Source organism: Hordeum vulgare, chromosome 2H, assembly GCF_904849725.1.
Source record: "Hordeum vulgare subsp. vulgare chromosome 2H, MorexV3_pseudomolecules_assembly, whole genome shotgun sequence".
NCBI classification, from domain to species: domain Eukaryota; kingdom Viridiplantae; phylum Streptophyta; class Magnoliopsida; order Poales; family Poaceae; genus Hordeum; species Hordeum vulgare.
Window position 1 is genome coordinate 543,759,778 of NC_058519.1, and position 72,089 is coordinate 543,831,866.

Genomic DNA, 72,089 nt, shown 5'->3' on the forward strand with positions numbered 1-72,089 from the left:
GGCCCCCAGCCATTTGTTGGAATCTGGGCCCACCATTGCTTCTTCATAATTTGCAGGTTCATTGTTGTCTAACAACATGATTGACAAAATGGGATTACCGTACCACTCTGGAGCAGCACGTGGTCTCGTCGACCTGCGTGGTTCGATAGGAACTTGAACCGGAGTTTCATGATCATCATCATTAACTTCCTCCTCAACCGGCGTCGCAACGACAGGGGTTTCCCCTTGCCCTGCGCCACCATCCAGAGGGATGAGAGGTTCGACAACCTCATCAAGTTCTATCTTCCTCCTACTCAATTCTCTCGAGAGAAACTCCTTCTCGAGAAAAGCTTCGTTTTTAGCAACAAACACTTTGCCCTCGGATTTGAGATAGAAGGTGTACCCAACTGTCTCTTTTGGGTAACCTATGAAGATGCACTTTTCCGCTTTGGGTTCCAGCTTTTCAGGCTGATGCTTTTTGACATAAGCATCACATCCCCAAACTTTAAGAAACGACAACTTTGGCCTTTTGCCATACCACAGTTCGTATGGTGTCGTCTCAACATATTTTGATGGTGCCCTATTTAAACTGAATGCAGTTGTGTCTAATGCATAACCCCAAAACGATAACGGCAAATCGGTAAGAGACATCATAGATCGCACCATCTCTAATAAAGTACGATTACGACATTCGGACACACCATTACGCTGTGGTGTTCCAAGCGGTGTCAACTGTGAAACAATTCCACATTGTCTTAAGTGAGCACCAAACTCGAAACTCAGATATTCACCCCCACGATCAGACCGTAGGAACTTGATCTTCTTGTTATGATGATTTTCAACTTCACTCTGAAATTGCTTGAACTTTTCAAATGTTTCAGACTTGTGCTTCATTAAGTAGACATAACCATATCTACTTAAATCGTCAGTGAAGGTGAGAAAATAACGATATCCGCCGCGTGCCTCCACGCTCATCGGACCGCACACATCAGTATGTATGATTTCCAATAAGTCACTGGCACGCTCCATTATTCCGGAGAACGGAGTTTTAGTCATCTTGCCCATGAGGCATGGTTCGCACGTGTCAAGTGAATCAAAGTCAAGTGACTCCAAAAGTCCATCGGTATGGAGTTTCTTCATGCTTTTTACACCAATATGACCTAAGCGGCAGTGCCACAAAAACATGGCGCTATCATTGTTAACTCTAACTCTTTTGGTCTCAACGTTATGTATATGTGTATCACTATCAAGATTCAATATGAACAATCGTCTCACATTGGGTGCATGACCATAAAAGATGTTACTCATAGAAATAGAACAACCATTATTCTCTGACTTAAAAGAGTAACCGTCTCGCAATAAACAACATCCAGATATAATGTTCATGCTCAACGCAAGCACTAAATAACAATTATTCAAGTTCATAACTAATCCCGATGGTAACTGAAGTGAAACTGTGCCGACGACGATTGCATCAACCTTGGAACCATTTCCTACGCGCATCGTCACTTCATCTTTCGCCAGCCTTCGCCTATTCCGCGGTTCCTGTTTCGAGTTGCAAATATGAGCAACAGAACCGGTATCGAATACCCAGGCACTACTACGAGAGACGGTTAAGTACACATCAATAACATGTATATCTAATATACCTCATTTTTCTTTGGCCGCCTTCTTATCAGCCAGATACTTGGGGCAGTTGCGCTTCCAGTGACCCATACCCTTGCAATAGTAGCACTCTGTTTCAGGCTTAGGTCCAGATTTGGGTTACTTCGTCGGATTGGCAACAGGCTTGCTGCTCTTCTTTGAATTACCCTTCTTGCCTTTGCCGTTTCTCTTGAAACTAGTGGTCTTATTCACCATCAACACTGAATGCTCTTTACGGAGTTCAGACTCTGCGACTTTCAGCATCGCAAACAACTCGCCGGGTGACTTGTTCATCCCTTGCATGTTGTAGTTCAACACAAAGCCCTTATAGCTTGGCGGCAGTGATTGAAGAATTCTGTCAGTGATAGCCTCTTGCGGGAGTTCAATCCCCAGCTCAGCTAGACGGTTTGAGTACCCAGACATTTTAAGCACATGTTCACTGACAGACGAATTCTCCTCCATCTTGCAAGCATAGAATTTATTGGAGGTCTCATACCTCTCGATCCGGGCGTTCTTCTGAAAGATAAACTTCAACTCCTGGAACATCTCATATGCTCCATGACGCTCAAAGCGACGTTGAAGTCCCGGTTCTAAGCCATACAAGACTGCACATTGAACTACTGAGTAGTCCTCCTTACGTGTTAACCAAGCGTTCTTAGCATCCTGGTCAGTCATAGCGGGTGGTTCATCTCCTAGCGCAGCATTAAGGACATAATCCTTCTTCCCAGCTTGTAGGATCAACTTAAGATTACGAGCCCAGTCTACAAACTTGCTTCCATCATCTTTCAACTTAGCTTTCTCTAGGAACGTATTAAAATTCAGGGTGACTGTCGCATGAGCCATGATCTACAGCACACATATATTCAAAGTGGACTTAGACTATGTTCAAGATTATTAGAGTTTAACTTAATCAAATTACTTGGCAAACTCCCACTCAAAAAGTACATCTCTCTAGTCATTTGAGTGGTTCATGACCCACTTACACTAGCTCAAGTCTGATCATCACGTGAGTTGAGTATAGTTTCAGTGGTAAGCATCCCTATGCTAATCATATCAACTATATGATTCATGATCGACCTTTCGGTCTCATGTGTTCCATGGCCATGTCTGCACATGCTAGGCTCGTCAAGCTTAACCCGAGTATTCCGCGTGTGCAACTGTTTTGCACCCGTTGTATGTGAACGTTGAGTCTATCACACCCGATCATCACGTGGTGTCTCGAAACGACGAACTGTAGCAACGGTGCACAGTCGAGGAGAACACAATTTCGTCTTGAAATTTTAGTGAGAGATCACCTCACAATGCTACCATCGTTCTAAGCAAAATAAGGTGCATAAAAGGATTAACATCACATGCAATTCATAAGTGACATGATATGGCCATCATCACGTGCTCCTTGATCTCCATCACCAAAGCACCGGCACGATCTTCTTGTCACCGGCGCCACACCATGATTTCCATCAACGTGTCGCCATCGGTGTTGTCGTGCTACTCATGCTATTACTACTAAAGCTACATCCTAGCAAAATAGTAAACACATCTGCAAGCACAAACGTTAGTTTAAAGACAACCCTATGGCTCCTGCCGGTTGCCGTACCATCGACGTGCAAGTCGATATTTTCTATTACAACATGATCATCTCATCCATCCAATATATCACATCACATCATTGGCCATATCACATCACAAGCATACCCTGCAAAAACAAGTTAGACGTCCTCTAATTTTGTTGTTTCATGTTTTACATGGTGACCATGGGTATCTAGTAGGATCGCATCGTACTTACGCAAACACCACAACGGAGATATATGAATTTCTATTTAACCTTACACAAGGACCTCCTCGGTCAAATCCGATTCAACTAAAGTTGGAGAAACCGACACTTGCCTGTCATCTTTGAGCAAAGGGGGTTACTCGTAGCGATGAAACCAGTCTCTCGTAAGCGTACGAGTAATGTCGGTCCAAGCCGCTGCAATCCAACAATACTGCGGAATCAAGAAAAGACTAAGGAGGGCAGCAAAACGCACATCACCGCCCACAAAAACTTTTGTGTTCTACTCGAGAAGACATCTACGCATGAACCTAGCTCATGATGCCACTGATGGGGAACGTCGCATGGGAAACAAAAATTTTCCTCCGCGCACGAAGACCTATCATGGTGATGTTCATCTACGAGAGGGGATTTCCGATCTACGTACCCTTGTAGATCGCACAGCAGAAGCGTTAGTGAATGCGGTTGATGTAGTGGAACGTCCTCACGTCCCTCGATCCGACCCGCGAACCGTCCCGCGAACTGTCCCGCGATCCGTCCCACGATCTAGTGCCGAACGGACGGCACCTCCGCGTTCAGCACACGTACAGCTCGACGATGATCTCGGCCTTCTTGATCCAGCAAGAGAGACGGAGAGGTAGATGAGTTCTCCGGCAGCGTGACGGCGCTCCGGAGGTTGGTGGTGATCTGATCTCGGCAGGGCTCCGCCCGAGCTCCGCAGAAATGCGATCTAGAGGTAAAACCGTGGAGGTATGTGGTCGAGCTGCCTTTGAAAAGTTGTCTCAAATCAGCCCTAATTGCTCCATATATATAGGAGGAGGGAGGGGAGGCTTGCCTTGAGGGTCAAGGAGCCGCAAGGGCTGCGCACCAAGGGCAGGAGGAGTCCTCCTCCAATCCTAGTCCAACTAGGATTGGGAAGTGGAGTCCTTCTCTCCTTTCCCACCTCCTTCTTTTTTTTCTTTCTCTTTGATTTTCTATCCTTGGCGCATAGGGCCCTCTTGGGCTGTCCCACCAGCCCACCAAGGGCTCGTGCGCCACCCCCAAGGCCTATGGGCTTCCCCAGGGTGGGTTGCCCCCCCCCCCCCGGTGAACACCCGGAACCCATTCGTCATTCCCGGTACATTCCCGGTAACTCCGAAAACCTTCCGGTAGTCAAATGAGGTCATCCTATATATTAATCTTCATTTCCGGACCATTCGGAAACCCTCGTGACGTCCGTGATCTCATCCGGGACTCCGAACAACATTCGGTAACCAACCATATAACTCAAATACGCATAAAACAACGTCGAACCTTAAGTTTGCAGACCCTGAGGGTTCGTGAACTATGTAGACATGACCCGAGTGACTCCTCAGTCAATATCCAATAGCGGGACCTGGATGCCCATATTGGATCCCACATATTCTACGAAGATCTTATCGTTTGAACCTCAGTGCCAAGGATTCATATAATCCCGTATGTCATTCCCTTTGTCCTTCGGTATGTTACTTGCCCGACATTCGAACGTCAGTATCCGCATACCTATTTCAATCTCGTTTACCGGCAAGTCTCTTTATTCATTCCGTAATACAAGATCCCGCAACCTACACTAAGTCACATTGCTTGCAAGGCTTGTGTGTGATGTTGTATTACCGAGTGGGCCCCGAGATACCTCTCCGTCACACGGAGTGACAAATCCCAGTCTCGATCCATACTAACTCAACTAACACCTTCGAAGATACCTGTAGAGCATCTTTATAGTCACCCAGTTACGTTGCGACGTTTGATACACACAAAGCATTCCTCCGATGTCAGTGAGTTATATGATCTCATGGTCATAGGAATAAATACTTGACACGCAAAAAACAGTAGCAACAAAATGACACGATCAACATGCTACGTCTATTAGTTTGGGTCTAGTCCATCACGTGATTCTTCTAATGACGTGATCCAGTTATCAAGCAACAACACCTTGTATATAATCAGAAGACCCTGACTATCTTTGATCAACTGGCTAGCCAACTAGAGGCTTGCTAGGGACAGTGTTTTGTCTATGTATCCACACATGTATATAAGTCTTCATTCAATACAATTATAGCATGGATAATAAACGATTATCTTGATGCAGGAATTATGATAATAACTATATTTATTATTGCCTCTAGGGCATAATTCCAACATGCCATACTTTGTATCATTGTGATCACGAGGGTATGTTGTAGATGAAGGTCCGATATTTCGGGAATTCATAGGTGGGAATTCAAGTAGTTACTTATAGGACGATCTTCCAACAAATTTGTGTTGCTTCGATGTCAAGTGGTGATTTCCGATCTTTTCTAATAGGTGTTCTCATATTTTTATGAGAGTATTAATTCTTTTGCTCTATCAATTCCTTTCAACCTGAGTTATCGTATCAATTCCATTCAACCGGTGTGCTTCTCTTCAACTGAATTCATGCTTATCTAATTTTGCAAGATCATTCTCTCTTTTATGCCGGAGTTAATCTCATCTATCCTGAGTTGTCTTTGTTTTTCCCCACCCTCCCACCCCTTTTCTTCAGTGATTGGATTTTCATCCAAGAGTTTTCTTTTCATGGTGCTTCTGCTATCTGTTCTATTCTCTCTTACCCGGTGATTCATTGTGAAGATTCTCAGGAGCTTCATGTTCATCCTTATTCAGTCTTGTTATTTTTCCGGTGAATTTAATTCAGTTGTCCATGTTCATCATATCATTGTCGTCTTTGTAATTCTTTCCATGTTGGAAATTCTCATCAGCCTATCTTGTTGTCTTTTCTCTCTATCCTATCTGGAGTGTTGAAGATATCTCTGAGTTTCGAGTTTTCAATTCTTTTAATTATTTCGAGGTGCTAACTCATCTAGTTTCTTATACCGGTGCATTCTATCTTTCTTTCAATCTTTTCAAACGGTGGTTTCTTTGAGTGGGCCCATAACCCATAGGTTTTTTCCAGGATCTTATCTGGCTCTTGTAATCTTTTCCCGGAGATCATTAATTCTTTTCAGCTATGATGTAAGTATGAATTTCATCAGTCATATCCCTTCTTCAAGATCAATTTGAATTAATTCTCAGATTTCGCTCAACCTTTCATTCTTCATTATTCCAGAGTGTCTCAGTAATTCTTGGTGGTGTTCCCCTCATCATTTCATCCTTGTGGCATCATCTTGAATTTTCCCAATCGTGGGTAATCCCTTTCGTGCTATTCGGTGCATTTCTGAGTTGTTTTTATTCTCGATCCTCCGAAGACCATCATTTTAGAAGATTCTTCATTCTTAGCTTTCAGCTTTCATCCTCAATTCTTCTCCATTTTTGTCTCTTCGTTCGTCTCTCGATTATCCGGTGCCTTGTTCAAGTTTTCTCTGAGGTGGCTCATGAGCTCTTCATTCTCATGTTTCTCCATTAATTCGTGGTGTTCCCATTCAATTGTGAATTCTTACCGGTGTTTCTTGCAACATTTATTCTATTTTGTGCTTTATATATCTCTCTTTAATCTTTTCAAGAGGAATAAGTGCTATGCTATATCCGTTGATTGTCGTCAATTTTACTTGATGAAGGATTAGCTTACATAATTCTTATTCTTGTTTCATCAAATGATTTCAATTCTTCTTCCGGAGTGGCTCATGATATCAATTCCTTGTTCTCAAGTGTTCTTATCTTTTCTTTTCCGGAGTTCCAAGTTTTCTCAAGTATCTCTTTGTGAAGCTTCATCTAAATCCTTGCAAGGTCATAATCTTATTCTTTTTTACCTTCATATCTTTGAATCATTCATTTGTACACGGAGGTCCTTCTTGGTGGTTCGTCAAGATTTCATTCATTCTCAAGTGTTCTTCAAGATTCTTGTTGGAATACCTCAAGTATCCGTTCTCTTGCATTTATATGTGCAACTGTTCTTCCTTTATCCTTTGAGGTTGTATTATAGCATTCTTGTTAGTGTAGGAGCCACGAAGAGATTTCCTTTCAAGAATGAGATAATTAAATCCACCAATCCTTTGATCATGAGATTATTCTTAACTCATGGTTTCTAAGCTATCTTGGTTTAGACTTCACCTAAAACTTTTCCTATGGATTGTGCTATCGTGGTGCTTGTTATTAATCCCAGTTCTCAGTGGACCCTCTTGGTGTAAGAAGTTTTGATATCTTTGCTTTCATCTATCCTTGGTTTTGTAGTGGTTGGTTGTCACCTCATGGATGCTGAGATGATTTTATTAAGGCCACTACTATCTTGTTCTTTTCGTTGTTGGTTTTCCAACTACTATGTCAATTCTCTTTCTATAAGCTCTTCAATTCTATTGTCATGATAGTTGTCATTCTTTTCTTCATTCTCTTCTTCCGCTTGAGCTAGTTCCTATTCTATTGTTCCGGAGGCATTGTGTTGTTGCTCTTTTGGGTCTATTATGTTGTTCTATCAAGATCACGGTGTTCCCTTGCTCTGCTTAGTCGTTTGTGGTGCATATTGTGTAATTCTCTCTTCTTATCGAAGTTTTTGTCCCATTTTCCTACCGAAGTGCTGCCGAAATTTTCCGTGAATTCTTGCTTCTTCTCATATCATTCCTCATCGCTTTGCTACCTTCAAGGATCATTGGTTTCACTTCTTTGTCAAGAAGCGACTAAGTTTTTACCTCTTGTTCTTTCTCATCCTCTCCGCCTTTCATTCTTGGATCTCGGGGCGAGATCCTCTTGTAGTGTAGGAGAGTTGTGACAGCCCGGTGCCGACGCTCTAGAAGATTCCCCCCTTTATTTCTGTTTCGTTGTGTGTTTAGTTTTATTTGTTGCATCTTCATTTAGTTTGCATCCTCGCATCATGCATGGCATCTTGCATCGTCTGCCACGTGTGGTGTATTGAGTATTGTGCTTCGAGTGCTCACCGAGTCGTGCGATAGTAGCTCCCCCTCTCCCCTCTTATTTCGTTTTTGCGGTTTGCTAAAGTTTCCCGTTTTAAACCCCTATTTAAAAGGGTTCGTCTTCTTCTTTTCAATAAAAGTCCTTTTATTAAATGTGGGGTCAATCCCTTGGGTTTTCTTTATTTTCTCCTTTTGTTTTATTTTAAAACCGTCTCATTTTCTTTTCTTTTTTAAAGGGCTTTTATTTTATTCTTTAAATAAAAGAGGTTTTATTTTATTCTTCAACAGGGTTTTAATTCTTCAAAAGATTTTATTTTATTCGTTTGGAAAAAAATGCCCAAAACTATTTCTTATAGTTGGGTATGTTTAAAAGGAGTTAAAAGGTATTTTCTTTATTTTTATTTTTTGTTAAATCCTTTTCTTTGTGAGTTTCTGTTTTTAAAAAGAAAAAGAAAAAACCAAGTTTAAACAAAAGGAGGAGGAGCCAGCCCAGCCGGCCAAGGCCCAAGGCCCAGCTGGACTCCCCTTGCTAGCCCTAGCGAGAGGAGGCCTCCTCCGTGTTCCCCTTCTGCGCAGCCTCCTCCCGTGCACGCCCTTCTCCCTCCTCGATCCCATCAAGGCCCCGATCCCCAGCCCAGCCGTGGCCTCGCCTCCCTCTCCCCCCCCTCGTCGCAAGCCGTCGTCCAGCTCCCGCCGGTCGCCGCCTCCAGTTCCCGTCAAGCCGCCTCCCCTTGCTGTGGCCTCCCCTCTCTGGAGTCCTGCCCCGCCGCCGGCTTGCTCCCGCCCCTGCGCGCCGCCGGCGGCCTCTGCTGCTGCTGCTCATCGGTGCAGTTGCCCGCCTGCAGGCCTCCCGCGCACCCCGTGCTCGCGCCGCCCTTGGCCTCCCTCGTCCCGTGATCCGTTAGCCCCGCGCCGCCGCCATGGCCGTTCTCCCCTACCGAGCCGTGCTCACCTCCTGGTTCCCCTCGCCGTCGCTTGCCCGTAGTTGCTATCGCTGCGGCCTGCCCGCTGCCGCCGTTTCCCCCGCCTTTTGGTGCACTTGCTGCTGTTGCTCGCTGTTTGCCGCCGCTGCCTGCTGCCGCCTTTTGTTGTCACCGTTTTGCTGTTGGGCTTGACTGACAATAGCTGCTGCCGCTGATGTTGCTCTGCTGCTTGTGCCGCAGCTGTTGCGTGCTTGTTGTTGCCCGAGGCTGCCTGCCATATTGTTGCTGCTGATGCCTGCCCTTGTTGCTGTCGAGCAGAGCCCGCTAGATGTTGTTGCCGCATGCTCTTGCTAGCTTGCTTTGCTGCTTTGCTTTGATGCTTGCCTTGCTAGTAGTTGTTAGTTGCTTTTGCTATTAGATGCTAGGCTTGGTTGCAGTGCTGCTTGCCGTTGTTTGCCGGCGCGTTGCATAATTGATGTGTTGCCGCTTGCGTCAACGCGTGCGTCGTTCCCCTGCGCCGTGGAACCGACAAGATCACCGTGCACAACGACGACCCCGAGCATCTTCGGAAGAACGAGTTCGACTACCGTCGCCGAAGACCGTGAACCACGACGCCGAGTGAACGACTACCGTCGACGAGACTGTGTACGACTACTTCCACGACGACCGTTGGTCTCCTTCTCCGAACCGATCTGCTTTGAATCGCACGCTTCGAAGGTATACCGATGAGACGTGTCGTGTAACGAACGAATGTGATGTATGAGTTGTATCGTGTGTTGCACCGTATGTTGGCCGTTGCACGTTGTGTTCCTCTTTTGTTGTGCCCTGACACATGGGAACCCGGTAGCGGGATCACCCCATTCTTTATTTAGCGTTCCCGCGCACGCTCCCTATTCGTTGGCTCCGATATCTCGTCGAGTTATCGGGATAGGAATGTTGCCGTGGCATCGTTTCCGTTTTGCCGCCATGGTTCGTTTTCGCTCACCGTGGCAACACCCTATTTCTTCCCCTTCTTGCCCGTGTTGTAACTTGCACGCATGACGTATTCATGGCATAATTATCTTGTGTTGCATGTCTCTTGTAACGTAGCTCTGATATTTGTTTCGTGTGTTACCCGACTAGTATCACAAGTAGAATCATCGCTTCACCCCTTGCCATGTTAACTACAATTTAATATTGTCGTGTAAATAACCGGGAGTGAACTAAATAATTAATCGTGGAGTTCCATCGATATGTAACTCATTGCATATCGAGCTTCATTTAATGTGTAGCGTTTGCGTGAGGTGAATTGCCATGCCATCACTTGCATCATTGATCTGTTCATGCATCATAGTAGGTTATGCATCATGTTGTGCATCGTGTGGTGAATATCTATGTTGATGTTTGTTTCTGGTTTGCTCCGTCTCAATAGATTTCCGCAAGCGTGTCGGAATGTGAGGACCGTTCGACTATGTTGGTTCGCCGACTCCATCGAGTTGTTCTTCTTCCAAGCGGGATCTCAGGAAAGATGACCATTTCCCCCAGATACCATTACTATCATTGCCATGCTAGTTTTACCGCTTCTATCGTTTATGTCTCGTTGCCTACCACATGTTAATTATCAGCCTCTCAACAATGCCATGTTAACCATCAACCTGTTCGACCTTGCAAACCACTGTTTGGCTATGTTACAGCTTGCTTAACCCTGTGTAGCGTTGCTAGTTGCAGGTGCAGTTGCTTCCATGTGAAAACATGGGTTCCTTGTCATATCACCATTTTAATGCTATTTAATTTAATGGACCTATATACTTGGTAAAAGGTGGAAGGCTCGACCTTTCTAGCCTGGTGTTTTGTTCCACCTTTGCCCCCTTAGTTTCGGCTACCGGTGTTATGTTCCATAAACGAACGCTCCTAACATGATCGGGGTTGTTATGGGGACCCCCTTGATAATTCGTTTTAGATTAAAGATGGTCTGACATGGCCCAACTTTGGTACTACATTTGCCTAATAACTAATGAACTGCATAGGGAGTAATTAACCCGAGGATAATTTAATCAACCCCCGGGCCAGTGCTCCTCATGAGTGTTGGTCCCACCTGAGCGATGTCCGGCGCCCCTCTGGTCACCCGGAGGTTTAGCGATCCCTACGTATAGCTCATCCGTCGTGTCCTGAGAACGAGGTACACGACTCCTATCGGGATCGTCGACACGTCGGGCGGCCTTGCTGGATTAGTTTTACCTTTGACGAAATATCTTTTGCATCAGGATTCCGGCGATGCTTTGGGTAATCTCAGAGTTGACGTTTTCCACTAGGGAATCCGACGAGATCGCGAGCTTCGTGATTGAGGATTTCTATGCGGCTTGTGGTAATTTGTGATGAACTAGTTGGAGTACCCCTGCAGGGTTAAATCTTTTGGAAAAGCCGTTCCCGCGGTTATGTGGCAACGTGGAAACTTTGTTTAACACTGGTTCTAGATAACTTGAAGTTAACTTAATTAAAGTATGCCAACTTTGTGCGTAACTGTGACTGTCTCTTTCGTGAGTTCCTTCTCCGATCGAGGACACGGTGGGGTTATGTCTGACGTAGGTAGGTGTTCAGGATCATTCATTTGATCATCAGTAGTTCACGTCCGTTATGCGTAGATCTTCCCCCTCTTATTTCTTGTACTCGTAAGTTAGCCACCATATACATATGCTTAGTCGTTGCTGCAACCTCACCACTTATCCATGCCTCACCCATTAAGCTTTGCTAGTCTTGATACCTTTGGAAATGAGATTGTTGAGTCCCATATGGCTCACAGATTACTACAACACCAGTTGCAGGTACAGGTAAAGGTTACTTGACGCGAGCGCGTTGATTGTTCATTTGGAGTTGCTTCTTCTTCTTCTTCTTCATCGATCTGGGATGGGTTCCAGGCCGGCACCTTGGATAGCAAGGATGGACGTCGTTCTTCTTTTGTCGTTTGTTTTCGTCCGTAGTTAGACCCTGCTCTTACTCTTGATTAATATGTAATGTACTGCTGTGACTCTGATGTAGCTTGTGGTGAGTGTAAGCCAATTCTATATATATATCTCTTCTTTTCAGTACATGTACTTCTAACGATATCCATTCTTGCGACACGACAAGATGCGCTTCTATCCCTGACGAGGCCTTCATGCCAAATTGAGGATAGGGTCGCATCTTGGGCGTGACAGTTGTGTGGTTGTGTTTTTAGGGAACGAACCGTAGAACAAGCTGAGATCCTATTGAATAATATCTTGTGCAATGAGAATGCTTGGACTGTTCCCGAACCACCTTCAAAGCCAACTTCTAAGAAAAGAGGTATTCTATTCCTCAGTCCTGAAGATATGCAAGAAGCTAAGAAATCTATGAAAGAGAAAGGCATCAAATCTGAAGATGTCAAAAATCTACCACCTATCGAAGAGATCCATGGTCTTGATAAGCCAATACAGGTAATAGAAGTAAATTCTCTGCGTAGATTCGATGAGAGTGATATTTCTTTTGATAAACCTGCTAGCCTATGCGTGGATGAATTTGATAACTTTGTTGCCAAAGAACAAAGTTTCAATGATTATGTTAGCAGACATTTGGAACAGAATGCTCGTATGCTTAGTCATTTAAGTGCTTGTGTGGACGGAAATGTCAATGATCTTAAGCTCTTGAGTAAACATTCCTCTATGGTTAGTACTCAGGTAGAACAAGTATTTAAAGCTCAGAATGACTTACTCAATGAGTTGAATGACAATTCTGTCAGAGTCGTCATTAGACGCGGTAGAATGACCCAGGAACCTTTGTATCCTGAGGGTGATCATAAGAGAATTGAACAAGTTTCTCAAGGAGTTAGCACTGATGCACCTAGTCATCCTAGAAAGAAGAAAAAAGATGATAGGAACTTGCACGCTAGCAACCCTATTGTTGCTACACCTAAGAGTCCAAAAGATGCCTCTGTTTCTGATGCTGAAACACAATCTGGCGATGAACATGAGCCTAATGATAATATCGATAGTGATGTTCATGAAGATGCTCAACCTAGCAACGATAAGGATGTGGAGATTGAACTTGTTGACCTTGATAACCCACATCCTAAGAATAGGAGATACAATAATAATGACTTCATTGCTAGGAAGCATGGTAAAGAAAGGGAACCATGGGTTCAGAAACCTACGCCCTTTCCTCCCAAACCATCCAAGAAAAAGGATGATGAGGATTTTGAGCGATTTGTTGAAATGATTAGACCTGTCTTTCTGAAAATGTGTTTGACAGATATGCTCAAAATGTCTCCTTATGCTAAATACATGAAGGATATTGTGACTAATAAGAGTAGGATACCTGAGGTTGAGATTTCCACCATGCTCACTAATTATACCTTCAAGGGTGGAACTCCTAAGAAACTAGTTGATCCCGGAGTGCCAACTATACCTTGCTCCATTAAAGGCAACTACGTTAGAACTGCTTTATGCGAACTTGGAGCCGGTGTTAATGTTATGCCTCTCTCTCTTTATCGTAGACTTGAACTGGATAAGTTGACACCCACTGAAATCTCTCTGCAAATGGCCGACAAATCAACTGCTTTCTCTATCGGCATTTGCGAGGATGTGCCTGTTGTGGTTGCTACGTTACTATCTTAACGGACTTTGTTATCTTGGATATTCCCGAGGATGATGCCATGGCGGTCATCCTTGGAAGACCCTTTTTAAACACCGCAGGGGCTGTTATAGATTGCAACAAAGGCAATGTCCCTTTCCATGTCAATGATAATGAGCATACGGTGCACTTTCCGAAGAAACAATATCAAGTACATTGCATCAATGCTATCGAAAAAACTTCATCGATTCTTATTGGGAGCTTTGAATGCCCTATACCTCCTGACAAGTTGAAGTATGATTTGCTTGTTGGGGATATTCACATCCCCATTGAGGTAACCTAGTGACTATTCGGAAATTCTCCATTCTCTTTTGTGATACGAAAAAGTTTGTCAAGGGGACTTGATCAACCTCATTGACGGATTTCTTTCGATGACCGTGGGATGGATGAATCGAGGAGTCACCTTCGTTTGCTTAGAAGAAAAATGATAGATTTAGTTTCGTTTTTCCTGTATTCTGTTTTTGCGTCCCCTAGAAAAGTACCCCAAAAATAAAAGTTCTCCGAATGCCGTGAAAATCAAGTATGATTTTTTCTGGAATTTTTGAAAAATACTGAGACGGGGAGCTAGTCAGGGGGCTGCACCAGTGGGCCACAAGCCGTTGAGGCGCGGGCACCCCCTGGCCGCGCCTACCAGGCCTGTGGGGCCCACGTGCACCCCCTCCACTCATTCTAGCTCCCATCTGCTTCTCCTACCTCCAGAAAAAATCATTTCGCAGCTCAAACCCGTGTTCTTGCTCTTCTTGCTGCGATTTTTGATGTCCTTGTGCAAAGCACCATTCACCAAGCTGTTTTGGGGAAATTGCTCCTTGGTATGTGACTCATCCAATTAGTTTTTGCAACCATGTGAATGGCCTTCTGATGAATTCATGATTCAGGCAGGTTTCAAAGACGAGTTCGATACACTTGTTCACAATGTTGGACTTGAAGAATTCATCTCTGATAAATGTGAACAGTATGTTACTCTCTCTGCCTCTTTTGTTCGTAGATTCAAATTTTCAGCTGGCCGTGACACATCTGTACTGTTTGATCTCTATGACAAATCGTATACCATGGATTTCGAGGATTTCAATAGAATTTGCAAGATACCTATTTGGAGTAGTCTCAATGATCCTCCTAAATCTTCGGTTAGAGATTTTTTTCTCTAGTATAACTGTTGGAGAAACTAGAGATATTATGCAGGCTACCATGGGGAGGATTCGTTTTCCTGCCTTGCATTACTTTGCCCTCTTCATAGGTTGGTGCATTAACGGCAAGATTGAGCATTGTCACCTCTGCGCACCCGACGTTAGTATTCTTAAGAGCACAGTAAAGGGTGATAGAAGTTTCAACATGGGAGCTATAATAGCAAGGAGGTTGAATAATAATGCTAATGAAGGGGTTTTCTTTGGTGGGATCTATGCCACTCGCATAGCAAATTTTCCTGGAGTAAATATCCACGAAGGAGATCCCCTGCTCCATACAGCTTTCCTTGATCGCGCCGCTATGGCACGCTATCAGTTCCTTGAGAGGGATAATTAACCCCTCCTATACCGGTTAATATTTAACGGGCAGCATGTTTTCCATATTACCCTTCCTGCTCCTGCCTTCTTTGACTTTCAGGTAAAATGGGGATATTACATAACCAGAGGAGAGGCACATGAGTATGAGAGGGAGGCAAAGGTTGCTCGGCTCCGTGAGGCGGCTATTCAGGCAGTGGCTGCTGCGCTCCCGTACAACCCCCATTATGATTTCGGATATCACCCGGGCCAGCCATGGGAGTAGACCAACTTAGGCCAAAAGCCTAAGCTTGGGGGAGTACGTGTTTCTCACCGACTTTATATTCTTGCTCACACTTTCACTTTGTTAGTCGGTGTTCACACTTTGCCACTGTATCATCCATGCTAGTTTATTTTATTTTTCTTGTTTTCTTTTCGTGTGTCTCTCTAGTTTGAGAAAACCCAAAAATATTTTATTGTTCTTCTTTTTGCTTGTTGGAAGCTTTCCCGTGTAAAGGTAGAAGACCATGGTTACAATGTTTAGTGGCTCTCGCATGCATATCTGTTTATCTGTCAAAGAGCCATATTACTTTGTCTTCTCCTTTGTGTTTGCTTGCAGATTCCAGCTTAGTCCAATGCACGAGCACTCTTATTATTGTTCACATCATTCGGTCGTGCAAGTGAAAGGCAATAATGACGATATATGATGAAGTGACTCAGCCTGGAAAAGCTGGTATGAACTCGATCTATTTTGTTTTTGTAAATATGACTAGCTCACCGTTCCTAGTTCAGCTTTGTTGTGAGAGAGACATGTTTGCAATGACAACTTAGAGATCGTCGTTTCTGATGCCATGCTTAATTAGCTAGGAGCTTATAATGGTTTGTCTTGGATGTCGACATGAATTTTGAGATGACTATGATGCTGTATGATAGGATGGTATCCTCCTTTGAATGATTCAAGTGGCTTGACTTGGCACATGTTTACGCATGTAGTTGAAACAAAATCAACATAGCCTCTATGATATTCATGTTCATGGTGATTTATGTCCTACTCATGCTTGCACTCAATGTTGGTTAATCTCAATGCATTTTGATGACTGTTCTCGCTCTCTAGTTGGTCACTTCGAGTATTTTGCTAGCCTTCACTTGTACTAAGCGGGAATACTGCTTGTGCATCCACCTCCATGAACCCAAAGTTGTTCCATATGAGTCCACAATTACCTATATGCGGTATCTACCTGCCGTTCCAAGTAAATTTGCATGTGCCACTCTCTAAATCTTCAAGAAATAATCTGTTTTGCATGCCCGAACCGCTCATGTGGTCACAGGAGGCTATCAGTATATTCCATGCTAGGCGTGTTATCCTCGATATGTGTTTATTCACTATCATTCACGAGAAAGGGGCCGGTAATTGGAATGCCGAGTTCCCTGCTCAAATCGAAAGATAATTGGAAACAAAACTCCCCCTGGATTGATGTTGGTATGGACGGCACTCGAGTATTCGGCTAGTCGTGGAGTGTGATTGATCGGTGGTGGGGGAGTCAAAACTTTACGTTTCTGTTTGGGAACCGCCTATAGCAAGTGTAGCGTGGAAGATGGTGAAAACTCTTGGTCATTGCATTGACAATGAAAGCACGCCACCCAAAATTATTATCTCTGTTTTCAAAGCTTGAGCTCTGGCACCTCTACAAATCAATGCTTCCCTCTACGAAGGGCCTATCTATTTATGTTCCTGTTGAGTCATCCTCTTCTTATACAAGCACCAATTAGAGAGCACCTCTGTCATTTTTATGCTTTGCTTTTGACTGATGTTCAGTATGACTGTGACTGGATCTTCTTTGCCATGAATTACAATGTTTAGTCAGCCCTTGGTCTTTGAAGGTGCTCTGCATTTATGTTTTGCGGTCTCAGAAAGAGCTAGCGAGATACCATCTGTTCGTACTGCTTCATGATTGTTTGGATTGAAGTGTTGACGTTTGAAACTTATTATTATTGCTCGATAGTTGATTATGCCATTGATATGAGTTTACATGAGACCTAGATGTCATATGCTTATGTGGTTAGCTTGTGATCTTGCTGAAATTCTGGATATGAGTTAAACATAGTTGCAACAACAAGATCAAACAGAGTTCGTAAAAGTTTTTCTTTTGTCTCTTTTAGTTTGTCAACTGAATTGATTGAGGATAAGCAAGGTTTTAAGCTTGGGGGAGTTGATACGTCTCCGTCGTATCTACTTTTTCCAAACTCTTTTGCCCTTGTTTTGGACTCTAATTTGCATGATTTGAATGGAACTAACCCGGACTAACGTTGTTTTCAGCAGAATTGCCATGGTGTTGTTTTTGCATAGAAATAAAAGTTCTCGGAATGACGTGGAAATGTACGGGGATTTTTTGTGGAATATATAAAAAATACTGGCGCAAGAATCAACCAGAGGGGTGGAGCTGAGAGCCCACAAGCCCACCAGGCGCGGGCCCCCCTCGCCGCGCCTGTCAGGCTTGTGGGGCCCACGTTGCTCCACCGCCTCCAATCTCAGCTCTATTTAGTCCCTTTCGTCCAGAAAAAAATCAAGGAGAAGAGTTCATCGCGTTTTACGATACGAAGGCGCCGCCACCTCCTATTCTTCATCTGGAGGACATATGTGGAGTCCGTTCTGGGCTCCGGAGAGGGGAGATCGTCGCCATCATCATCATCAACCTTCCTTCATCGCCAATTCCATGATGCTCTTCACCGTTCGTGAGTAATCTCTTCGTAGACTTGCTGGACGGTGATGGGTTGGATGAGATCTATAATGTAATCGAGTTAGTTTTGACGAGGATTGATCCCTAGTATCAACTATGTTCTGAGATTGATGTTGCTACTACTTTGCCATGCTTAATGCTTGTCACTAGGGCCCAAGTGCCATGATTTCAGATCTGAACCTATTATGTTTCGCCAATATATGTGTGTTCTTGATCCTATCTTGCAAGTTGTAGTCACCTACTATGTGTTATGACCCGGCAACCCTGGAGTGACAATAGCCGGAACCACTCCCGGAGATGACCATAGTATGAGGAGTTCATGTATTCACTAAGTGTTAATGCGTTGGTCCTGTTCTTTATTAAAAGGAGAACCTTAATATCCCGTAGTTTCCATTAGGACCCCGCTGCCACGGGAGGGATGGACAATAGATGTGATGCAAGATCTTTTCCCTAAGCACGTATGACTATATACGGAATACATGCCTACATTACATTGACGAACTGGAGCTAGTTACTTATCTCTCCATGTTATAATTGTTGCATGATGAATAACATCCGGCATAATCATCCATCACCGATCCAATGCCTACGAGTTTTTCCTACTGGTCCTTGCTACGTTACTCTATCGCTACTGCTGTCACTGCTGCTACTATTACTCTGCTGCTACTACTGTCACTTTCCTGCTACTAGTTACTGTGCTACTGTTGCTACCACACTACCTTGCTACTGATACTTTTCTGCAGATACTAACTCTTTCAGGTGTAGTTGAATTGACAACTCAACTGCGAATACTGGAGAATATTCTTTGGCTTCCCCTAGTGTCGAATCAACAAATTTGGGTTGAATATTCTACCCTCGAAAACTATTGCGATCCCCTATACTTGTGGGTTATCAAGGCCTTTTTCTGGCGCCGTTGCCGGGCAGTGAAGCGCCTTTGGTAAGTGGATATTGGTAAGGAAACATTTATATAGTGTGCTGAAATTTATTGTCACTTGTCACTATGGAAACTAATCCTTTGAGGGGCTTGTTCGGGGTATCTTCACCTTGAACGGAAGCACAAAGAGTTGCTCCTCAACCTGCTGCACCTACTGGAAATATTTGCTATGAATTTCCTTCGGGTATGCTTGAGAAACTGCTGGCTAATCCTTTTACACAAGATGGAACATCACATCCAGACTTGCATCTAATCTATGTAGATGAAGTTTGTGGTTTATTTAAGCTTGCAGGTTTGCCCGAGGATGAGGTCAAGAAGAAGGTCTTTGCCTTATCTTTGAGGGATAAGGCGTTGACATGGTAAAGGCTATGTGATGACACTGGATCATGGAACTACAATCGGTTGAAATTGGAATTTCATCAAAAGTTTTATCCTATGCATCTAGTACATCGTGATCGGAATTATATTTATAATTTTTGGCCTCGTGATAGAGAAAGCATCGCTCAAGCTTGGGGGAGGCTTAAATAAATGTTATATTCATGCCCCAACCATGAGCTCTCGAGAGAAATCATCATTCAGAACTTCTATGCTCGGCTTTCTCATGATGATCGCACCATGCTTGACACTTATTGTACCGGTTCTTTTATGAAGAGAGATATTAACTTCAAATGGAATTTATTGGAGAGAATTAAATGCAACTCTAAAGATTGGGAGCTTGAAGAAGGTAAGGAGTCAGGTACGAATTTCAAGTTTGATTGCGTTAAATCCTTTGTTGAAACAAATACTTTTTGTGATTTTAGCGCGAAGTATGGACTTGACGCTCAGATAGTAGCTTCATTGTGTGAATCTTTTGCTGCTCATATTGATCTCCCCAAAGAGAAGTGGTTTAAATATCATCCTCCCTTAGAAGTCAATGTTGTTAAACCCAATCAAGTTGAAGAGAAAGTCGTTGCCTATAATGATCCTATTGTTCCCAGCGCTTACATTGAGAAACCACCTTTCCCTGTTACGATAAAGGATCATTCTAAAGCTTCAACTATGATATGTAGGGGCTACATTAGAACACCTACACCCGCTGAGCAAATTAGAGTTGAACCTAGCATTGCTATTATCAAAGATCTTCTGTCCGACAATGTTGAGCGCCATGATATTCAGTTGTGTGAAGATGCTGCTAGAATTGCTAAACCTCATGCTAGAGACAAACATAGGCCTGTCGTTGGCACGCCTGTTGTTTCTGGTAAGATAGGAGATTATTGTTATCATGGTTTATGTGACGTGGGTGCTAGTGTTAGTGCAATACCTCAATCCTTATATGATGAAATCAAAGACAAGATTGCACCTGTTGAAATAGAACCTATTGATATCACTATTCAGCTTGCCAATAGAGATACTATCTGCCCTGTGGGAATTGTTAGGGATGTTGAAGTCTTGTGTGGGAAAACGAAGTATCCTGCTGATTTCCTCGTTCTTGCTACCACACAAGATATGTTTTGTCCCATCATATTTGGTAGACCTTTTCTCAATACTGTCAATGCTCATATTGACTGCGAGAAGCAAACTGTCACTGTTGGCTTTGAAGGTGTGTCACACGAGTTCCATTTCTCCAAGTTTGGTAGACAACCTCATGAAAAGGAGTTGCCTAGTAAGGATGAAATTATTTCCCTAGCTTCTATAGTTGTGCCTCCTACTGATCCTTTAGAGCAATACTTCCTTGAGCATGAAAATGAAATGCATATGGATGAAAGGGATGAGATAGATAGAGTTGTCTTAGAACAATATCCTATCCCTAAGAATAATTTGCCTGTTGAACTGCTTGGGGATCCACCCCCACCAAAGGGTGATCCTGTGTTCGAGGTTAAACAGTTGCCAGATACTCTTAAGTATGCTTATCTTGATGAGAAAGAGATATATCATGTTATTATTAGTGCTAGCCTCTGAGAGCATGAAGAACAGAAGTTACTAAAAACTCTGAGGAAGCACCGTGCTGCTATTGGATATACTCTTGATGATTGTAAGGGCATTAGTCCCACTCTATGCCAGCACAAGATTAAAATTGATCCTGATTCCAAACCAGTTGTTGATCACCAACGGAGATTAAATCCTAAGATGAAAGAGGTAGTAAGAAAAGAAATACTAAAGCTCCTGGAAGCAGATATTATCTATCCTATTGCTCATAGTGATTGCGTGAGTCCGGTGCATTGCGTCCCTAAGAAGGGAGGTATTACCGTTGTCCCTAATGATAAGGATGAATTGATCCCAGAGAGGATTATTACTGGCTATAGGATGGTGATCGATTTTAGGAAATTGAATAAAGCCACTACGAAAGATCATTACCCTTTGCCTTTTATCGACAAAATGCTAGAAAGACTGTCTAAACACACACACTTCTGCTTTCTAGACGGTTATTCTGGTTTCTCCCAAATACCAGTTGCACAAGCTCATCAGGAGAAAACCACTTTCACCTGCCCTTTCGGTACCTTTGCTTATAGACTTATGCTTTTTGGCTTATGTAATGCACCTGCTACCTTTCAAAGATGTATGATGGCTATATTCTCTGGCTTTTGTGAAAAGATTGTTGAGGTTTTCATGGATGACTTCTCCGTTTACGGGTCTTCTTTTGATGATTGCCTCAGCAACCTTGATCGAGTCTTACAGAGATGTAAAGATACCAATCTTATCTAGAATTGGGAGAAGTGCCACTTTATGGTTAATGAAGGCATCGTCTTAGGACATAAAATTTCTGAAAGAGGTATTGAAGTCGATAAGGATAAGGTTGATGCGATCGCGAAAATGCCATACCCCACAGATATCAAAGGTATAAGAAGTTTCCTTGGTCATGCTGGTTTCTATAGAAGGTTCATTAAGGACTTTTCTAAGATTTCTAGGCCTCTTACCAATCTCTTGCAAAAGGATATTCCTTTTGTTTTTTACGCTGATTGTGAGGAAGCCTTCAAAATACTTAAAAGGGCTTTGATAACTGCACCTATTGTTCAACCACCTGATTGGAACTGACCTTTTGAAATCATGTGTGATGCCAGTGATTATGATGTTGGTGTTGTCCTAGGGCAAAGAGTTGACAAGAAGTTGAATGTTATTCACTACGCTAGTAAAACTCTAGACAGTGCCCAAAGAAACTACGCTACTACGGAAAAGGAATTTTTAGCAGTCGTGTTTGCATGTGAAAAGTTCAGATCTTACATAGTTGATTCCAAAATCACTATTCACACTGATCATGCTGCTATTAAGTACCTCATGGAGAAGAAAGACGCTAAACCTAGACATATCAGATGGGTTCTCTTGTTACAAGAATTTGATTTGCACGTTGTCAACAGGAAGGGTGCTGATAACCCTATAGCAGATAACTTGTTTAGGTTGGTGAATGTTCTTGATGACCCACAACCTATTGATGATAGCTTTCCTGATGAGAAATTGAATGTCATCAATACTTCACGTAGTGCACCGTGGTATGCTGATTATGCAAACTATATCGTTGCCAAATATATACCACCTAGTTTCACTTACCAGCAAAAGAAGAAATTCTTCTTTGACTTGAGACATTACTTTTGGGATGATCCTCACCTTTATAAGGAAGGAGTAGATGGTGTTATTAGATGTTGTGTACCTGAACATGAACAGGGATAGATCCTACAGAAGTGTCACTCCAAGGCCTACGGAGGACACCATGCGGGAGATAAAACTGCACACAAGGTATTGCAATCTGGTTTCTATTGGCCCACTCTCTTCAAGGATGCCCGTAAGTTTGTCTTGTCTTGTGACGAATGTCAAAGAATAGGTAATATCAGTAAACGTCAGGAAATGCCTCTGAATTATTCACTTGTCATTGAAGAATTTGATGTTTGGGGCTTTGATTATATGGGACCTTTTCCAAAATCCAACGGGTATACCCATATCCTAGTTTCTGTTGATTACGTCACTAAGTGGGTAGAAGCTATCCCCACTAGTAGTGTTGATCATAACACCTCTATCAGGATGCTTAAAGAAGTTATTTTCCCTAGATTTGGAGTCCCTAGATAGCTAATGACCGACGGTGGTTCACATTTCATTCCTGGTTCTTTCTGTAAAACGCTTGCTAAGTACGATGTCAACCGTAGAATTGTGTCTCCCTATCACCCTCAGTCCAGTGATCAAGTAGATCTAAGCAATAGAGATATTAAACTAATTCTGCAAAAGACTGTCAATAGGTCTAGAAAGAATTGGTCTAAGAAGCTCGATGCCTATAAGAATCCCATGGGCATGTCCCCGTACAAAATGGTGTACGGTAAAGAATGTCATTTACCTCTTGAGATAGAGCATAAAGCTCATTGGGCAATCAAAGAGCTCAACTTTGATTTCAAACTTGCAGGTGAGAAGAGGTTATTTGACATTAGCTCGCTTGATGAATGGAGAGCTCAGGCATATGAGAATGCCAAGTTGTTGAAAGAAAAGGTTAAGAGGTGGCACGATAAAAGGATACAAAAGTGTGAGTTCAATGTAGGTGATTATGTCTTGCCATATAATTCTCGTTTCAGATTTTTTGCCGGCAAGCTTCTCTCTAAATGGGAAGGTCCTTACATTGTTGAGGAAGTATATCGTTCCGGTGCTATCAAGATCAACAACACGGAAGGTAATTTTCCAAGAGTGGTAAATGGTTAGAGAATCAAGCATTATATCTAAGGTACTCCCATAAATGTTGAAAGCAATATTATCAATACCATAACTCCGGAAGAATACCTAAGGGATATTTATCAGCCTGTTTCAGACTCCGAAAACGAATAGGTATGTGATTCGGTATGAAAACAGACTCCAAAACTTTTCGAGTAGGAATTTTTCTCTGTTTATTTAGAAAAATAGAAAATTTTAAAGCGGTCCGGAAAGCGCACGAGGAGGCGACAAGCTTGCCAGGCGCGGGCCACCCCCTGGCCGCGCCTGGGGGGCTTGTGGCCACCTCGAGTGCCTCCTGGACTCCGTTTTCTTGCGGAGTACTCCTTCTGTTCTGGAAAAATCATTATATATTCTCCCGAAAGGTCTGACCCTCGTATCAAGCAAATTTCCTCTGTTTTCGTTTCGAGTCTCTTTCTGCTGTAGATCTAGACCGCTATGACGTCCCCAAAAGCTCCGACGGACAGGATCTTCGAGGAGGTCATCAATCCCTACCTCGCGGGAGTGCTGCAACACCCTCAATCTGTCGAGATGCGCGAGGGGATGTTGCACATCCGTGATATTGAGGGGCCCAAGAAGACCGGAAGCATGGAGGCGAGGCTCGAAGCAATGGAGCAACAGGTCTTCACGTGACAAGGGATGGTGGAGCGTGGACTCAACGCCAACCACATGATGATCACGGAGTTCACCAACAAGCACAAGATTGATGCCAATGACATTGGGAAGCACCTCTCCAGGCTCTATGACAGAATTGATCACCTCCAAGCCCAGATCTATGACCTGCAGAATCAAAACTATGAGTATGAGTATAGATTTAAATCAATACGGTTGGCTGCATATTTGAGGATTCTGGAGACTCGTTCATCTTTCCATGATGAAGCACCTATGCCTTGGAAGACGGAGGATCAAACCCATCTTGCAACAACTCCACCACCATCACCTCCCAAGGAAGATAACTAAGCATGGGTATGGGCAATCCCCTTGGCTTGTTCCAAGCTTGGGGGAGTTGCCCCGGTATCGTATCACCTTCACATCTTTTGCCTTTACCATTTCTTAGTTCGTTCCTTTTAGGTTTTATTATTCTCTAGTAGATTAAAGGTCTTAGTGTTTTAGGCTTGAGTTTTGCTTTGTGTCACCCCCGATGTATTCGAGCTCGTGAGCCATATAATAAAGAGTGTCTTAGTCAAGGGCTTTGCTTCATGCCATGATCAAAAGAATGAGAAAAGAACAAAAGCATGAAAGATCATGTAATGATCTTATGGGAAGTGATGGTTTCACATATAAAAAGAATGATTATTGAAACTCGTTGAGGGTAGACAAACGTAGACCTTGGTCATTGTTGCAATTAATAGGAAGTGATAAAGAAGGAGAGGTTCACATATAAATATATCATCTTTGACACCATCTATGATTGTGAACACTCATTAAACTATTACAAGCTTAGAAGTAGATGTTGGACAAGGAAGAAAACATAATGAATTGTATTTGCTTGGTTCTGAACAATGTTATATGATTAGAGATCCCTTAGCATGTGATGATTGCTTCCACCTCATATTAGCCAAACCTCCCGCACCAAGTAGAGATACTACTTGTGCATCCATAAACCTTCAACCTAGTTTTGCCATGAGAGTCCACCATACCTACCTATGGATTGAATAAGATCCCTCAAGTAAGTTGTCATCGGTGCAAGCAATAAAAATTGCTCCCTAAATATGTATGATCTATTAGTGAGTGGAAAATAAGCTTTGTATGAACCTGTGATGAGGAACACATAAAAGTGACAGACTGCATAATAAAGTTCTTTATCACAGGAGGCAATATAAAGTGATGTTCCTCCACACTAAGAGGACACACATCCAAACCTCAAAAGCGCATGACAACCTCTGCTTCCCTCTGCGAAGGGCCTATCTTGTACCTTTACTTTTTGCCCTTGTAAGAGTCATGGTAATCTACACCAATTCCTTATTTTGCCTTTTTCTTGGCCAACGTCATATGCTTGGGGAAGATCTATATTCATATGTCAACTTGGAAGTAAGTATTCATGAATTATTATTGTTGACACTACCCTTGAGGTAAGTGGTTGGGAGGCGAAATTGTAAGCCCCTATCTTTCTCTGTGTTCAGCTGGAACTTTGATCTCATGAGTACCACGTGAGTTGTAGCAATTGTAGAAGAAGAAAAGATGATTGAGTATGTGGATTTGCTTTACAAGCTCTTATTTGACTCTTTCTGATGTTGTGATAAATTGCAATTGCTTCAATGAGTACAGGCTATCGGTTGTTAATTCATGGTAAGGTTCTTGATCCATGCTTTCCTTTGTGAAGGAATTATCACTTTAGCATGAGAGATTATATGCTGGCTTTGCTGTTCTGACAATGATCATGATGCCTGCATGTTCGTATCTTGTTTTGTCGACACCTCTCTCCCTAAACATGTGGGTGATACGTCTCCAATGTATCTATAATTTTTGATGGTTGCATGCTATTATCTTGTCAAACTTTGGATGTTTTGTATGCCTTTTTCCGTGTTTTTTACCCTTTGCAGAGGAGAATTTTAAACGGAGTCCAAACAGAATGAAACTTCCAAAAAGATTTTTTTCGAAACAGAAGAAGATCGGGGAACTTGAGAACCAAGGCAGGGGGCCACCAGGGACCCCACAAGCCCCCAGTTGCGGCCAGGGGGCCCGCGCCTCCCAGGCTTGTGGGCTCCCTGGGCCACCTCTGCCATAGGTCTTTCACCTATATATTCCCAAAAATTCCAGAAAAAATCAGGAGATCATCGAAAGTACTTTTCCGCCGCCGCAAGCTTCTGTCTCTGCAAGATCCCATCTCGGGCACGTTCTGGTGCCCTGCCGGAGTGGGGATTTGGATACGGATGGCTTCTTCATCAACACCATGACCTCTCTGATGATGTGTGAGTAGTTCACCATAGACCTACGGGTCCATAACTAGTAGCTAGATGGCTTCTTCTCTCTCTTGGATCTTCAATACAAAGTTCTCCATGATCTTCATGGAGATCTATCCGCTGTAATCTTGTTTTGCGGTGTGTTTGTCGAGATCCGATGAATTGTGGATTTATGATCAGATTATCTATGAATCTTATTTGAGTTTCTTCTCATATCTCTTATGCATGATTTCATATCCTTGTAATTCTCTTTGAGCTGTGGGTTTTGTTTGGCCAACTTGATCTATGATTCTTGCAATGGGAGAAGTGCTTGGTTTTGGGTTCATACCGTGCGGTGACCTCACCCAGTGACAGAAGGGGTAGCGAGGCATGCATCGTGTTGTTGCCATCAAGGGTAAAAAGATGGGGTTTGCATCATTGGTTTGAGTTTATACCTCTACATCATGTCATCTTGCTTAAGGCGTTACTCTGTTCGGCATGAACTCAATACACTAGATGCATGCTGGATAGCGGTCGATGTGTGGAGTAATAGTAGTAGATGCAGAAAGTATCAGTCTACTTGTCTCGGACGTGATGCCTATATGTATGATCATTGCCTTAGATATCGTCATGACTTTGCGCGGTTCTATCAATTGCTCGACAGTAATTTGTTCACCCACCGTAATATTGGCTATTTTGAGAGAAGCCTCTATTGAACACTATGGCCCCCGGGTCTACTTCACACCATATTTTCAGCCTTACTCTTTTACTTCGTTGCACTTTCCGCCTTTAGATCTCACTTTGCAATCAATCTTGAAGGGATTGACAACCCCTTTATAGCGTTGGGTGCAAGCTCTTTTGTGTTTGCGAAGGTACTCTGGACTTGATGCGATTCTCCTACTGGATTGATACCTAGGTTCTCAAACTGAGGGAAATACTTACTGCTCCTATGCTGCATCGCCCTTTCCTCTTCAAGGTAAAAACCAAAGCAAGCTCAAGGGGTGATAGAAAGGTTTCTGTCATCGTAGCAGAAGAATTTCTGGCGCCGTTGCCGGGGAGGATCAAGTCAAGAACTCATCCAAGTAAGTGTCGCAAACTCATCTCTTGCATTTACTTTTTTGCCTCTCGTTTTCCTCTCCCCCACTTCTGAAAAACAAAAAATTACAAAAAGATTTGCCTTTTTCGTTTGCCTTTCCTTTGCTTGTGTGCTATGTGCCTTCAATATGCTTGCATCTTCACTTGCTGAAAATCTAGTGATATGGATCCTCACCCACTTGCTAATCTCTTTAAGAGATCCACTTATGTGGAACCAATTTCTAGTGAGTTGAGTGCACTTGACTTTCTCTATGGAGTTTTGCTTGAGATGCGTGAATCTGAAAATCGTGATGAATAAATTTATGAAATGATTCACGAGGTCTCCTTGAATGAAAAGCATGATTGCAATGATTTCATTATAAATTCTATTAATGACAATCATGCTAAAAATATGCAAAACCCTAAGCATGGGCATGCTAGTTTTGCTATGTCCACTACTTGTTGCAATGATATTTGCAGTAATATTGAAAGTGGGTTTGGAGAAGTCATGACTTTAGTTGATGATAATCCCACCATTTTTTAAGAGTGTCAACTTTGCATGCATGTGGATCATGAAAATATCCTTTGTGATAGCTATTTTGTTGAATTTTATTATGATCCCACATGTAATTGCTATGAGAGATGAAAATATTGTGGTAGAAACTTTCATGTTACCAAATTACCTCTCATTATGTGGAGATTGCTATTGTCTCTTTCTTCTTCCTTGCATATGGCAACTATTGGTTGTCTTGACAATCTGTTTTCCTATAAAATGCCTATGCATAGGAAGTATGTTAGACTTAGATGTGATTTTCACATGTTTCATGTGCTCTCTTCGTGTGTGATTGCTATCTTTTATGTGAGCATCATTAAAATACTTATGCCTAGCCAAGGGCGTTAAACAATAGCGCTTGTTGGGAGGCAACCCAATGAATTTATCTTTTTTCTGTTTTGTTGCGTCCACACCATCATAATTCTGTTATGATAGTGTGTTTTGTGTTTCTTTTTGTGTTTGAGCCAAGTAAAACCTTTATGACTAGTCTTGGTGATGGTTGTTTGATCTTGCTGGAAAAAGACAGAAACTTTTCGCTCACGAGATTCTTTTTCATTTTTATTCAGAAAGAGGTTTTGAGTTGATTCTTTTTCTGCTGGTTGATATGCCTTTTTGCCAGGCAGTTGTAATGTTTCAGAATTTTTTAGGTACCAGAAGTATACGAAGTATACAGATTGCTACAGACTGGTCTGTTTTTGACAGATTATGTTTTTGTTGAGTTGGTTGCTTGTTTTGATGAAACTATGGATAGTATCGGGGGGAACTAGCCATGGAAAAGTGAGAATACAGTAATCTAACACCAATATAAATATAAATCAAGATTGCTATAGTACCTAAAGATGTGGTAGTTTGTTTTCTTGTGCTAATGATATCACGAGTTTCTGTTTAAGTTTTGTGTTGTGAAGTTTTCAAGTTTTGGGTGATGTTCTCATGGACAAAGAGATAAGGAGTGGAAAGAGATAAAGCTTGGGGATGCCCAATGCATCCCAAGCCAAATTCAAGGACACCAAAAACCTAAGCTTGGGGATGCCCCGGGAAGGCATCCCCTCTTTCGTCTTCAATCCATCGGTAACATTACTTGGAGCTATATTTTTATTCACCACATGATATGTGTTTTGCTTGGAGTGTCTTGTATCGTAGGAGTCTTTTCTTTTTATTGTGTCACAATCATCCTTGCTGCACACCATTTGAGAGATACATGCACTCATCGTGATTTTGCTAGAATGCTCATCGTGCTTCACTTATATCTTTTGAGCTAGATAATTTTGCTCTATGTGCTTCACTTAGATCTTTTAGAGCACGGCGGCGCGTGACTTGGTAGTTGGCTTGTTCTATGAAAGTAGTCCCAAAGGTGATAGGTACCCAAAGAGGATACAAAAACCTCCATCTTCATGTGCATTGAGTAGAAAGAGAAGTTTTGATTCCTCACAATTAGTTTTGAGACGTGGATTTGGTAATATTAAGAGTTATGTTAGTAGGGTGTTGTGAATCTACAAATACTTGTGTTGAAGTTAGTGATCCCGTAGTATCCATGTATGGTGAACCGCTATGTTAGGAGGTCGGAGCATAATTGATCTATTGATTGTCATCCTTTGTGTTGCGGTCGGGATCACGCGATGGTTAACACCTACCAACCCTTCCCCTAGGAGTATGTGTTTAGCACTTTGTTTCGATTACTAATAAAAACTTTCGCAACAAGTATGTGAGTTCTTCATGACTAAGGCGAGTCCATGGTATAGATGCACTTTCACCTTCCACCATTGCTAGCCTCTCTAGTGCTGCGCAATTTTCGCCGGTCCACAAACCCACCATATGCCTTCCTCAAAACAGCCACCATGCCTACCTACTATGGCATTTTCATAGCCTTTCCGAGATATATTGCCATGCAACTCCCACCGTTCCGTCTCATGACTTGTGTCGTCACTCTCATATTTCCATTGCATGATCGTAAGAGAGCTAGCTAGATGTTTCAACGTCATACGCCAAGCTAGATCGGTGCACATCCCGGTACACTGCCGGAGGCATTTCCTAGAGAGTCATCATCGTTCTGAGCTTCGAGTTGTGAGTAAATAAAAGTGTGATGATCATCATTAGAGCATTGTCCCATGTGAGGAAATAATAATAAAAATAAGAAGAGGCCAAAGAGCCCAAATAAAAAAAAGGAGAGGCCAAGAGCCCAAATAAAAAAAAGAGAGAGAAAAAGAGAGAATGGACAATGCTACTATCTTTTTCCACACTTGTGCTTCATAATACCACCATGTTCTTCATGATTGAGAGCCTCTCGTTTCGTCACCACCATATGCTAGTGGGAATCTTCATTATATTACTTGGCTTGTATGTTCCAATGATGGACTTCCTCAAAATTGCCCTAGGACTTCGTGAGCAAGCAAGTTGGATGCACACCCACTAGTTCTCCTTTTGAGCTTTCACATACTTATAGCTCTAGTGCATCCTTTGTATGGCAATCCCTACTCATTCACATTGATATCTATTAATGGGCATCTCCATAGCCCTTTGATACGCCGAGTCAATGTGACCATCTCCTCCTTTCTTTTGTCTCACAACTACCACCACACTCTATTCCACCTATAGTGATATATCCATGGCTCACGCTCATGTATTGCGTGATAGTTATAAAAAGTTTGAGAAAGTAAGAGTGCAAAAACAATTACTTGGCCAATACCGGGGTTGTGCATGATTTAAATTAGTTGTGTGGGGATGATGGGGCATAGCCAGACTATATGATTTTGTAGGGATAACTTTCTTTGGCCTTGTTATTTCGAAAGTTCATGATTACCTTGCTAGTTTGCTAGAAGTATTATTGTTTTCATGTCAATAGCAAACTATGTTTTTGAATCTTACGGATCTGAACATTCATGTCACATGAAAGAAGTTACAAAGGACAACTATGCTAGGTAGCATGCCACATCAAAAATTCCGTCTTTATCACTTCCCTACTCGAGGACGAGCAGGAGTTAAGCTTGGGGATGCTTGATACGTCTCCAACATATCTATAATTTTTTATGGTTTCATGCTATTATCTTGTCAAACTTTGTATGTTTTGTATGCCTTTATATCTTTTTTGGGAGTAACTTATTAACTCAGTGCCAAGTGCCAGTTCCTGTTTTTTCCGTGTTTTTGACCCTTCTCAGAGGAGAATTTTAAACGGAGTCCAAACGGAACGGAACTTCCAAAAAGATTTTTTCCGAAACAGAAGAAGATCGGGGAACTTGAGAACCAAGGCAGGGGGCCACCACGGACCCCACAAGCCCCCTAGCCACGGCGAGGGGGCGCGCCTCCCACGCTTGTGGGCTCCCTGGGCCACCTCTGCCCTAGGTCTTTCGCCTATAAATTCCCAAAAATTCCAGAAAAAATCAGGAGATCATTGAAAGTACTTTTCCGCCGCCGCAAGCTTCTGTCTCCGCAAGATCCCATCTAGGGCACGTTCTGGTGCCTTGCCGGAGTGGGGATTCGGATACGGAGGGCTTATTCATCAGCACCATGGCCTCTCCAATGATGCGTGAGTAGTTCACCATAGACCTACGGGTCCATAGCTAGTAGCTGGATGGCTTCTTCTCTCTCTTGGATCTTCAATACAAAGTTCTCCATGATCTTCATGGAGATCTATCCGATGTAATCTTGTTTTGCGGTGTGTTTGTAGAGATCCGATGAATTGTGGATTTATGATCAGATTATCTATGAATCTTATTTGAGTTTCTTCTGATCTCTCTTATGCATGATTTCATATCCTTGTAATTCTCTTCGAGTTGTGGGTTTTGTTTGGCCAGCTTGATCTATGATTCTTGCAATGGGAGAAGTGCTTGGTTTTGGGTTCATACCATGCGGTGACCTCACCCAGTGAGAGAAGGGGTAGCGAGGCACGCATCATGTTGTTGCGATCAAGGGTAAAAAGATGGGGTTTTCATCATTGGTTTGAGTTTATCCCTCTACATCATGTCATCTTGCTTAAGGCGTTACTCTGTTCGTCATGAAATCAATACACTAGATGCATGCTGGATAGCGGTCGATGTGTGGAGTAATAGTAGTAGATGCAGAAAGTATTAGTCTACTTGTCTCAGACGTGATGCCTATATGTATGATCATTGCCTTAGATATCGTCATGACTTTCTGCGGTTCTATCAATTGCTCGACAGTAATTTGTTCACCCACCGTAATATATGTTATTTTGAGAGAAGCCTCTAGTGAACACTACGGCCCCGGGGTCTAATTCACACCATATTTTCAGCCTTACTCTTTTACTTCGTTGCACTTTCCGCCTTCAGATCTCACTTTGCAATCAATCTTGAAGGGATTGAGAACCCACTTATTACGTTGGGTGCAAGCTCTTTTGTGTTTGTGCAGGTACTCTGGACTTGACGCGATTCTCCTACTGGATTGATACCTTGGTTCTCAAACTGAGGGATATACTTACTGCTCGTGTGTTGCATCGTCCTTTCCTCTTCAACGGAAAAACAACGCAAGCTCAAGGGGTGACAGAAAGGTTTCTGTCGCGGTAGCAGTGGACATGTTTATTGATCTAGGCTTTCGCTTGAGGACAAGCGAGGTCTAAGCTTGGGGGAGTTGATACGTCCATTTTGCATCATGCTTTCATGTTGATATTTATCGCTTTTTGGGCTGTTATTACACTTCACGGTACAATACTTATGCCTTTTCTCTCTTATTTTGCAAGGTTTACATGAAGAGGGAGAATGCCGGCAGCTGGAATTCTGGCCTGAAAAAGGAGCAAGTTTGAGATACCTATTCTGCGCAACTCCAAAAGCCGTGAAAATCAACGAGGATTTTTTCGGCATTTATAAAAAATACTAGGCCGAAGAAGTACCGGAGGGGCTCCAGCAGGAGGTCACAAGCCTGCTAGGCACGGGCCCCCCTGGCCGCGCCTAGGGGGCTTGTGGGCTCCCACTTGGCCCACTGGCTCCCCTCTTTTGCTACAAGAAGGGTTTCGTCCGAAAAAAATCAGGAGGAGGCTTTTCGGAGGATTCGCCGTCGCCACGAGGCGAAACTTGAGATGAGCCAATCTAGAGCTCCGGCAGGACGATCCTACCGGGGAAACTTCCCTCCTAGAGGGGGAAATCGTCGCCATCATCATCACCAAAACTCCTCTCATCGGAGGGGACTCATCACCATCAACATATTCATTAGCACCATCTCATCTCCAAACCCTAGTTCATCTCTTGTAACCAATATCCGTCTCGCGACTCCGATTGGTACTTGTAAGGTTGCTAGTAGTGTTAATTACTCTTTGTAGTTGATGCTAGTTGGATTATTTGGTGGAAGATTATATGTTCAGATCCTTGATGCTATTCATTACCTCTATGGTCATGAATATGATTATGCTTTATGAGTAGTTACTTTTGTTCCCGAGGACATGGGATAAGTCTTGCTATAAGTAGTCATGTGAATTTGGTATTCGTTCGATATTATGATGTGTTGTATGTTGTTTTTCCTCTAGTGGTGTTATGTGAAAGTCGACTACATAACACTTCACCATTATTTGTGCCTAGAGGAAGGCATTGGGAAGTAGTAAGTAGATGATGGGTTGCTAGAGTGACAGAAGCTTAAACCCTAGTTTATGCGTTGCTTCGTAAGGGGCTGATTTGGATCCACTAGTTTAATGCTATGGTTAGACTTTGTCTTAATTCTTCTTTCATAGTTGTGGATACTTGCGAGTGGGGTTAATCATAAGTGGGATGCTTGTCCAAGTTAGGGCAGTACCCAAGCGCCGGTCCACCCACATATCAAACTATCAAAGTAACGAATGCGAATCATATGAACATGATGAAAACTAGCTTGACAGAAATTCACATGTGTCCTCGGGAGCGCTTTACCTCCTATAAGACTTTTTCCAGGCTTGACCCTTGCTACAAAAGGGATTGGGCCACTTTGATGCACCGTTGTTACTTTTGTTACTTGCTACTTGCTACGAATCATCTCACCACACAACTACTTGTTACCGAGAATTTCAGTGCTTGCAGATATTACCTTGCTGAAAACCACTTGTGAGATCCTTCTGCTCCTCGTTGGGTTCGACACTCTTACTTATCGGAAGGACTACGATAGATCCCCTATACTTGTGTGTCATCACCCTACTCCTCACATCATATCTATCATTTGGCTTTTTCTCGCCTATGGTTGTCCTCATTGATGTGAGCCTTTCACACCCTTTTTGTCTTCCTTCCCCATCATTATTATATTTTCCATCCTAAGTGCCAACATATCTTTCTTACGCTCCTCCATTGCATGAGTGCTCAAAATCTAAAGGGAGAGGATCATTTTGACTTGTGCCTGACTAGTGGTCTCGGGATTAGTCAAAATAAGATTCCGAAGGAGACCAAGTGTGAAATTTTAGTAGATTGAGTTATCAATTAAAAATATATTTTATGATCTCAACCCGTCTCCCACTTCTTCCACGCAAACACCATTTGGAGACATTCGATTCACGGACAGCGAGAGCTCTTGCACCTTTACGTTCTTACTTTGCTAAACTCAATACTAGATATAGACTCTTGCTTGTTATTATCTTGACTTGATTTGCATATCTCACTTTCTTTACTTTGAAGTTCTTATATGTGTGTTAGCATGTCACCACAGAAGTTATTGTGTTATCATTTATCTACTTGAGGATGAGAAGAAATTAAGCTTCGGGATGTTGATACGCCCCAAACGTATCTATAATTTCTACTTGTTCCATGATCTTTTGGGTGACATTGTTATGTGTTTTGCTACACTTTTATATCATTTTACACATATTTGGACTAACCTACTAACTGAGTGCACCCAGTGCCAGTTTCTATGTGCTGATGTCTATTTTGCACGGGCTTTTACCCAATTTTCCGAAGCCCGGAAAATTCCACAAATAATATATAAAACATCAGCGAAACATAAGCTTCTCGATCATCGAAGATGGGCCAGGGAGGGGCTAGGGGCCTCCTAGGCGACCTGCTGGTGCGGCCAGGTCCTAGGCCGCGCCAGGAGGCCGCCTGGGTGGGTCCCACCTCCTCCGGTGCCCTCCTTTGGCCTATATTTAGAGTCATGAGAGGAAGCCCTTCAAGAACATCTGGAATCGCAAATTTCTCCATCGTTTCGCCGCCGCAGCGCTTCCGAGATTGGGAGCGTTAGGAGACCTCTTCCCGGCACCCTGCCGAAAGAAGGATTGACCTCTGGGAGCTTCTCCACCGCCATCGACGCTTCTCGGACATTCCTTGAGCAGTCCTCCTTGGACCATGAGTCCATGACCAGTAGCTATGTGATGTCTTCTCTCCAATCTTGTGCTTCAATGGTTAGTCCTGGTGAGCTGCCCTACATGATCAAGTCATCTATGTAATTCTCTTGCTATTGCTATGCTCGGTTTGTTGGGATCCGATGGATTATGAGATTATGTTCAGATTGTTATGAGTTATATATTTGATTATCCTTTTATATTATGTTCCTTAGTAATTCATGCATGTTCTCCGTTGCTATTTATTTCTTTGGCCGAGTAGTAGATTGTAACTCCAAGAGGGAGCGTTATGCATGATTGTGGGTTCATGCCCCTCGATGTCTAGCTTGTGTGACAGAAACATGAGACTAGGGGATGTGTTGTTGCCACCAGGGAGAAAACAACGATGCTTGTGACCACGGTTGCAAGGATTGTTTACCTTACGCATAGTTCGTTAATGCAGTTGTCCGGTTCTTTGAGTTTACACTTTGGGTGGGGCTCGCAACTTAATACCGGAGAGATATTCTGGATAGATATCTCAAGGTGGATGATTAGTAAGTAGATGCTGATGAATAAACGGTCTACTTGTCTTGGCATACTTCCCATTACTATTGAACCTCTAACTATCAAGTAGCATAATTAGCAATGCGGTGCGATCATAATTCTGTCAATTCCCCAACTGTGATTTGTTTACCCTAGCATAGTTGTTTATCGTCTTTTGGGAGAGAGACCTCACTAGTGAACATCATGTGACTCCGGTCCATATCACCATCATTGTTTACACCTCCATCATCTATCGCTTTCATTTACTTTTTCGTTGCAATCACTATTAATTTCCCGCTTGTGTTTTGATCCTTTGCAAACTACAAGGCCGGAGAGATTGACAACCTGTCTGTACTCGCTGGGAGCAAAGTTATTTGTTGTGTGTGCAGGTCCACATCTTCTGCTAGTGCCAGGGTGGAAGACACCTACTTGTTGAGCCTAGGAGTCCTCCTAGTTCGATAAACCTTACAGTCTCCATCTAAGGGAAATCTGTTGCAGACTACGTCTCCACTTTCCACTTGGGGTAACCAACGAGGGGCGAGAAGTATATCCATCAACTCTTCATCACCAGGCATTTTGAGTTTGAGGTAAACATAGCATGGACAGGCCATGAAGCGCGCATAAGCCGGTCTTCCGAAGAGGGCGTGATAAGGTCTTTCTATTTTCACGACTTTGAAAGTCAAAGGCCCAACCATGTAATTGGGTTCATCCCCAAAGACTACATCAAGCTTGATTCGACCAACCGGATATGCCGACTTTCGAAGAACGACGCCATGCAAAACGATGGTCAAAGTTTCGAAACTGTGGTGAGGAAGATTCATTCGCTGAAAGGTGTTGTAATACAAGATGTTGATGCTACTTCCTCCGTCCATGAGGATCCTTGAGAGGTTATAAACACCGACTTGAGGTGCTACCACTAAAGCCAGCTCCCCAGGATTGTCAACCCGAGGTGGGTGATCCTCACGAGTCCAAGTAATTTGCTGCTCAAACCAATGGAGGTACTCTGAAACTACCGGCTCGGCCATACTAATAGCTCTCCATTAAACCTTTGAATCTCGCATGCAATCATTTATTATCCATGCTATAATTGTATTGAATGAAAACATAGATACATGTGTGGACATATACACAAAATGATGTCCCTAGAAAGCCTCTAATTGGCTAGCTAGTTGATCAATGATCGTCAAGGTTTTCTGACTATATGCAAGTGTTGTCACTTGATAACTGGAGCACATCATTAGGAGAATCATGTGATGCACTAGACCCAAACTATGAACGTAGCATATTGACCGTGTCGTTTTATTGCTATTGTTTTCTGCGTGTCAAGTATTTATTCCTATGACCATGAGATCGTATAACTCACTGGAACCGGAGGAATACCTTGTGTGCATCAAATGTCGCAACGAAACTGGGTAACTATAAAGGTGCTCTACAGGTATCTCGGAAGGTGTCCGTTGAGTTAATATGGATCAAGACTGGGATTTGTCACTCCGTGTGACGGAGAGGTATCTCAGGGCCCACTCGGTAATACAACATCACACACAAGCCTTGCAAGCAATGTGACTAAGTGTAAGTCACGAGATCTTGTATTACAGAATGACTAAAGAGACTTGCCGGTAACGAGATTGAAATAGGTAGGCAGATACCGACGATCGAATCTCGGGAAAGTAACATACCGAATGACAAAGGGAATGACATACGAGATTATATGAATCCTTGACACTGAGGTTCAACCTATAAGATCTTCGAAGAATATGTAGGGTCCAATATGGGCATCCAGGTCCCGCTATTGGATATTGACCAAGGAGTGCCTTGGGGCATGTCTACATAGTTCTCGAACCCGCAGGGTCCGCACACTTAAGGTCCGATGATGTTTTAGCATAGTTGAGTTATATGTGTGGTTACCGAATGTTTTTTGGAGTCCCTGATGAGATCACGGACGTCACGAGGGTTTCCAGAATGGTCCAGAAACAAAGATTGATATATAGGATGGTTTCATTTGGTCACCGGAAAGTTTCGGGCAATTCCGGTAGTGTACCGAGAGTGACGAATTGGTTCCGGGAGTTCACCGGGAGGGGCCCACCCACCCGGGAGTGAGCCCAAGGCACTAGTGTGGCGCCATGAGTCCTTAGTGGGCTGGTGGAGTCAGCCCAAGGGGCCCATGGCGCCACATAAGAAAATACCAAAAGAAAATAAAAGAAAAAGGGAAAGAGGGAGGTGGGAAGGAAGAGGAGGACTCCTCCTTCCCAAACCGAATTGGAGGAGGAGTCCTCCTCCTCCCTTGGCCGGCGCACCCTTGAGGCCTTGTGCCTCAAGGCTAGCCACTCCCCTCCCTCCTATATATATTGGTGGTTTAGGGCTGGTTTGAGACACAACTTTGCCACGTGCAACTCAAACCTATACCACGTACTTTTACCTCTACATCGGATTTCGGTGGAGCTCGGGCGAAGCCCTGCAGGAGTAGATCATTGATACGTCTCCATCGTATCTACTTTTCCAAACTCTTTTGCCCTTGTTTTGGACTCTAATTTGCATGATTTGAATGGAACTAACCCGGACTGGCGCTGTTTTCAGCAGAATTGCCATGGTGTTGTTTTTTTGTAGAAATGAAAGTTCTTGGAATGTCCTGAAAATTTACGGAGAATTTTTCTGGAAAATATGAAAAATACCTGCGCAAAGATCCACTGGAGGGGATGGGCCAGTGGGCCACAAGCCCTGTTGCCGTGGCCACCCCCCACCCCCCTGGCCGCGGCAACCAAGCTTGTGGGGCCCACGGGGCTCTGCCGCCCCCAATCTCAGCTCTATAAATTCACTTTCGCCCAGAAAAAAATCAGAAGAGAAGATTTCGTCGCTTTTGCGATACGGAGGCGCCACCACATCCTGTTCTTCATCTGGAGGACAGATCTGGAGTTCGTTTTGGGCTTCGGAGAGGGGAAATCGTCGCCATCGTCATCATCAACGTTCTTCTCTCTCCAATTCCATGAAGCTCTTCATCGTCCGTGAGTAATCTATTTTTAGGCTCGCTGGGCGGTGATAAGTAGGATGAGATCTATCATGTAATCGAGTTAGTTTTGACGGGGATTGATCCCTAGTATCCACTATGTTCTGAGATTGATGTTGCTACTACTTTGCCATGCTTAATGCTTGTCACTAGGGCCCGAGTGCCATGATTTCAGATCTGAAATTATTATGTTGTCACCAATATATGTGTGTTTTAGATCCGATCTTGCAAGTTGTAGTTACCTACTATGTGTTATGACCCGGCAACCCCGGAGTGACAATAACCGGAACCACTCCCGGTGATGACCATAGTTTGAGGAGTTCACGTGTTCACCAAGTGCTAATGTGTTGTTCCGGTTCTTTATTCAAAGGAGAACCTTAATATCCTGTAGTATCCTTTTGGCCCCGCTGCCACGGGAGGGATGGACAATAGATGTCATGCAAGTTCTTTTCCCTAAGCATGTATGACTACACACAGAATGCATGCCTACATCACATTGACGAACGGGACCTAGCCACATATCCTTCCGTGTTATAACTATTGCATGATGAATATCATCCAAAAGAATCACCGACCCATTGCCTACGAGTTTGTCCCATTGTTGCTGCTACTTGGTTTGCTCTACTGCTGTTACTTGCTACTGTTGCTACTTGCTACTGTTGTCACTACTTTTGTTCCTTGCCACCGCTATTACTCGTTACACTGCTGCTACCTGCTACAATTCTGGTTCGCTCGTCGTTGACGGGTAAAGAGAATTTCCGCCAACGGGCAACTTCTGGCGCCATTGATACGACAATTAGGAATAGTCTGCCGTCAACAAATCGTTTCTGACACTGTTGTTATCATACTACTTTGTTGCTGATACTTTGCTTGCAGATACTAATGTTTCAGGTGTGGTTGAATCCGACACATTCAGCTGCTAATACTCGAGAGTATTCTCCCACCTCCTGACTGGCGTATCAACAAATTTGGGTCGAATACTCTACCCTCGAAAACTACCGCGAACCCACGCGCTGGTGGGCCATTGCAAGACAATTGATAATTGTTGAGCAACTGGGAGCAGTTCTGGCTCTGTTGTGGCGAAGGCATCAAGTCAGGGACTCGTCAACAACATTCTTCTAGTGCCGTTGCCAGGGACTACTAGCAATCATCACCACCACCGGAGCACCGTCACGCTGCCGGAGAACTCATCTACTTCTCCGTCTTGCTTGCTGGATCAAGAAGGCCGAGATCATCGTTGAGCTGTACGTGTGCTGAACGCGGAGGTGCCGTCCGTTCGACACTAGATCGGAACGGCTCGTGGGATGGATCGTGGGACGGTTTGTGGGACGGTTCGAGGGACATGAAGACGTTCCACTACATCAACCGCGTTTCTTAACGCTTCCTGTTCTGCGATCTACAAAGGTACATAGGTCAAAATCTCCACTCGTAGATGGACATCACCATGATAGGTCTTCGTGTGCGTAGGAAAATTATTGTTTCCCATGCAACGTTCCCCAACAGTGGCATCATGAGCTAGGATCATGCGTAGATGTTATCTCGAGTAGAACACAAAAGGTTTTGTGGACGGTGATGTTCGATTTTCTGCCCTCCTTAGTCTTTTCTCGATTCGGCGGTATCGTTGGATTGAAGCGGCTCGGGCCGACATAACTCGATGGCGACACGTTGATGGAGATCATGGTGTGGCGCCGGTGACAAGAAGATCGTGGCGGTGCTTTGGTGATGGAGATCAAGAAGCACAAGATGATGGCCATCTCATGTCACTTATGAATTGCATGTGATGTTAATCCTTTTATGCACCTTATTTTGCTTAGAACGACGGTAGCATTATGAGGTGATCTCTCACTAAAAATTTCAAGACGAAATTGTGTTCTCCTCGACTGTGCACCGTGGCTACAGTTCGTCGTTTCGAGACACCATGTGATGATCGGGTGTGATAGACTCAACGTTCACATACAACGGGTGCAAACCTGTTGCACATGCGGAACACTCGGGTTAAGCTTGATGAGCCTAGCATGTGCATACATGGCCTCGGAACACATGACACCGAAAGGTCGAGCATGAATCGTATTGTTGATATGATTAGCATAGGGATGCTTACCACTGAAACTATTCTCAACTCACGTGATGAACGGACTTGAGTTAGTGAATTTGGATCATGAACCACTCAAATGACTAGAGAGATGTACTTTTTGAGTGGGAGTTTAGCAAGTAATTTGATTAGTTAAACTCTAATTTTCTTGAACATAGTTTAAGTCCACTTTGAAATATTTGTGTTGTAGATCAATGACTCACGCGACAGTCACCCTGAATTTTAATACGTTCCTAGAGAAAGCTAAGTTGAAAGATGATGGAAGCAACTTTGTAGACTGGGCTCGTAATCTTAAGTTGCTCCTGCAAGCTGAGAAGAAGGATTATGTCCTTAATGATGCACTAGGAGATGAACCACCCGCTACGACCGACCAAGATGTTAAGAACGCTTAGTTAACATGTAAGGAGGAATACTCAGTAGTTCAATGTGCAGTCTTGTATGGCTTAGAGCCGGGAATTCAATGTCGCTTTGAGTGTCATGGAGCATTTCAGATGTTCCAGGAGTTGAAGTTTATCTTTCAGAAGAATGCACGGATCGAGAGGTATGAGAACTCTGATAAATTCTATGCTTGCAAGATGGAGGAGAATTCGTGTGTCAGTGAACATGTGCTCAAAATGTGTAGCGACCCGACTCAAAACGAGTCACACCTCTGTGTATTTGTGCCATCCCTGGATCAGTATGCTGGCACACACAGTACATCAATGTATATATCAAAGTGCAATCACATGGAAATAACATAAAAGTGATATATACCTTAATATCTCAGCGGAAACAGTCAAGGGAGTGGAGTCCCAATAAACACCAACGGCAAGTTGAGTGTAGACCGTAACCCTGAATCGTACTCTTACTCGTCGAAGAAAAATATCTGCAACATAAGACGTTGCAGCCATGTAGATCAGCATATTGAATATGCCAGCAAGTCACATATGAGAGGGGGTAACATATCATCTATACTATATGCATATATGGCAGGTGGTGCTATAAGCTTTAGCGTCAAGCAAATTTTCTCCTACAACAAGAGGGGCCAAAAGCAAAATATTACTACGCTGTTGGTTGTTAATGAGATGGTTCCGCCAACCAGTTCTCATACCCAAGTTATCAATATTACCCTCATCAAATATATATAATGGTGTTGAGAATTTCAGATAACTTCAGTTCCTTTGGCTCAAGTTGTCCATGACCGTGGACACACCTAATCGATTAGGTTTGAGTACTCTGCAAGGTTTTGCACACGTTCCCCACAAGATTTGATCGCCTCCGTGTATGTCCTCGCACTTCAGGGTGTTTGAAGACCGGATGATCAAAACATGGTCTTTCAACGGGTCCCTCTGAATCCCTGTCGGTGCCCATCCAATCCTACTGTTCTTCTACATCTGCTGGCACCGCCTGTACAGAGTCGCCGCATTGTCCAAGCAAGCCAGAGCCCATAATGACTTCTGGCTGTGCAGGTAAGCCTTGGGTCTTGAAAATATCCGTCCGTCTCTTTGAGCCTGGGTGAAGCTTTCCGCAAGATGTCATGGCACATCTCCAGCATCCCGGGTCATCCACTGGTTTCTCCAGGGAGCCCATCAAACCGTCCTTCACCCAGAGTTGCATTGCTTCACGAGGTCTTGAAAATCTTGACTTAACCGGTCTTGGTTATTTAATTATCCTCGCATCACTCGTGTTATGCACTCAACCAGAACCCCGTCTACTCAAGCATAGCAATATGAAATTTGTCGTCCCAGGGCAAGTATCGGGGTTGTTGTGTGCCTACCACATGATACTACAACCTATAACTATAATTTCCAAATACCTACTCAGCATGCAATTGGGCATAGGATCGTAGAACTACGATGCATAAAACATAGGTGATACATGATCAAATGACTTGCCTGGTGATGTTGACGAAGAAGAATTTCGTTCTCGAGGAATAACTTGATAGACTACTTGTCACTCTCCGATGAAATCTATATAACAACCATATCATTCACGTAAGCACTCATACTAGATCATTCTAGCAATCAAAACAAAAGAGAGAGCGAATAAGAATCCGAAGGAAACTTCAAAGAAGCTAGGCAGCCTTCTACTACATCAAACACTAAATAGTTTTTGTCTAACAGAAAAATAAAATACTTAAATAACAGGGAACTAAGATATAAACTTTAACTAAGATAAAATAAAGTATTTTTTGCAAAACTATTTGAAGGTATTTCCAAACGGAATTTGAAACGGTAGAGAAACCAATTGCAAGTTATTAGAGAACTAGAATTGATTTTATGATAACATATAAAAATAAAATCAAAACTTGTTGCAAACCTACTGTTAACTAACAGAAACAGAACATAATCTTTCTGAAATATAAAAGAAAAAAAATAATTTAAAAACAACTAAAGAAAGAAATATAGTCATAATCTTAAAAGAAGTCAAACAGAAAGTGTTTCACCAGAAATGATGAGCTAAAATACTCAAACAATTCTGAAACTTTTACCACTCATAAATAAGATAACTAGTGATCAGTAGCAAAAAGAATTAATTACAAACTATTTTTAAACTCCCAGAATAAGCAAAACAATGTTTATACTAAATCTTATCTAATTCAAATTTGAAAATTTCAAACATAGGCAAATAATATGTTTTTGAAAACTACAAAACAATTGTGATCTACTGGAAAAAGAATCAACCTCATTGGATCTCTAGAATAAACATTATAGGGAAAACAAAACTGAAACTCTCTCTGTTTCTCAACTAAAACAGATAAAAAGAAAATTGGCTAAGGTGTGTGAGCTGCGTAGCTAATCCAACAAACGGCCACAATGTAACTAAAACAGCTCGGCTAAAGTTAAGTGAAATAAAAACGTTTTGGTTTTTCTGACTAAACCAAAAGGGTATCCTCGTTTCTAATCCTGCGCGTTTACTCTAGATCCAACGGCTACAAGAGGTGATGGAGTTCACAAGGGGCTGGCTCACCGAGGTAGGAGGTTCTCCGGCGAGCAGGGAGGTGGCGGGGGTCGAGGTCGTCGCTCCGGCGGGTCTCGGCGGCGTCCGAGGTGTCCAGCGGGTGGCGGCGGGGCTCCGGCGTCCGAGGGAGGCGACGGCAATGCGAGAGGGAGCCGTGGGCGAGCAGGGGGAGCTCGGGGAGGCTCGATGGTGGCTGGGAACTCTGGCGAGGCGCGGGGTGGCAATGCAGTGGAGGGGCTCGGGTGTAGGGGAAGAAATGGGGCGCGGCGGCGACGAGCTCGCTGGTGGGGTCGGACGGGGTGGGGAGGCGAGGGTGGCGAGGCAGGGCGAGGAGGGGCTTCTCTGGAGATTTTGCTCCGGCGAGCAGCAGGCCAGGGGCAGGGGTGGCAAGGGGCTCGGGCTGGGGCAATGGAACGGGTGCGGTGGCGAGGGGGGGAGCTTTATAGGGGAGAGGGGGTGCTCGAGAGGGCAAGTGGAGGGAGATCCGGCGAGGGGATCGGGCTCCGGCGATCTCGGCTGAGAGAAGGAAGGAGAGAGGGTGCGGGTGTTGGGGGTGACCGAGGGTGGGGGAGGTTTCGGGCGGTGGGGCCCGCTGGCAGGGAGAGGGGTGCTGGGGAGCTTCGGTCGGTTGACCGATTTGGAAGGAGAGAGGGATCCCGGGCTGACGGGATTCGGCCCAGGGCACTAAATGCCACCCATGCGCTTTCCTAAAAAAATATCTTTCCTATTTTCTATTTTAATTAAAAACAGAAAGAAAAATACAAAAAAAGGAAATAAAATAAAATCTAGATATAGGGGTATTATATACCAAAATTTTCAGAAAAATATTTCCTATTTGTTTATCATTTTTCCAAGACCAAAATAAAAACTTTTTAAAAATGTTTTTTTCAGAAAAACCCCTAAGGCTTTATTTTATTTTTGCAATTATTTTCTCCATAAACTTTGGTTTTCCTTGGCTCAATATTTTCAAAAATACCCCTCATTTGGGAGGGTCATATTCCTCCGCTCTTTCTTGCTTGCAAGAATTATTTTCGGGGTATTTCTCGGGGAAGAAAAATAGAGAATGCAAAAGCAAAATTTGAAAGAATTCAAATGCAAACTCCATTCAAATTCTTTATAGTTGAAGAAGTCATGTCATCTTCCCTCATTGCTTTTAAATGGATGAATTTGAATTTACCGAAGAAGGGGAAAGTCATTTTATTCCCTCTCATTCAAAAGTTTTGAAAAGTTTCAAAATTTCACTCAAGTTTTCAATCACTCAGGCAGACAACAATCAATCTAATAATTTGGGATGTTACAAACCTACCACACTTAAAAAGAATCTTGTCCTCGAGATTCGAAGAGGCTAGAAATAAATGTTAGGGTTTGGGGGTCCTTTAACAAATCCAATCTCCGGCAAAGCGGGATGCTACCACACTTAAAATAAGAATTACTGGTCCCTCAAAATTTTAGAATTCCTCTCGGGTTTTGGCATCTGACTCCTCACAGTCTTCATACTAACTCCTCTCGTGATGCTCTTCCGTTATATTCATAACGTTTCCATTAAAACGAGGGTTCTTGTGTTGATATAAGCTTCTTCCGTTACTGGGTCTTCTTAACTGACAGTCCCGTGGTCAATTCTAAATAACATATCGATGGTTCTCATTGTGGTCTACCATTTGTGGTTATCCTACAGAGAGAGGGGTCTTGGTTTCATCCTCACCGTAAAATTTCTTACGCGTGACAACAAGTGCCATGTACATGGGCTTTTCTTATACCATTCTAAGGCTTAAATAAAAGCTTCAAAGGACGTCGTCTCTCACTATGGGTATGTCTCTCAGATTTACCATTCCGAATAGCAAGAGAATGATAATAGTAAGTCCTCATGGTAGCCAAGCCATGTCGCACTGAAATCATTACCTTGTATAAGGCTTAGTGAATCTCGTATTCTAACACTTGGGCATCCTCACAAGCATTGCAGAATTCCTCTTGTCCACGAAGTTCGGATAAATCCAATGATTCTGCAAGCAAAACAAACATCTATCATTTCTTCACAACTCGCAGGTTTTCGTGTGCTCCTAAGAAAACGTTTGTTGATCCATCATAGCTTCTTCCAAGTTTCTTTCTTCATAAAGGTAGTGTTGCATCCTTATTAGTCCATGGGTCTGTGGTTGCAGGCATACCTGGAGTTACTCCGCCTTTAAATTCCATAGTGTTTCATTCCATCATACTCTTGGGGTAACCATCATAAAAATAATCCTCAGACTTATTTTTGGTACACACTCCACTCTGTGGGATACTTTCCATTGGTGTGTTTACCATGAAAAGGTATTGGTTCATCCATAAATCATATTCATTTCATAATAAATCCTTTATTACATCCTTACTTTCTTCAAAATTCCAACTCAAAAGTAATTTATTACAAATGCTGCCATCCACATTGTTCGGTATGGTCAAGCATTTCTGCCAACTTTATTCATCTGTCTCTCTTGGAGGTACTTTAGTTCCACTGGAACTTTCCGAGGTGCTCCTTGAAATCATCCATCTTTTGCTTCATCATGGTGGCCATGAGCTTCATCTCCATCATCTCCGCACGTACCTCACTCAGGTATTCCTGGGTATGACGGAGTCTTGCTTCAAGTATTTCTCCAATCTGACGTATTGCTTCCATGGCAGCTTCACGAACAGCATCAAAGAAAATTGCTCATGGCACACGTGAAATGAAAAAGTATTGCCCCATAGTCTTTGGACAAACTCCTTTCACATGGTGGAGGTGTACTTCCACATACCAAAGTTCTACTCCATTTTTTCATGAACGGGTAGCCTTTGTAGACTGCATCTCCTTCAAGATGAATGTGCTTCATCATGTCCTTCAGGATTTTTGGGTAATCATGATCACTAGTCAGGGTCATTATCGTTTCTGGGCCCTTAAGGAATGACTCGTAGAGGGTTGTCATCTGCAGGTGTCAGAGAATAGGTACTCGGAGGAATGTATATGTCTCCTTGGTAGTTATGGTACATTCCTACTCACTGGATCTTGTGGGTTTACCGATTACTACCACACTTAAAATGAATTACACTCATGCCTGCATAGACCATATTTTTCTCATATCCTCATAATTGTTCAGAGATCTTTGCTCGAAGAGAAACAACGCATACAGTTTCAACATAGGCAATCATGAGACAATAAATTCCATTTATTCATGATGTTATTACAATCTCAGGGACTTCTGTTACAAAAAATGTCACTCCATGATCTCATGAAAAACAAGAGTTCTTCGGATTACACTAATTGCCGCGGTCAAACTTAACTACTCCTTTTTAGCTTTCTTCCTTTGTGGACAATCGTTAGCAAAATGTCCTGCTTCCTTGCAACGAAAGAAAATGAGTTCTGACAAGTCTCGAGGCGTCTTAGTGTTTGCTTTTGCTCCTTGGGTTTCCGGCTTCCTTCCTGAGCACATGTATTTGTGGTGGCCAAATTACATACACTTGTAACATCTGACATGACTCAGGTCTATATCTGCAGAGATTTGGCTCTTCCGAGGGTACCTTTTTTTTCTTTCTTGACTCCTTTATTTTGGCCAGTTCTTCTATTTCAAGAGGATCAAACTCCACTTTTTCCGTTGGGAAGTTTCCCAGATACTCTTGGCTTCCCTTCGTGCAATCCTGTGTATAATGTCCTTCTTCTCCACATGAGTAGCATGCATTGGAGAAAAATCTGGTCAGACCTTGTCCATCTGGGTCTTCCATATTTTCGTTCATCACCGGTTCTTCTAGAATCTTCTTCTTGAGGGTTTCCTTCACTGCATCTTTCTGCTCCTTGAAAACTTGTTGCACCTTGGGGTAAATGTGACACTGAGCTGGGTAGTGGGTGGTTCCTTCACAAAGGAAACAAGTCACCTCACTACTTGGGCACTCCTCAGCTGGGTGATTTCCTTCACAATGAGTGCATCCATCCTCGTGTTCTTCCTGGGTGTGTCCTATTTCTCCACAGATCTTGCATGCACAAGTCTTCTCCTTCAGATTATCATAGCACTTTCGAATAAGACGGGATCTTAACAAAGTCTTCTTGAATTCGTCCCAGGTTTCTGCTCCAGTAAACCCTTGTATGGCATGATGCATTTTCCACCAGATTGCAGCACTTTGTGTAAAGTACTGAAGAGCGTGTTCCACTTCATACTTCCTTGAGATCAAGTTGCTCCCGAAGTGGTTCTCCATGTTTTGAATCCATATATCCACCTCCAGCTAGGTCATTGGTCCAGACACTACAAGTCCAGCTTCATACTCCATCTGGTAGGGTTGAGGTTTTGGGGATGTGACGGGTAAGAGAGAGGGAGATGCACACAATACAAACAATATTTTTGAGAATAGGTTTTAGTTGTGGTCGTCGGAAAACACACACCAATGACGGCTCACAAATCATCGTAACTAACGTGGGTATATAATTGGGGTTTGGACTTCTAATAAACATTGGAATGTTTCGGGGTCTTCGAGTTCTTCGGGTCTTGAGAGTCTTCACTTGGTGTAACTTCAACTGCATGATGAAATCCTCTTTACTTTGAAGTGGGAGTCGGTTGATCCTTCACTTGGTCAAAGGGGAAAGGGCGTTGTCTAACTATTTGAGGTGAGAGAGAATGTTTGATGAAATCAGAAGAGATGAGAAGTAAAAGGTGTTCTTGAAAAATAGAAATTTTGAGAGATCCTTTCCTAAGAAATTTCCAGTTTCTAGGGTCACGTCCTACAGTCAACATGTGCTCTGATACCATTTCTGTAGCGACCCGACTCAAAACGAGTCACGCCTCTGTGTATCTGTGCCATCCCTAGATTAGTATGCTGGCACACACAGTACATCAATGTATATATCAAAGTGCAATCACATGGAAATAACGTAAAAGTGATATATACCTTAAATATCTCAGCGGAAACAGTCAAGGGAGTGGAGTCCCAATAAACACCAACGGCAAGTTGAGTGTAGACCGTAACCCTGAATCGTACTCTTACTCGTCGAAGAAAAATATTTGCAACATAAGACGTTGCAGCCGTGTAGGTCAGCATATTGAATATGCCGGCAAGTCACATATGAGAGGGGGTAACATATCATCTATACTATATGCATATATGGTAGGTGGTGCTATAAGTTTTAGCGTAAAGCAAATTTTCTCCTACAACAAGAGGGGCCAAAAGCAAAATATTACTACGCTGTTGGTTGTTAATGAGATGGTTCCGCCAACCAGTTCTCATACCCAAGTTATCAATATTACCCTCATCAAATATATATAATGGTGTTGAGAATTTCAGATAACTTCAGTTCCTTTGGCTCAAGTTGTCCATGACCGTGGACACGGCTAATCGATTAGGTTTTAGTACTCTGCAGAGTTTTGCACACGTTCCCCACAAGATTTGATCGCCTCCGTGTATGTCCTCGCACTTCAGGGTGTTTGAAGACCGGATGATCAAAACATGGTCTTTCAACGGGTCCCTCTGAATCCCTGTCGGTGCCCATCCAATCCTACCGTTCTTCTACATCCGCTGGCACCGCCTGTCCAGAGTCGCCGTTTTGTCCAACCAGGCCAGAGCCCATAATGACTTGTGGCTGTGCAGGTAAGCCTTGGGTCTTGAAAATATTCGTCCGTCTCTTTGAGCCTGGGTGAAGCTTTCCGCAAGATGTCATGGCACGTCTCCGGCATCCCGGGTCATCCACTGGTTTCTCTAGGGAGCCCGTCAAACCGTCCTTCACCCAGAGTTGCATTTCTTCACGAGGTATTGAAAATCTTGACTTAACCGGTCTTGGTTATTTAATTATCCTCGCATCACTCGTGTTATGCACTCAACCAGAACCCCGTCTACTCAAGCATAGCAATATGAAATTTGTCGTCCCGGGGCAAGTATCGGGGTTGTTGTGTGCCTACCACATGATACTACAACCTATAACTATAATTTCCAAATACCTACTCAGCATGCAATTGGGCATAGGATCGTAGAACTACGATGCGTAAAACATAGGTGATACATGATCAAATGACTTGCCTGGTGATGTTGACGAAGAATAATTTCGTTCTCGAGGAATAACTTGATAGACTACTCGTCACTCTCCGCTGAAATCTATATAACAACCATATCATTCACGTAAGCACTCATACTAGCAATCAAAACAAAAGAGAGAGCGAATAAGAATCCGAAGGAAACTTCAAAGAAGCTAGGGAGCCTTCTACTACATCAAACACTAAATAGTTTTTGTGTAACAGAAAAATAAAATACTTAAATAACAGGGAACTAAGATATAAATTTAACTAAGATAAAATAAAGTATTTTTCACAAAACTATTTGAAGGTATTTCCAAACGGGATTTGAAACAGTAGAGAAACCAATTGCAAGTTATTAGAGAACTAGAATTGATTTTATGATAACATATGAAAATAAAATCAAAACTTGTTGCAAACCTACTATTAACTAACGCAAACATAACATAATCTTTCTGAAATATAAAAGAAAAATAATAATTTAAAAACAACTAAAGAAAGAAACATAGTCATAATCTTAAAATAAGTGAAACAGAAAGTGTTTCACCAGAAATGAGGATCTAAAATACTCAAACAATTCTGACATTTTTACCACTGATAAATAAGATCACTAGTGATCAGTAGCAAAAATAATTAATTAAAAAACTATTTTTAAACTCCGAGAATAAGCAAAACAAGTTTTAAACTGAATCTGATCTAATTCAAATTTGAAAATTTCAAACATAGGCAACTAATATGTTTTTGAAAACTACAGAAATTTTTTGATCTACTGGAAAAAGAATCAACCTCATTGGATCTCTAGAATAAAAGTTATAGGGAAAACAGAACTGAAACTCTCTCTGTTTCTAAACTAAAACAGATAAAAATAAAATTGATCTAACGAACAGGGGGGTTAGGTGGCAGCTTCTGATTGGCTAGGGTGTGTGAGCTGCGTATCTAATCCAACAAACGGCCGCAATGTAACTAAAACAGCTCGGCTAAAGTTAAGTGAAATAAAAACGTTTTGGTTTTTCTGACTAAACCGAAAGGGTATCCTCGTTTCTAATCCTGCGTGTTTACTCTAGATCCAACGGCTACAAGAGGTGATGGAGTTCACAGGGGGCTGGCTCACCGAGGCAGGAGGTTCTCCAGCGAGCGGGGAGGTGGCGGGGGTCGAGGTCGTCGCTCTGGCGGGTCTCGGCGGCGTCCGAGGTGTCCAGCGGGTGGCGGCGGGGCTCCGGCGTCCGAGGGAGGCGACGGCGAGGCGAGAGGGAACCGTGGGTGAGCAGGGGGAGCTCGGGGAGGCTCGGTGGTGGTCGGGAACTCCGGTCAGGCGCGGGGTGTTGATGCAGTGGAGGCGCTCAGGTGTAGGGGGAAGAAATTGGGCGTGGCGGCGGCGGCGAGCTCGCTGGTAGGGTCGGACGGGGTGGGAGGCGAGGGTAGAGAGGCAGGGCGAGGAGGGGCTTCTCTGGAGCTTTGCTTCGGCGAGCTGCAGGGCAGGGGCAGGGGTGGCGAGAGGCCCGGGCTGGGGCAGCGGAACGGGTGCGGTGGCGAGGGGGGAGCTTTATAGGAGAGAGGGGGTGCTCGGGAGGGCAAGTGGAGGGAGATCCGGCGAGGGGATCGGGCTCCGGCGATCTCGGCTGAAAGAAGGAAGCAGAGAGGGAGCGGGTGTTGCGGTGACCGAGGGTGGGGGAGGTTTCGGGCGGTGGGGCCCGCTGGCAGGGAGAGGGGTGCTGGGGAGCTTCGGTCGGTTGACCGATTTGGAAGGAGAGAGGGATCCCGGGCTGAGGGGATTCGGCCCACGGCACTAAATGCCGCCCATGCGCTTTCCTAAAAAAAATATCTTTCCTATTTTCTATTTTAATTAAAAACAGAAAGAAAAATACAAAAAAGGAAATAAAATAAAATCTAGATATAGGGGTATTATATACCAAAATTTTCAGAAAACTATTTCCTATTTGTTTATAATTTTTCCAAGACCAAAATAAAAACTTTTAAAAAATGTTTTTTCAGAAAAACCCCTAAGGCTTTATTTTCTTTTCGCAATTATTTTCTCCATAAACTTTGGTTTTTCTTGGCTCAATATTTTCAAAAATACCTGTCGTGGTTTTTTCACGGCAGATGTCCTCGTGAAAGGACTTGATGCTGGAGCCATCGCACCTTGGTGGCGACTCAAAGGGGTTAAGCGGGAGAGACACGGCGATTTACCCAGGTTCGGCCCCTCGAGAGGAGGTAATAGCCTACGTCCTGCTTTTGTGTGTATTGATATGGATTCGATTACAAGGAAGGCGTAACTTGCCTAAACCTAGCACTCGATGATTTCTAACCCTCCCCTCTGTCCCCCGGGACCTCGCCTTTATATACAGGTCGATTCCCTAGGGTTTACAAGGATTCCTTCCTTTCTACAACTCGTGACCATTGCGGTCTCTAAATCGCCATCTTCCAAAGCTGGGAGACCCGCCAAGAGCCATACTCGTCGTGCAACCTTGATTCGGCCAAAACGAGGCCCAACTAAACACTTAGATGAATCGCCCAATGGATAACCCGGCCCAACTAGGGCGGGTCATCCACAGGTTACATCCCCAACATTAGGCCCCAAATTGACTTGAACCTTTCTTCTTCACGCCAATACCTCTGCCCTATTGAAGGCGATTCATTCCCTATTTTTCTTCATCTGTCAAAAAATGCACACCCGCCATCGCCTTTGGGCACTGACAATCCCTTAAGTCGCTAGATCATTACTAACTAGCCTTTTCTTATTCCTCTTTTTCGGGAAGACCGCCACAACTCCAACGGATCTTTAGCGCATTGTTATCCCGAAATCTTCGGCGCACATTTATAGCGAATCTTTTATCCCCCGGCGGTTCCCGCTCATGGCGCCTCGATTCCAGCACCTGCCTTGATAAATAGGCCGAGGGGGGGACAGAACTGGCGCTTCCCACCTACCAGTCCTGTCACCTTCCTCCCCACCGGTGCAGCGAGAAAAACTCATCGCCCCGAGGAATCCGCTGCCGACCGTGCTTTCGGCCTTCACGCGAGGAACTTCGGTGCCGCCTGTGGGCTTTCTCCGTTGTCCATTCTCGCGCCGCAACCAACACATCTGCCATCGTCATCGTCGACTGCATCACCGTCAGTCACTTCGCCATTCACCACGAACTTCGCCACCGCCAGAAACCTCTTCGCTCGACAGGACGCCTGTGCTTCTCCAGCAAACCCCATCGCCGTCGGCTCTCCTTACCCGACAGCATCAGGTTAGACCTCCACCTATTTTTAGGAGTAGATTCACTCTCCGCTTGAACTCCCGCCATTGCCGTGTTCTTGAAGCTCCTTGCATATAGACACTACCTGCTCTGAATCGATTAGCACGAGTGTTGGTAGGATAGCTAATGTTCCGAATACTTTTACTTATCCGCCTGTACTCGTGAATCTTTGGAAATAATGTTTTCACCAAGCGAAGGGCGTCATCTGATAATAAACTGTTGCGACCAGTCATTTTCGTTAAGTTTTCTCGTATGTTTGGTAGATCCATTCCTTATTTACTGTTTGCAAAAAGTTGTTTATAGTCTTCATCTCCTGGTACTTTAAGTGAAACGCCTTTACCATCTTCAGAACGTAGCTCTTGGGAATAGCCACATCTCCATAAGTCGCCATAGTAACCCAACTCGGCCCTTTGATCTGGCGGGTCAAACCCTTCCTTAATCAAAATACTCGGCGGGTTAAATGAACTGATTTCATCCCATACAGTAGGTGTCCAAGGCTTGTAATATCGTACTTTACTTATTTGTAGCATGGGCGCCATCTTCAAAAGTGATTGGCTTCCTACCAAGGTCGATGACTCCATATTAGCCGATTATGTGAAAACGGGCAGCTTGGACCCTCAGGACGTTATTGGTTGGCGCACCGGGTTCGGAGAAGATCTCCCTAACCCCAAAGAAGGGGAAATAATCGTTTTTGTTGAACACCTGGAGCGAGGTTTTAAGCCGCTCGGATCAAAGTTTCTTAGGGACGCCTTGACTTTCATGAACGTCCGTCTCCAGGATCTGGGACCCAATTCCATAAGTAATTTGTGCCAATTCCAAGTTCTCCATGAGGCTTATCTGCGAATCGAGCCTTCTGTCCCTTTATTGTGGCATTTTTTTCATCTGAATCGCCAAACGGAATTCCACAACAGCCCCAGCTTGGAACTTGGTGGCGTCAATGTCCAGCACTGCAGGGATAGCCCATTCCCCTCACTCACCATGCCTAGCCATCCCAAAGGCTGGGGCGAGTCTTGGTTTTACTGTCAAGAAATGTCTCCTGCTGGCGAGAACAAGCTTCTGGGTTACAGGCCAACTCGCCTTCCGACCAACTTCAAGCTTCCAGACAAGCTTACCGAGGAGGAGGAATCAGAATTCATCCCAATACTATCTGAATTAAGATCTTTGACGAACAACGGCCTTACCGGGGTCGACCTAATCCGTTGTTGGGTTGAATGGCGTATCCTCCCTCTGAGCCACCGGGATGGTCTGATGTGTGAATTTGATGGCACCCTGGATCATCCTCAATGCTATTTCCGCACAGCTTTACCGGAAAAGGATATTGTTACCATTAATAAAAAGCTGACTGGCGAGCCTGCGGGAAAATGCGGCCAAATCGGCCTTAAGCCTTTCTACAAAATTAACCCGACGCCCAAGGTAAACAAACCTAACCCGCCTTTGGTCTTTATTCTTTATGCTTCATTTGTATTGTGGTTTCGTAACATATGCCATTTGAGAAAGGCGATAAGTTCTGGTCCAGGAAGCCCAAAAAGCAAGCCATGAAAAATGTCAAGCCGCCCTCAAAGAAAACCAAGGGTAAGGGCAAATCTGCTGCAGCCGAACCATCTGAAGTTGACGAATCTCAAGTCGGCGATGCACTTTCGGAGGTAAAAATTCGTCCTCTGTTCACTCGCCACCTATTTAGCCTTTGTATTTATATCTCTCCCTTTCCTTGAAATAGAATGAAGATAACGAAAGCCAGGAGGACTCTGTTGACGTAATTTGTGTTTCCTCCGATTCATCTCCTTCTGCACCTAAGCCGGCCAGGCGAATTTGTGGGAAAGTTCCCTTCTCACATCCAAATGCTTATTTGGACCCAAATTTCCTACTGAAGAAAGCACAGCATGCCTCAAATCGGAAAACACGAAGTCACTCCGGCGATCTGGTATCTGGCTTACCAGCAACGAACAAAAGAAAACCAAGCGAGGTACTCTTATGAGTAACCATTCTTTAGGTCTCTTTGGATCACGCTTGCAACCCGCCTGTATTATTGACGTATAATTCTTACAGAACTCTCCTCCCACTTCTGGCGACTCAGTGATGTCGACACTTCCACCAATGATTCGAGTTCCGGGGTAAGTCTTTTGATAACCTTGCCTTGATTTTTGAGAATAACAAGCTTTCAATTCCTTAACGTGCTTATTCCCTTTTTCTCACGGCACAGGCCAAGAAGAGGAAAACCAGTGGATCAACTCCTGACGCAACTTCAGAACCCACGAAAGAATCAACTCCGACTCAAGACAATCCAGATCAGACTGAGCCTGCGACTCAAGTGGATCTTCCTGAGTCGCCGAAGGAAACAATGGATGCCCCTAAGCCACCGAGCCCATTGACGACAATAGAAGACCCAGACGTTGTGGTTATTACTGGTTCTGGCTTTTCTAAGCCGGCGGCAACAGTTTTGTCCAAACATGTAGCATCCTCCTCTCAATCCATTCACGAGTCTGGGCTCTCCAAGGCGAAACTTTCCGAATATGCAAATTTGGAGTTTAAGGAACTCTGCTCTGGCTTTGCAAGTCGCCTGGAAGCGAGCTATGAGATGGAGAAAAACCTGCTGCAGATGTTAAACAACAAACATGAGGTAAATTTTGTTATACTATATTATTCCCATTAACCCCCAAGGGCCGGGTCATCAGTAAAAAGATGAGCCGGGTCTTGAAAATTTAGAAAAAAATTCACGACCAGTAACCCCCAAGGGCCGGGTCATCAGTAAAAAGATGAGCCGGGTCTTGAAAAATTTAGAAAAAACTTCGCGACCAGTAACCCCCAAGGGCCGGGTCATCAGTAAAAAGATGAGCCGGGTCTTGAAAAATTTAGAAAAAACTTCGCGACCAGTAACCCCCAAAGACCGGGTCATCAGTAAAAAGATGAGCCGGGTCTTGAAAAATTTAGAAAAAACTTCGCGACCAGTAACCCCCAAGGACCGGGTCATCAGTAAAAAGATGAGCCGGGTCTTGAAAAATTTAGAAAAAACTTCGCGACCAGTAACCCCCAAGGGCCGGGTCATCAGTAAAAAGATGAGTCGGGTCTTGATTTTTGTATAATTTCATCTGAAAAAATTATGCATTAGCCCCCAAGTGTCAGGGATATTGCTTTGCACTAGTTCTGAGACTTGCCCTTATTTTAAACTTTCAATAAGAAAACCTTGCTCAGACCGAATCGGCGCTGGGCTATTTAAGGAAAAATTTAGCTGGACAACAAGACGCCCGAGCTAAGTCGGAGGAAAAATGTCAATTGGCCTTGGCCGAACTGGTAAAACTCAAGGCCGAGTTGAAAAAAGCTCAGGCTGACCAAAATGCTGCCTTGAAGAGAGCAGAGAAGGCTGAAGCTAGGCTGGCCACTGTATAACAGGAATTGTCCGGCTTAAAGCGTCAAATCTCCAACATGACGCAAGCCGTCTTTGGTAAGCTTTACTTAAACCTTTGATCTCCTCCTCTCTCTTTTTAAAAATAACACTTATGATAAGTCGCAAATCATCATGATTCAGGTCCGAGAACCGCCAACCTTCAAGAAGACTGTGTGTTGATGCTGAAGGCGATTTACACGCTGACAGAGCAATTGTACACAGGTAGTGTCTTGACTGTTAAAGCTGTGATGGGTGCCAAAGAACCTATCACTTCCATCAAGAAGGTGCTTGGCTGCTTGTCCACAATTCCCCCTCAGATTGGCGAGCTAACTCGGTCAGCCGCCCGAAGAGGTGTTTTGACTGCCCTGAGTCGCTGTTTGGCGTATGCTCCAGAAATCAACTTAGAAGAAGTAGCCGCAGGCTTTCCTCAGCTCAAGGACGATGGGTCAGAATTTGTTGAAGAGGACTATCAGCGAGTCGTCAAGGACTCTCGGCTGGCTGCAACTCAACTTGCCGCAAGCCTTGATTTAACAAAATACCAGGCGGCTTATGATAGCAGAAACAAGAAGGTCAGCCCGCCAACCTTCGTGACGACTAGTCTAACTCCTCGGCGACCCAAGAATCCTTTCGACTTGGAAGCAGACTTGGCATCGATTCTGACTGATGAAGATGACTTTGCTGCTTTGGCCAAGTGCAATTGGGTATTGGGCGACTTGCAAATCGAAGTCGGCCAGAGCTCACACCAGGATGATCCCGAGGCGCCAGCAAAGTAAACTTCATTGAATTTGGCCTGAGAGCCATGTAATAGGTCCTTTTTCCGTAAGTCAGTACTGTTTTTGATGATACCTTTTGCAAGAACCTTTATACCGCCCTTAAGGCTATTTGAAATATTTGACCCGCCTTTATAAGAGTCTTCTATAACGCTTAATTTGCCATGGATGAAACAATTCTTATCACCCTCCTGTCTTAAGCTTTGAGAATAGCATATGTGAAAACAAACAAACTATAGATATTTTCAACAAGCATCAGAAAGAAAAGGCTTAAAACCTTCAGGGCTATGCCACGGGGGAAAATAGCAACAGTAATTTCGTCGGCTCATAAGGTCGCGACAGGGGGAGGCGAGTCAGAAAGCCCGTGCACCCACCCTAAATGCAGGTTTCGTCGGCTCATAAGGTCGCGACAGGGGGAGGCAAGTCAGAAAGCTCGTGCACCCACCCTAAATGCAGGTTTCATCGGCTCATAAGGTCGCGACAGGGGGAGGCGAGTCAGAAAGCTCGTGCACCCACCCTAAATGCGGGTTTCGTCGGCTCATAAGGTCGCGACAGGGGGAGGCGAGTCAGAAAGCTCGTGCACCCACCCTAAATGCAGGTTTCGTCGGCTCATAAGGTCACGACAGGGGGAGGCGAGTCAGAAAGCTCGTGCACCCACCCTAAATGCAGGTTTCCTCGGCTCATAAGGTCGCGACAAGGGGAGGCGAGTTAGAAAGCTCGTGCACTCACCCTAAATGCAGGTTTCGTCGGCTCATAAGGTCGCGACAGGGGGAGGCGAGTCAGAAAGCTCGTGCACCCACCCTAAATGCAGGTTTCGTCGGCTCATAAGGTCGCGACAGGGGGAGGCGAGTCAAAAAGCTCGTGCACCCACCCTAAATGCAGATTCTGTCGGCTCATACGGTCGCAACAGGATGACACAATTTGCTTTTTAATGAAGAAGCCCCCAAGTCGGGGAGTATTTTATTACTTCATAATGAAACTGAAAAACTTACAAAGTGTAGAGCTTAAGAACTCAAGTGTAGTAAGGCCGCAAATGGGCAATATTCCAGGGGCGAGTTGACTCAGCCTCCGTGGTTGGTCGATTAGGCAGAAGATCCACCAAATAATAAGAGCCATTGCGGAGGTTCTTGCTGACGACGAACGGCCCTTCCCAAGGGCGTGACAACTTGTGCATGCCTGCTCGATCTTGTATTAGACAAAGCACTAAGTTGCCTTCCTGAAAGGTACGACTCTTAACCCGTCGACTATGATAACGCCGCAGATCTTGCTGATAGATAGCCGAACGGGCCGCAGCCAGGTCACGCGCCTCCTCCAAGGCATCCAAAGAATCTTGACGCGCCAGCTCATTATCTTGTTCCACATATGCGGGGACTCTAAGAGAGTCATGCCTTATGTCAGTAGGGAGAACAGCCTCTGCTCCATAGACCAAAAAGAAAGGGGTGAATCCCGTGGACCGGTTCGGGGTGGTCCGAATACTCCACAGTACCGAAGGTAACTCTTCAACCCAACACCCTGGAGTCCTTTCCAGGGGAACCGTGAGTCGGGGCTTGATCCCTCGCAAGACCTCCTGATTCGCCCGCTCTGCTTGCCCGTTGGATTGCGGGTGAGCGACTGCAGAAATATCAAGTCGGATATGTTCTCGACGACAAAAATCCTGCATCGCCCCTTGGGACAAGTTAGTACCATTATCAGTGATAATACTGTGCGGATATCCAAACCGGAAAATCAGCTTCTTCAAAAATTTGACCGCTGTCTCCACATCGCAAGCTCCAACAGGTTCCGCCTCAACCCACTTGGTGAATTTATCAACTGCCACCAATACGTGGGTCTTCTTGTTGGAGGACATTTTAAAGGGACCAACCATGTCCAGCCCCCAGACTGCAAAAGGCCAAGTAATGGGAATCATTCTTAATTCTTGAGCCGGCACATGAGCCTGCCTCCCATAACGTTGGCACCCCTCACACCGACGAACTATGTCTTCTGCATCTGCATGAGCCGTCAGCCAAAAGAAACCATGACGAAAAGCCTTTGACACCAAAGAACGTGACCCGGCGTGATGTCCACAGTCTCCGGAATGAAAGTCATCTAGGATCGCGCATCCTTCTTCAGGGGAAACACATCGCTGAAATACCCCAGAAGCGCTCCGTTTATATAACTCGCCATTAATGATGACCATGGATTTGCTGCGCCGAACGATCTGGCGAGCCAAAACTTCGTCGGTGGGTAACTCGCCGCGAGTGAGATAAGCCAGATAAGGGAGAACCCAATCCGGAGAGACACGGAGAGCCACCACGAGCTGAGACTCGGGATCTGGTATCGCCAATTCCTCCTCTGAGGGTAAAACCACGGATGGTTTATGCAAGATATCCAGAAAACATTAGGGGGGAACCGGTTTTCTCTGAGAGCCGAGTCGCGAGAGGGCATCAGCTGCCTCGTTGAGGCGCCGGTCAATATGGTCCACCTGATAGCCATGAAAATGACCCGCCACATCAGACACAGCTCGTCTGTCAGCCGCCATCATGGGATCCCGAGAGTCCCTGGTACCCGAAACTTGTTGCGCCACCAAATCGGAGTCACCAAAACACCTGACTCGTGTTAGGTTCATCTCTTTTGCGAGTCGCAAGCCGTGAAGCAAAGCTTCATATTCCGCCGCATTATTAGTGCAGGGAAACATGAGTCGGAGAACGTAACAGAACTTATCTCCTTGAGGGGATACTAACACCACACCAGCCCCCGAGCCTTCGAGCTGCCTGGATCCATCAAAGTGAATAATCGAGTAGGTAAGGTCAGGCCGGTCTTCCGGAGTCTGTAGCTCTGTCCAGTCGTTAACGAAATCAACTAGTGCCTGGGACTTGATAGCTGTGCGGGGAGTATATTGTATGTGATGAGACCCAAGCTCTATCGCCCATTTGGCGATTCGCCCTATTGCCTCCCGATTCTGGATGATGTCACCAAGGGGAGCAGAACTAACCACTGTGATCGGGTGCTCCTGGAAATAATGCTTGAGTTTTCGACTCGCCATAAACACCCCATATACCAGTTTTTGCCAATGCGGGTATCGCTGTTTGGAAAGAGTTAACACCTCGCTGATAAAATATATTGGGCGTTGCACTGGGTATTCCTTCCCTTCTTCCTTTCTTTCAACGACCACTGCCATACTTACTGCCTTGGAATTTGTCGCGTTATACAGAAGCATAGGCTCCTTTTCAGTCGGGGCTGCCAGGACTGGCGGGTTAATCAATTGGAGTTTCAGGGCCTCGAGCGCCTCGTCTGCCTCATTTGTCCACACGAATCGATCAGACTTCCTCAATAATTGATAAAGAGGAATCGCCTTTTCCCCTAGGCGACTCACAAAACGACTTAAAGCCGCAATACGACCCGCCGGTCGTTGAACTTGATTAACATTCGCCGGCTTTCCGAGAGAGGTAACCGCTTCGATCTTGTCCGGGTTAGCCTCGATGCCGCGCTCTGATACCAAGAAACCCAGCAATTTTCCTGCAGGTACACCAAAAACGCACTTGGTAGGATTTAGCTTCATCTGATATACCCGTAGATTATCAAAAGTCTCCTTAAGGTCTTCCAATAGTGTCTCCCCCTGGCGGGCCTTGATCACAATATCATCGACATAGGCATGGACGTTGCGACCAATTTGGTTACGAAGACAATTCTGGATGGAGCGTTGATAAGTCGCCCCCGCGCTTTTGAGTCCGAAAGGCATGGACACATAGCAAAAGGCCCCGAAGGGGGTTATGAAGGCCGTCTTCTCCTGATCCTCTACGGCCATCTTGATCTGGTGATATCTTGAATAGGCGTCCAGAAAGCACAATCGTTCGGATCCCGCCACCGAGTCAATGATTTGATCGATGCGGGGAAGAGCGAAGGGATCTTTGGGACAAGCTCTATTGAGATCTGTATAGTCAATACACATACGGAAAGTGCCATTCTTCTTGAGTACCAATACCGGGTTAGCCAGCCATTTGGGGTGAAAAACTTCCATGATGAACCCGGCGGCTAAAAGACGGGCGACTTCTTCTCCAATCGCCTTGCGTCGTTCCTCGTTGATTCTGCGAAGGTACTGCTGGACAGGTTTGCATTTTGGGTCAACGTTAAGATGGTGCTCAACGAATTCTCTCGGCACACCAGGCATGTCAGAAGGTTTCCATGCGAAGGTGTCCCGATTCTCACAGATGAATTCGATGAGCGCGCTTTCCTATTTGGGGTCCAGACGGGTCCCAATGGTGAACTGCTTGGATGAATCGCGAGGCACGAAATCGATTGTCTTAGTGTCATCCGTCGGCTTGAACTTGAGGGACGACTCAGAATCTGTAGTTGGCTTCTTGAGTGGTGACATGTCCGCGGGGTCAACATTGGCCCGATGGTGTTTGAGCTCTTCCGCCGCACAGGCGACTTCCGCATAAGCCGCGTCCCCTTCTTCACATTCCTTTGCGATTCTTCTATCTCCATCAACTGTGATGGGTCCTTTAGGACCAGGCATTTTGAGCTTGAGGTAGACATAGCACGGGCGGGCCATGAAGCGGGTGTAAGCCGGTCGCCAGAACAGCGCATGCTAGGGGCTTTTTAGTTTGACCACCTCAACGATTAGAGACTCCGACCTGTAATTCTGCGTAGTTCCAAATGCCACTGTGAGCCTGACCCGGCCTATGGGATAAGACGACTTGCCCGGGACAATTCCGTGGAAAACCGTGGTTGAAGGCATCAAGTCTTTCTCCAATAGATTCATCCTCTGGAAGGTGTCGAAGTATAGGATATTGATGCTGCTGCCACCATCCATTAATACCTTTGACAGGGTGTAACCCCCCACTTGGGGAGCCACGACCAACGCCAGATCGCCCAGGTTATCTACTCTCAGCGGGTGATCCTCCCTGCTCCATGTTATGCTTTGCTCGGACCAATGGAGATATCTGGGGATCGCCGGCTCAGAGACGTTGTACGCCCGGTGACTTACCTTTTTATCACGCCTGCAAGCATTAGTAGTGAAAACGTGGTACTGTCCATTACTTAGCTGTTTGGGGTTGCTGCGGAAGCCCCCATTATCATCCTGGTCCTGCGGAGCCCCCTGTGGAGGCGGGTGGTGGAAAACTCCCGGCGGGTTGTACCGCCGCTGGTGGTGCACCGGGTACTGGACGCTGCCTGGCTGCGGGCCTCCCTGAGCCCCCTGTTCGGGAAAGCCGCCGAAGGGGTTCTGTCTTTGGTTGGACGCGGCGAGTTGGTCCTGGCGCCGGTCTGGATTTTTATTTTGACTCTTCTTGATTGCCTCCGCCCGAAACTCTCGCATCACGAAACAGTTTTCCCAAGAATGACTCGCCGGGCCGTCAGCCGTGGCGTGGTGCGGGCAAGGGCCCTTGAGTAACTCTTCATAGTTACGCGGCCTTTTCCCACTGAAACCTCGATTCTTCTTTTTGCCGTCATTAGCATTGGTGTTGGCGACCAAGTCCGAGGGCTCCTCCTGCGGTCTACGCTTGCCATTGGTCCCCTGATTGTGACGGTTGCACCCCTGGAAACGGGTATGATTTTTGGATGACTCGCCCTTTTTGGGCGAGTTAACCTTACCATCCTCGCCGGGATCCTTAGTATCATCGGCCTCGGCATATCTAGTGAGGGTGTCCATCAGTTCGCCCATGTCTTGGACCTTCCATTTGAGTCGCCCCTACTTCTGCACTAAGGGCTCGTAATGACAATTGTGCTCGAGGATAAGCACGGCTGGAGCCGCCGTAATACCATCTGACGAATGAATAATTTCTGCAACCCGTCGTGACCAATGGTGGGCCGATTCATCCGGGCGCTGAACACAGTGTTGTAGATCGACAATCGTCATCGGACGTTTGCAGGTTCCCTGGAAGTTTTTGATGAAACGCTCTTTTAACTCGGCCCAGGACTGGATGGAATTGGGAGGCAAGTTTATCAACCAAGTGCGTGCCGACCCCTCGAGCATCATCGTGAAGTATCTGGCGCAAACCGCCTCGTTTACGTCGAGCATGTCCATGGCAATCTCATAACCCTCGATCCATGACGTTGGTTCGAGGTCTGGTGTATAATTAGGCACTTTCCTTCGTCCCTTAAAATCCTTGGGCATCCTTTCGTTCCGAAGGTCTGGGGACAAGCATGGTACCCCAACTCGCCCTCCACCCCCTACGAGGGGGGCCGGGCGTCTTGGATGTTCGGGAGATCTCGGCCTGGCGGGTTCCGCTCGGGCGGGTTGTCCTGTGGGAAGTATCGCGGCCCAATGTTTACGGCAGGCTGGTCCTCCGGCCTGCTCCTGGTATAACTTGCCCGAGGGGTGGAGTGCAACCTCTCGAGGCTATGCGAGAACTGGGCGTTTTGAACCACCGCCGTCTTCAACATCTCGATGGCATTCCTTGCTTCTATCTGAGCTGGGGTGTTGCCGTGAATCGGAAGAAACTCCAGGTGGCGAGTTGCGGCAAGCACGTTATCCATCGGGTTGGAGAAGTGGCCTTGAGGTGTCCGAAAACGAGGAATTTGACCCTCAATCGGCTGAGCCGGCGGGTTAGGTGGGCGGCCTGGTCCTCCTGCCGGGGCGGCTCCCATCCCGGGGGTTCGTGGAGTGTCGAACAGATGGGTCGGATTGAGGTCATGGGGCAGGCGACCCTGGTGTCTCCACTGATGGACGGTGTCGGACGCGCGCTGCTGTCTCTCGAGCCGCTAGTTGTCAGTGTTTAAGCGCATCCTTTCAGCCGCAATTTGGGCTTGTCGAGTCTCGATCCTGGAGGACTCCATCTCAGCATCCTGGTGGGCCTTTTCCACCGCCTCTCTGAGCTTTGCTAACTCTGCGTTTATCTCCTCTTGGTTCTCTGGCGTGAGGGGAGTCGCCATTAGTCTCGTGATTTCCGCCGCTAAATCCACCAGGACTGCGGATGGACTTCTGGACGTCTCGCCGGTCCCATCGCCTCCAGTAGGGTTTTGTGTGGGTTGAGTTGCCCCAGCCATGTAGATGGCGATCTGGCGGCGGGTTCGGTCAAGGACTTCCGGATCCATGGCCAGCGACAAGCCTCCGAGACCATCCCCATGAAGAGACCGGATGGAATCTGAGTTGCCCATGGACGATTCATCATCCGAGTTGACCGGGGTAGTTTCCTGAGTCGCCAAGTGTTCTGGCTCCTCCGATCCTTGCGTGAACCCCACAAAGACCGGGCGAGTTAGATTTTGCGTTATGACTGGGCGGACGTACCTGGCCGGCTCGACGATGTCGGTGGAGATGTCCGGCTCAGGAACGGATGATCCGATCATGCCGATGAAGATGTTGATCTTGCCGAAGGGGACCCTGTAGCTAGATTCAATCGAATTCGCTTCAGGTCCCCATCGCTGGTTGTCGATGTAGGTTATCCCACGGCGGCTCCGAGTCATGAGCGCCGTCGCGTAACTCCCAAACCCTGGTAGGGCTCCCTTTGAGAACTCAACTCCACCGTGCGTAGGCCCCATGGTGGGCGCCAACTGTCGTGGTTTTTTCACGGCAGATGTCCTCGTGAAAGTACTTGATACTGGAGCCATCGCACCTTGGTGGCGACTCAAAGGGGTTAAGCGGGAGAGACACGGCGATTTACCCAGGTTCGGCCCCTCGAGAGAAGGTAATAGCCTACGTCCTGCTTTTGTGTGTATTGATATGGATTCGATTACAAGGAAGGCGTAACTCGCCTAAACCTAGCACTCGATGATTTCTAACCCTCCCCTCTGTCCCCCGGGACCTCGCCTTTATATACAGGTCGATTCCCTAGGGTTTACAAGGATTCCTTCCTTTCTACAACTCTAGACCATTGCGGTCTCTAAATCGCCATCTTCCAAAGCTGGGAGACCCGCCAAGAGCCATACTCGTTGTGCGACCTTGATTCGGCCAAAACGAGGCCCAACTAAACACTTAGATGAATCGCCCAATGGATAACCCGGCCCAACTAGGGCGGGTCATCCACAGGTTACATCCCCAACAATACCCCTGATTTGGGAGGGTCATATTCCTCCACTCTTTCTTGCTTGCAAGAATTATTTTTGGGGTATTTCTCGGGGAAGAAAAATAGAGAATGCAAAAGCAAAATTTGAAAGAATTCAAATGCAAACTCCATTCAAATTCTTTATAGACGAAGAAGTCATGTCATCTTCCCTCATTGCTTTTAAATGGATGAATTTGAATTTACGGGAGAAGGGGAAAGTCATTTTATTCCCTCTCATTCAAAAGTTTTGAAAAGTTTCAAAATTTCACTCAAGTTTTCAATCACTCACGAAACAACGATCAATCTAATAATTTTATTAACATTCCAAAATTTGGGATGTTACAAAATGTCTGGGTACTCAAACCGTCAAGCTCAGCTAGGGATTGAACTCCCGCAAGAGGCTATCACTGACAAAATTCTTCAATCACTGCCACCAAGCTACAAGAGCTTTGTGTTGAACTATAACATGTAAGGGATGAACAAGTCACCCGGCGAGTTATTCGCGATTCTGAAACTCGCAGATTCAGAACTCCGTAAAGAGCATCAAGTGTAGATGGTGAATAAGACCATAGTTTCAAGAGAAACGGCAAAGGCAAGAAGGGTAATTCCAAGAAGAGCGGCGAGCCTGTTGCCAATCCGACGAAGAAACCCAAGGCTGGACCTAAGCCTGAAACGGAGTGTTATTATTGCAAGGGACTGGGTCACTTGAATCACAACTGCCCCAAGTATCTGGCTGATAAGAAGGCGGCCAAGGAAAAATCACGTATATTCGATATACATGTTATTGATGTGTACTTAACCAACTCTCGTAGTAGTGCATGGTATTCGATACCGGTTCTGTTTTTAATATTTGCAACACAAAATAGGAACTATGGAATAAACGAAGGCTGGCGAAAGATGAAGTGACGATGCGTGTGGGAAATGGTTCCAAGGTTGATGCAATCGTCGTCGACACAGTTTCACTTCAGTTACCATCAGGATTAGTTATGAACTTAAATAATTGTTATTTAGTGCTTACGTTAAGCATGAACATTATATCTGGATCTTGTTTATTGCAAGACGGTTACTCGTTTAAGTCAGAGAATAATGGTTGTTCTATTTCTATGAGTAATATCTTTTATGGTCATGCACCCAATGTGAGAGGATTTTTCATATTGAATCTTGATAGCGATGATACACATATACATAACATTGAGACCAAAAGAGTTAGACTTAACAATGATAGCACCATGTTTTTATGGCATCGCGGCTTACGTCATATTGGTGTAAAGCGCATGAAGAAACTCCATTCCGATGGACTTTTGGAGCCACTTGACTTTGATTCACTTGACGCGTGCCAACCATGCCTCATGGGCAAGATGACTAAGACTCCATTCTCCGGAACAATGGAGCGTGCAAGTGACCTGTTGGAAATCATACATACCAATGTGTGCGGTCCGATGAGTGTAGAGGCGTGCGGCGGATATCTTTATTTTCTCACCTTCACTGACGATTTGAGTAGATATGGTTATGTGTACTTGATGAAGCACAAGTCTGAAACGTTTGAGAAGTTCAAGCAATTTCAGAGTGAAGTTGAAAATCATCGTAACAAGAAGATCAAGTTCCTAAGGTATGATCGTGGGGGTGAATATCTGAGTTTCAAGTTTGGTGCTCACTTAAGACAATGTGGAATTGTTTCACAATTGACACCGCCTCGAACACCACATCGAAATGGTGTGTCCGAACGTAGTAATCATACTTTATTAGAGATGGTGCGATCTATGATGTCTCTTACCGATTTGCCGTTATCGTTTTGGGGTTATGCATTAGTGACACCTGCATTCACTTTAAATAGGGCACCATTAAAATCCGTTGAGACGACACCATACGAACGGTGGTATGGCAAAAGACCAAAGTTCTCGTTTCTTAAAGTTTGGGGATGTGATGCTTATGTCAAAAAGCTTCAGCTTGAAAAGCTGGAACCCAAAGCGGAAAAGTGTGTCTTCATAGGTGACCCAAAAGAGAGACTTGGGTATACCTTCTACCTCAAATCTGAGGGCAAAGTGTTCGTTGCTAAAAATGGAGCTTTTCTTGAGAAGGAGTTTCTCTCGAAAGAATTGAGTGGGAGGAAGATAGAACTTGATGAGGTTGTCGAACCTCTAATCCCTCTAGATGGTGGCGCAGGGCAAGGGGAAACCCCTCTCATTGCGACGCCGGTTGAGGAGGAAGTTGATGATAATGATCGTGAAACTTCGGATCAAGTTCCTATCAGACCTCGTAGGTCGACAAGATCACGTACTGCTCCTGAGTGGTACGGTAATCATGTCTTATCAATTATGTTGGTAGACAACAATGAACGTGCGAATTATGAAGAAGCAATGGTGGGCCCGGATTCCAACAAATGGCTGGAGGCCATGAAGTCCGAGATAGGATCCATGTACGAGAACAAAGTGTGGACTTTGGAAGTACTACGTGAAGGCCGCAAGACTATTCAAAACAAATGGATATTTAAGAAGAAGACGGACGCAGACGGTAATGTGACCGTTTATAAAGCTCGACTTGGGGCAAAGGGTTTTCCACAAGTTCAAGGAGTTGACTATGATGAGACGTTCTCACCGGTAGCGATGTTTAAGTCCGTCCGAATCATGTTTGCAATAGCGGCATTTTTCGATTATGAAATCTGGCAGATGGATGTCAAAACGGCGTTCGTTAACGGTTTTCTTAAGGAAGAGTTGTATATGATGCAACCCGAAGGTTTTGTCGATCCAAAGAAATGCTAACAAAGTATGAAAGCTCCGGCGATCCATTTATGGACTGGTGCAAGCATCTCGGAGTTGGAATAAGCGCTTTGATGAGGTGATCAAAGCATTTGGGTTTGTACAAGTGGTTGGAGAATCTTGTATTTACAAGAAAGTGAGTGGGAGCTCTGTGGCATTTCTAATATTGTATGTGGATGACAAATTGCTGATTGGAAACAACGTGGAGCTTTCGGAGAGCATAAATGATTACTTGAATAAAACTTTCCCTATGAAGGACCTAGGAGAAGCTGCTTACATTCTAGGCATTAAGATCTATAGGGATAGATCGAAGCACCTGATAGGACTTTCATAAAGCACATACCTTGGTCAAGTTTTGAAGAAGTTCAAAATGGATCAGTCCAAGAATGGGTTCTTGCCAGTATTACAAGGTATGAAATTGAGTAAGACTCAGTGCCCAGCAACTGCGGAATATAGAGAACAAATGAGTCCCGTCCCCTATGCTTCAGCCGTAGGTTCTATCGTGTATGCAATGATGTGCACTAGACTAGACGTCAGCTTGGCCATAAGTATGGCAGGCAGGTTTGAGAGTAATCCAAGAGTGGATCACTGGACGGCGGTCAAGAATATTCTGAAGTACCTGAAAAGGACTAAGGAAATGTTTCTCGTTTATGGAGGTGACAAACAACTCGTCGCAAAAGGGTACGTCGACGCAAGCTTTGACACCGATCCGGATGACTCTAAGTCGCAAATCGGATACATATTTATTCTTAATGGGGGTGCGGTAAGCTGGTGTAGTTCCAAGCAAAGCGTCGTAGCAGATTCTACATGTGAAGCGGAGTACATGGCTGCCTCGGAGGCAGCAAAAGAGGGTGTGTGGATGAAGCAGTTCATGACAGATCTTGGAGTTGCGCTGAGCCAACAACTCTGTTATGTGACAACACTGGTGCCATTGCCTTAGAAAAGGAACCAAGGTTTCACAAGAAGACCGGACACATCAACCGACACTTCAACCTCATCCGCGACTACGTCAAAGGAGAGGACTTGAATATTTGCAAAGTGCACACGGATCTGAATGTAGCAGACCCGCTGACTAAACCTCTTCCACGGGCAAAACATGATGAACACCAGAACTGTTTGGGTGTTAGATTTATTACAATGTAAATCGCATGGCGATGTGAGGACTAGATTATTGACTCTAGTGCAAGTGGGAGACTGTTGTAAATATGCCCTAGAGGCAATGATAAAAAGTTATTATTATATTTCCTGTTTAAAGATAATCGTTTGTTATCCATGCTATAATTGTATTGAATGAAAACATAGATACATGTGTGGATATAGAGACAAAACAATGTCCCTAGCAAGCCTCTAATTGGCTAGCGAGTTGATTAATGATAGTCAAGGTTTTCTGACTATATGCAAGTGTTGTCACTTGATAACTGGACCACATCATTAGGAGAATCGTGTGATGGACTAGACCCAAACTATGAACGTAGCATATTGATCGTGTCGTTTTATTGCTATTGTTTTCTGCGTGTCAAGTATTTATTCCTATGACCATGAGATCATATACTCACTAGCACCGAAGGAATACCTTGTGTGCATCAAACATCGCACCGTAACTGGGTGACTATAAAGGTGCTCTACAGGTATCTCCGAAGGTGTTCGTTGAGTTAGTATGGATCAAGACTGGATTTGTCACTCCGTGTGACGGAGAGGTATCTCGGGGCCCACTCGGTAATACAACATCACACACAAGCCTTGCAAGCAATGTGACTAAGTGTAAGTCATGAGATCTTGTATTACGGAACAAGTAAAGAGACTTGCCGGTAACGAGATTGAAATAGGTATGCGGATACCGATGATCGAATCTCGAGCAATTAGAAATTGTCTTGCAATAGCCCACCAGCGCGTGGGATCGAGGCAGTTTTCGAGGGTAGAGTATTCAACCCAAATTTGTTGGTTCGCCAAATAGGAAGTGAGAGGATACTCTCAAGTATTAGCAGCTGAATGTGTCAGATTCAACCACACCTGAAAGATTAGTATGTGCAAGCAAAGTATCAGTAGCAAATTAGTATGATAGTAACGGTGCCAGAAACGATCTCGTGACAAGGCAGACTATTCCTAACTATTGTATAAATGGCGCCAGAAGTTGCCCGTGGACGGAAAATATTCTTTCCCGTCAAGGGCGCGAGAAAAAGTATTGTAGCAGGTAGCAGCAGTGTAACGAGTAACAGCAGTTCCAAGGAACAGCAGTACTGACAGCAGTAGCAAGTAGCAACAGTAGCAAGTAACAGCAGCAGCAACAGTAGTAAGAGCAGAAGAGCAAAACAAGTAACAGCAGCAGTGGGACAAACTCGTAGGCAATGGGTCGGTGATTTGTTTGGATGATATTCATCATGCAACAACTATAACACGGAGAGATATGTGGCTAGCTCCCGTTCGTCAATGTGATGTAGGCATGCATTCCGTGTGTCGTCATACGTGCTTAGGGAAAAGAACTTGCATGACATCTATTGTCCATCCCTCCCGTGGCAGCAGGGAAAAGCAGGAAAAACTAAACTAAATCTATCATTTTTATTCTAAGCAACAAAAAGTGAGAGCTTAAAACAGAAGTGTGTGACTCTTTGATTCATCCATTTCATGGTCATCCAAAGAAATCCGTCAATGGGGTTGCTCAAATCCTCATGACAAAACCTTTTCGAATCGCAAGAGGAAACGGAGAATTGTCGAATAGCCACTAAGTCACCTCAATAGGGATATGTATCTCCCCAACAAGCAAATCATACTTCATCTTGACACGAGGAATAGGGCATTCAAAGCTCCCAATAAGAATCGATGAAGTTTTTCCGATAGCATTGATGCAATGTACTTGATATCGTTTCTTCGGAAAGTGCACTGTATGCTCATTACCGTTGACAAGGAAAGTGACATTGCCTTTGTTGCAATCTATAACAGCCCCTGCAGTGTTTAAGAAAGGTCTTCCGAGGATGACAGCCATGGCATCGTCCTCGGGAATATCCAAGATAACAAAATATGTTAAGATAGTGGTGTTAGCAACCACAACAGACACATCCTCGCAAATGCCGATAGGGAAAGCAGTTGATTTGTCGGCCATTTGCAGAGAAATTTCAGTGGGTGTCAACTTATCCAGTTCAAGTCTACGATAAAGAGAGAGCGGCATAACACTAACACCGGCTCCAAGGTCACATAAGGTAGTTCTTACGTAGTTTCCTTTAATGGAGCAAGGTATAGTGGGCACTCCGGGATCACCCAGTTTTTTAGGAGTTCCACCTTTGAAAGTGTAATTGGCAAGCATGGTGGAGATCTCAAGATCTAGTATCTTCCGTTTATTAGTCACGATATCTTTCATGTACTGGGCATACAGAGATATTTTGAGCATATCAATTAACCGCATCTGCAGAAAGACGGGTCTTATCATCTCAACGAAGCGCTCAAAATCCTCATCATCCTTTTTCTTAGATGGCTTAGGAGGAAAGGGCATAGGTCTCTGAACCCATGGCTCTCTTTCTTTACCATGCTTCCTAGCAGCGAACTTATTGTATCTCTTAGGTTGTGGGTTATCAGGATTAACGTAGGTTCAATCTCCACATCCTTATCATTGCTAGGTTGAGCCTCATTATGAACATCGCTGTCCATATTGTCACCAGGTTCATGTTCATCACCAGATTGTGTTTCTGCATCAGACGCAGAAATATCATTTGGTTCTTCAGGTGTGACAACATTTGGTGAACTGACATGTAGGTTTCTATCATCCTTCTTCTTCTTAGGATGACTGGGTGTATCAGCATTAATTCCTTGAGAATCTTGATCAATTCTCTTAGGATGGCCTTCAGGATACAAAGGTTCCTGAGTCATTTTGCCTCCTCTAGTAATGACTTTGACAGAGTCGTCATTTAATTCATTGAGCAAGTCATTCTGAGCTTTAAGTACTTGTTCTACCTCAGTAGTAATCATAGAGGCATGTTTACTCAGAAGCTTCAGATCATTGACATTTCTGTCTACAAAAGCACTTAAATGACTAAGCATACGAGTACTTTGTTCCAAATGTCTGCTAACATAATCATTGAAACTCTGTTGTTTGGCAACAAAGTTGTCAA